General features: G+C 32.4%; 8 protein-coding genes and 1 pseudogene across 10 annotated transcripts in view; 4 read left to right on the top strand and 5 right to left on the bottom strand.

Moving 5' to 3' along the window:
- The window catches only part of LOC18055994 (lysine--tRNA ligase, cytoplasmic), a 5,347-nt gene extending 1,610 nt beyond the window's left edge, over positions 1–3,737 (top strand). Inside the window, exons 6-17 of one of the 3 annotated variants that reach the window (XM_024178054.1) lie at positions 364–479; positions 646–758; positions 835–897; positions 1,108–1,233; positions 1,335–1,617; positions 1,705–1,801; positions 1,899–2,055; positions 2,519–2,662; positions 2,767–2,835; positions 2,924–3,067; positions 3,158–3,212; positions 3,352–3,737. In XM_024178054.1, coding sequence (XP_024033822.1) covers positions 364–479; positions 646–758; positions 835–897; positions 1,108–1,233; positions 1,335–1,617; positions 1,705–1,801; positions 1,899–2,055; positions 2,519–2,662; positions 2,767–2,835; positions 2,924–3,067; positions 3,158–3,212; positions 3,352–3,362 — 1,378 coding nt within the window. In that variant the 3' untranslated portion in view covers positions 3,363–3,737. Of the gene's footprint in view, positions 1–363; positions 480–645; positions 759–834; positions 898–1,107; positions 1,234–1,334; positions 1,618–1,704; positions 1,802–1,898; positions 2,056–2,518; positions 2,663–2,766; positions 2,836–2,923; positions 3,068–3,157; positions 3,213–3,348 lie in introns of all 3 variants that reach the window. The other 2 variants (XM_024178053.1, XM_006453264.2) reach the window with 2 other exon arrangements.
- A 20,629-nt stretch (positions 3,738–24,366) lies between these two features.
- LOC18055993 (plasma membrane ATPase 4) lies at positions 24,367–30,570 on the top strand. Its single transcript, XM_006453261.2, has 16 exons — positions 24,367–24,661; positions 25,912–26,031; positions 26,144–26,380; positions 26,700–27,461; positions 27,553–27,675; positions 27,772–27,876; positions 27,970–28,114; positions 28,200–28,364; positions 28,463–28,701; positions 28,810–28,842; positions 28,924–29,005; positions 29,104–29,264; positions 29,367–29,540; positions 29,621–29,803; positions 29,901–30,082; positions 30,182–30,570. The coding sequence occupies exons 1-16, from the start codon at positions 24,605–24,607 to the stop codon at positions 30,276–30,278; spliced, it is 2,865 nt and encodes a 954-aa protein (XP_006453324.1). The 5' UTR covers positions 24,367–24,604; the 3' UTR covers positions 30,279–30,570.
- Positions 30,571–30,805: 235 nt separating this feature from the next.
- LOC112095779 lies at positions 30,806–32,582 on the bottom strand (annotated as a pseudogene).
- Positions 32,583–34,227: 1,645 nt separating this feature from the next.
- On the top strand, positions 34,228–36,808 carry LOC18055992. Its single transcript, XM_006453259.2, has 3 exons — positions 34,228–34,544; positions 34,621–34,791; positions 36,402–36,808. The coding sequence occupies exons 1-3, from the start codon at positions 34,408–34,410 to the stop codon at positions 36,634–36,636; spliced, it is 543 nt and encodes a 180-aa protein (XP_006453322.1). The 5' UTR covers positions 34,228–34,407; the 3' UTR covers positions 36,637–36,808.
- A 1,088-nt stretch (positions 36,809–37,896) lies between these two features.
- LOC18055991 (nifU-like protein 3, chloroplastic) lies at positions 37,897–40,212 on the bottom strand. The gene is made up of 4 exons (XM_006453258.2): positions 39,819–40,212; positions 39,633–39,720; positions 39,013–39,311; positions 37,897–38,327 (listed from the first exon to the last, which is right to left on the bottom strand). The coding sequence occupies exons 1-4, from the start codon at positions 39,933–39,935 to the stop codon at positions 38,136–38,138; spliced, it is 696 nt and encodes a 231-aa protein (XP_006453321.1). The 5' UTR covers positions 39,936–40,212; the 3' UTR covers positions 37,897–38,135.
- An 8,915-nt stretch (positions 40,213–49,127) lies between these two features.
- LOC18056024 lies at positions 49,128–51,994 on the top strand. Its single transcript, XM_006453257.2, has 3 exons — positions 49,128–49,504; positions 50,403–50,644; positions 51,101–51,994. The coding sequence occupies exons 2-3, from the start codon at positions 50,405–50,407 to the stop codon at positions 51,725–51,727; spliced, it is 867 nt and encodes a 288-aa protein (XP_006453320.1). The 5' UTR covers positions 49,128–49,504; positions 50,403–50,404; the 3' UTR covers positions 51,728–51,994.
- Positions 51,995–54,730: 2,736 nt separating this feature from the next.
- LOC112095778 lies at positions 54,731–55,488 on the bottom strand. The gene is made up of 2 exons (XM_024177927.1): positions 55,050–55,488; positions 54,731–54,981 (listed from the first exon to the last, which is right to left on the bottom strand). Exons 1-2 carry the CDS (start codon positions 55,486–55,488, stop codon positions 54,731–54,733), a joined length of 690 nt encoding a protein of 229 aa, XP_024033695.1.
- A 303-nt stretch (positions 55,489–55,791) lies between these two features.
- LOC18056023 (peroxidase 16) lies at positions 55,792–57,950 on the bottom strand. Its single transcript, XM_006453256.2, has 4 exons — positions 57,710–57,950; positions 57,404–57,601; positions 56,605–56,770; positions 55,792–56,205 (listed from the first exon to the last, which is right to left on the bottom strand). The coding sequence occupies exons 1-4, from the start codon at positions 57,920–57,922 to the stop codon at positions 55,799–55,801; spliced, it is 984 nt and encodes a 327-aa protein (XP_006453319.1). The 5' UTR covers positions 57,923–57,950; the 3' UTR covers positions 55,792–55,798.
- A 1,246-nt stretch (positions 57,951–59,196) lies between these two features.
- On the bottom strand, positions 59,197–64,600 carry LOC18056022 (putative glucose-6-phosphate 1-epimerase). Its single transcript, XM_006453255.2, has 9 exons — positions 64,333–64,600; positions 63,073–63,147; positions 62,633–62,689; positions 62,393–62,553; positions 62,128–62,268; positions 61,251–61,353; positions 61,072–61,171; positions 60,517–60,764; positions 59,197–59,516 (listed from the first exon to the last, which is right to left on the bottom strand). Exons 1-8 carry the CDS (start codon positions 64,426–64,428, stop codon positions 60,550–60,552), a joined length of 948 nt encoding a protein of 315 aa, XP_006453318.1. The 5' UTR covers positions 64,429–64,600; the 3' UTR covers positions 59,197–59,516; positions 60,517–60,549.
- Between the last annotated feature and the right edge of the window lie 6,109 nt (positions 64,601–70,709).

Here is a 70,709-nt window from a genome sequence, read left to right as displayed (position 1 = left end):
TCTTGTTTTTGTTAATTCTTTCTATTGAGTTGATCCATTTATCAATAAATCCGTTTTCCGTAGTTCTAAAGCTTCTATATTGCAATTCTTATTTAACTTATTTGATGTTTCTCTTCCTTTCTTCTCTTTCCTATTTCTAGGTTGCACGTCCCATAGTTCTTGTTTATGTTAATTCTTTCTCGATAAATCTTTTTGTGTTGCTTATTATTTTCGTATGCTTTTACATGTTGCCCACCATTTCCTTGTTCTCATTTCCTTAGTGTGGCCTACTTAAACATGTAAAGATTTATTTATTTCTTTTTTTTTCTGTTCTTATTTCCCTTTTTATTTCTTGACCATTTATTCCTTTATTTCATTGAAAAGACAAATGAATCGATCATTTGCTGATTGCAGCAAATCAGACATGGATGAAGTGGAATTCTCTAAGTTTCATGCTAGTGTGAAACGTGGTGATATAGTTGGCGTCACAGGGTTTCCAGGTTTGGGTTATTACAATCTTTAGTTATTTGCATTGTATTGTTCTTATTGGTAGTATATTTATGATTCATTTTTAGTCATCTGTACTTGATGCTGCGCTGCCTTTATTCTGATCTTACTGGAAAACTTTTCACTGGGTAACTTTCATATGCCCTTTTTACCATTCAGGAAAAACTAAAAGAGGGGAACTTAGCATCTTTCCAAAATCATTTGTAGTTTTATCCCATTGTCTCCATATGATGCCTAGGCAGAAGCCTGGTGTGGATAATGCCAATGTCAAGGTGAATAAAGCTTGTTGTGACAGATTTGTTGTAAGGTGGTATCTATTCTCGATAACACTTTGTTTGTTTTGTGCAGAAAGTTGATGCATGGGTCCCTGGAAGTACCAGGAATCCTGAAACATATATTCTAAAAGATCAGGTATTTATTCATACTCAATATGTTAATGATAGCTAGTTTCACTGTTTTAGTTCTCTTGTTAATTTCATATGGTTCTTCTGTGCATATGTGTGAGCTTTTCACGTACAAGCTCGCCTACACTGGTATCCAGGCTTGTGAAGTATATATTGGCTTATGTTTTGTTGTACTTGTCTTTTGGATGTGATTAAATTGGTTATTCTTCCCTTACAGGAAACTCGATATCGTCAACGTTATCTGGATTTGATGTTGAATGTGGAGGTTCGTCAGATATTCAAGACCAGATCTAAGGTTGTTTCATATATTAGGAGATTCCTTGACAATCTTGATTTCCTGGAGGTTAGTGAGGATTTATTTTGTCCTGAATTGCTGATGCATCTGCTTATTGTGTTTTTTTCTTTATTATATATTTTTTTCTTTACTATTGTATTCATTTTCAGGTCGAAACACCCATGATGAACATGATCGCTGGTGGAGCAGCTGCCCGTCCTTTTGTGACCCATCACAATGATCTGAACATGAGGCTGTACATGCGTATTGCACCTGAGCTATATCTAAAGGAGCTGGTAGTTGGTGGACTGGACCGAGTTTATGAGATAGGAAAACAATTTAGAAACGAGGGTATTGATCTGACTCATAATCCTGAGTTCACCACCTGCGAATTCTATATGGCTTTTGCAGACTACAATGACCTGATGGAGCTTACTGAGAAAATGTTGAGCGGTAAGAGGGGGGGATCTTGTGTTGCAGGAAACTGTTTTCTTACTGCTGCATTTTTGGATTTTTATTTATGTGCTTGAAATGAAACAGGGATGATCAAGGAAATTACAGGGAGCTATAAAATCAAATATCATTCCAATGGGCTTGATAAGGATCCAATTGAAATTGATTTCACTCCCCCTTTCAGGTCCTTAAACTTTATTTACTGGTGTAAATGGTATAAGATTTATCATCTAGGCAGGTCTCTTTTGTGAATAATTTATCCTTTGACTTGAATATTACAGAAGGATAGACATGATAGAGGAGTTAGAGAAGATAGCAAACCTCCAAATACCAAAGGACTTGGCCAGCGTAGAAGCAAACAAATACTTAGCAGATGCATGTGTGAAGTTTGATATCAAATGCCCCCCTCCTCAGACAACAGCTCGATTATTAGATAAAGTAAATCTTCTTTCTCTGTTCGGTCTATTTCCTAATCTATAGACATTTATTAAGTTTTTTTTTTGTTTTGGGGGGGGGTGTTTGTGTGCTCTCTGTGGTACTTATGCTATAAACTTGAGGTTTGTGCTACCCTACACCTCTATCTGGATGTGAGTCTCTGACTTGGCTAGCTAGATGGTGAGACTCATAGCTGAGATTATTTCGGCCGTGGTTAAGAGTAGTGCTATAGGAAGTGTTTGTTGGGAAATATAGATGGCCATTTTTTTGTGGTCTCTTTAATTGCTATTACTATTATTATAGTTTTTGTTATTCTTCACATGTTACATGTGCACACCCCTGAAATTCTGTGCATGTGTATCCAGTTCAACATTCACACACCATGCTTTACATCCAAAAGTGTACATTTAAGATGTGTTTATGTTATTGTAGGCTGTAGCTTAATTTAAATTTTATGTGATATCAGCTTGTGGGGCACTTTCTCGAAGAGACGTGTGTAAATCCTTCTTTCATCATTAACCAACCTGAGATAATGAGTCCTCTGGCAAAATATCACAGATCAAAACCAGGCCTGACTGAACGTTTTGAATTGTTCATTAATAAGCATGAGGTGTGTTTACTCATTTTTTAAAATTTATAGCGTTTATCTTTTTCTTTCTCAGAATATTTTTTTATCTCTTTTCCCCCTTAAACCCTTTGCTTTGTATTGTGCAGGTTTGCAATGCATATACGGAGCTGAATGATCCTATTGTACAACGGGAGCGATTTGCCGAGCAACTGAAGGTATTATACATGTTTAGCAGAGCAATTCAGTCTGTTTTAAATGTCCTGTTTGTAATCTGTTCAAGTCTAATGCTGGTTTGGATATTAGGATCGAGAATCAGGCGATGATGAAGCAATGGCTTTGGATGAGACATTTTGTATGGCTCTTGAGTATGGGTTGCCTCCGACTGCTGGCTGGGGTCTAGGCATCGATCGGCTGGCTATGTTGCTTACTGACTCACAAAATATCAAGGTATGTGGATTCTGTCTCTCGCTCTGCATTCATGCCCACGAGACATTCATTATCAGTACTCACCATCTCTTGTATGTTTTTGGAGGACAGGAGGTTCTTCTCTTCCCAGCCATGAAGCCTCAAGATGAACCTGCTGCTGCTAAAGGTAACAAACCTTTACTTTCTTTTTTCCGATGTACTGTATTAGAAACATTTTTTCAGTTCTTGATTATTATAGCCTTAGGTTCTTGTTGCATCCATCATAGATTTTGTACATTAATCTTATTTGCTTGCAACTGCAGCAGCAACTCAGTGAGTTTGAACTGTTGAATTCGAGAAAGTTTAATTTGTTTCTTGTATGCGCTATCGGCATTCCAAGAGGAAGTCCTGCCAGTCAACTTTTTGTTATTAATTTTGCTCCGGTTAGTTATTGTTTAGGGTTTTATTATAGAACCCTTTCAGTGTGGGGTATTTTGTGAAGTGCCATATCATGGTATTTATTAAGTATAGTGGACATATATATTATTTTAAATTTTACCAATTTGAATCAGCTTGTTGACCGAATTTCTTCAGATAATTGTGATTATTTCAGCTTCTGAAAGCAGAGTTTCAATCTCTCTTTCTCTCTCTCACTTTTTGATGGTGGAATTTTGTGTTGATTCGGGAATTTTATAGAGCCCCCTTCGAAGTCTTTTCTAAAAGAACCCACTAAACTTGCTTGGGTTAAGATGTCCTTGTTCGATTTTCTAGCCATTTGTGTTGGTGCAATCTCAAATATACTTAATTTGTATTTTAACATTAAATATTTAGTCCTTAATTTTAACTTATTCTCAAAAGAAAAAAATTATTGAAAAAATTCTTTATGTAATTGCGATTTTTGATATGGTATGTGATTGAGTCGATAATTTTCTTTAGACCTAGTGATTTATCAATAACATTAGGGATCTTAAAATTTGAGTCTTAATATTATTTATAACTCATCTATTGGATATGAATCTCATAATATATAAAATTATTTGGCCTTCATCTAATGATGAATGTCACATCAGAGTGCAAAACAAATTAATAAAACACTTTGTAAAATCATATTATGCTTGATCAGACGAAATCCCCTTGTATTCCTTCCAAGTGTTAGAATTTGTCATCTGGGGTTGGTTGCTGCTGCCACCCAGGTTTTTTTATTTCTGGCATCCGAAAGGTATATAATCATTAGCATCTTATTAAAAAAAACAACGCCTTACTTAAAATTAATGATAAGTTAAAAAAAATATTAAAATAAATAAATATCTAAAATATGTTATATTCAGACATCAGATTGAAAAACAAACAGTACCTTACTTTCTAGCTATTTAAGTTGTAACAATCTCTAATATACTTTAAATTTTAGAGTCGGACTATTAGCACCCCTCCAAAATTATATTAAAACCCCTTTTTCAATTATATTTCATTTAATATCAAAAATACTCTTTTTTTTTTCTAAATGAACACTCTTTTCATTTATAAAATTTTCAATTTCTAATAATTTTCTCCGTCTTTCAGCCTTAATATTTATATTCCTCTCTTCAAATTGTCTTTATTATTTAATTTCTAAAGAAAAATTCTATAAAAAAAAGTAAGAAAAACATTATACTTGAAAAATAATGAATTTTTCTTGGGTTTAATACAATTTTATCCTACTTATAAATGTTGGGTTCATTGGGTTCAACATTTATTTTGAGAATCCTTAAAAAAATTAGTTGCAAAGAGGTAAAATTTTATTTTATTTATTTTTCCACTATGTTGTATCTTAATTAAGTTGTTATGTTTATTACAAGAATTTTATTTTGGCTTAGAGGATTACTTCTTAAATTCAAATTATTTTAATGATAATCAAAAATTTATATTGTGCGAGCAAAATAAAATTGAGGAGGGAAAAAAATAAATGGTTTAATTTTATTTATATTTATCCTTAAATGTAATTGCACTATAACACGAATTTTATAAAATTAATGAGGAGGTGCTATTAGTCCTAACTCTAAATTTTATTTTAACATTGAAATTCACTCGTTATTAAAACGATTGAACTACGTCGTTACACACACACACACACAAAAATAAATTAAAATTTGTATCAGTTTAGGCCTGCCCCGCTGCCCGTGACTGACCAAACTTCTGTTTAAACCACAAAATTTGTCAAAATGGATCCATTGCTGAACTTTAATTTCGTTGACCAATCGCTTGACTCCAGATAACGTGGCTTTTACATTTTTGATACCTCAATGGCCCAAAGAAATGTCATGCCGGATCTTCTTCTACATTTTATTAAAAATTCTTTCTAAGACAATCAATGCATCCTCCTTATAGCGTTAATATTGTAGTCCATTTTAAAATACATAAAATATAAAATATCATACCCCTTTCTTTTTTCTGCTTCTTCCTTTTTAAAAAAAAAAAAATGTAAATAAGGTCCAAATATCAAACTTAATAATATTTAATAGCGGAATAAACTAGTCCCCATACTAAGATTATCATGATTTAGTATAAAAATATTGTATTACAAAAATTTTCCTGATCTTCCTCAAGAAAGAACATCAGTACGAGTGATTGAATTGCCGCTTCTAAAAAGGGAAGTAACCTTTTTTTTTTAATTATTTTTTAACTTCATACTTAACCCAATTGCAAAGGATGTCAAAAAGTTTAACAAGAAAAACAAAAGTTGACTAATAAATTGAATTAAGAAAGTACTAAAATCAAAGCAAGATACATACGTCTTTGTGGAGCCCAAAGCACAGCCCCTTTACTAGTTGGAATTCAACTACATTGGGATCATCATTTGCTGCTTTGAGATAGCACAGTGAAAACCATGTAAATAAAATGAGAAAGTCAGGCAACAAGATGCCAGAGCCAGAGCCACTTGCTTAAGTGGATCTCTATGTGCACCTTTCATTTTCTCTGAATTATGAAAGCCATACCTTAATTCAAAGCACCCATCAATCAATCCTATGATTGAGAATATATCTTATGCAAATGCCTTTTGCAACGCACCAAAGGATCACAGATCTGTTTGGGATTGAGATGCTGTAATTTTTAAGGTACAGCTGCTGTGAAAAAAAAAATAGTAATTATGAAACAAAAATTAATAATATATAAGAAGTATAAATTTTAAATAATAATTTTGATAAAATTATTAAAGATATAATAGATTTTCTATGACACAAGTAAAAAATCATGTTAATATAGCTTCTAAAACACAACAGCTAGTATTTATCAAACACTTTAATACTGTAACTTTTAAATTACAGTTGTCCAACTTCAATATCAAATGCACTCCAAATCATTGAGAATATATGTACATACAGATTTTAATGAGAAACATCCTCACCTTATAAAATGTACCTAAAAATATTATATATCTTATAAAACGTATTTGCATACTTTTCTCTATTGAACAATGCTTTGAATGAAACTGAAGTCTCCTCGTTATAACATGAGTAACGACACTTACTAAAACATTCATGTATACGATTCTAGCTTTTTCTTCTTTCTCTTTTTCTATTCAACCATGCCATTATTCTTGAAGCAAGCCATGCTCATTATATTCAAGAATCTCTATAATGGAGAAAAAAGTAAGAGGCTACACACCACCAAAAAGGGCAAAAAAGTTGGGACAAAAAAGGGTGGATACGATCACTTATAAGTTATAACCTCCCCCAAGGAGATGCTAGGTTTTTTAGTGGCAATAATTCATTCTAATCTTGCCCTTTTTATTTCAGCCTAGCTCGTAGTCAATTTTATTATTTTGCCCTTTCAATATAATAATAGCCACATAATCTGTTAGCTAAGTGGGACAACGGGATCATATCATGAATTGTTGAATTTGTGCAAGTGCAGTTGTCCTATAAAGGCTAAATAAAGTGTTCGAAATTAAAGTGGGAGTAAAAGAATATATATATATATATATATATATGTAATGGTCCAACATGGTACAAGATTGAAAGACAACATGCCATTTGCATATAGGCTTCATTGTCTTAATTAATTTGAGTCTTTTAATATTGTGCCTTTTGAAGAGAGAGATAGGGAAATTTAATTATTTATGTGGAAAGTAAGAAGGGCTATACCTATCCACACTACACCATAACTTCATAATTTGATTCATTCCCTTTAGTACAAGCTACAAAATTCTCTGAAAGCCGCTTGAAAAAGTTGAAATTGATGAAATAGACTGTTCTTGAATGACCGTACCAGAAGAATGCGTGTTTAATCTATTAGTAACAACTAATATAAACCTCTCATGATACGAGTTTATCAAAGGTTTAAACATATCTTATCACTTATGTGTATTCTCTCTCTTTTTTTTTAGATGCTAACTTATGTGTATTCTCTTTAATGTATGGTCAAGATTTACTTTTAATTATATTTTATTTATTAATTATCAAATGTTAGTTTTGCTGTATAATTCAAAATAAAAGTTTAAATGATTATGAGAACATTATGGTCCATTTTAAGGGGTTGGGCTTAGGATTTTGAGGTATCTAGCCTAATTTTTAAGTATCCAACTTAAAAAACTAATTTATCAAATAAAATGACTAATCCTACTTATAAACTCAAGTAACTCTCATTTTCTATTCAATGTGGGACACGATTCAACAATCTACCTCTCAGGCGAAACTACCATTGAACTCTTACCCAAATAACTCTCCTTTATTAGCCAATGTAGATGAGACCACTATTGAACCCCAATCCACCCAAGTAACTCTCGTTTACTAACTAATACGGGCGAAATCACCGTTGAAACCACTATGGGACACAATTCAATAATCTCATCCTCAAATGAAACCACCACCGAACCTCGGTCCTTTTGTCTTACATGTCTAATAACTCTTGTTTGCTAGCCAATGTGGATGAAACCACCGTCGAACCCTGACTCACCCAAGTAACTCTCATTTATTAGCCAATGTGGGACACAACTTAGCAATTTGTCCTTCAAATGAAATCACTGTTGAATCTTGGTCATTTTGCCTGACACATCTGGGTTGTTTCACCATCACATTCTAACTATTATAGTATGTCACTGATGCCTTGGGATAACAATGGTACCTACATACCCGCAAATCCGCCCAAATCCACCAGTTAAAACTCGTCCGTTGCGGGTAATTTTGTGGGTTGCAGGTAGATTTGGAATTAGCCAAATAACCGGGTATCCGCCAACCTGCAACTATTTTTTAAATATTTTTAATTTAATTATATATATATATATATATATATATATATATATATATATATATATATATATATATAAAGTAAATCATGTAAAGTGCAAATGCGTGTGCAAGTTGCAACTTGCCTAGGTCCTAATAGGCTTTAACTTAATGCACAGATTGTTATTTACTTATTATAATTTTGTATTGACTATTATTATTTAACTTAATGCATTAATTATCTCATTATTACAAATTTGTTCTTTGAATTAGTATTTAAAAAAATATTATTTTTTAGAAAATATTAATCTTAATTATTATTGTAGGAATTGTGTTAGATGGGTGCTAATGGTGGTGAATGAAATAAAGATATTCATTTAGAGCTTGTATTGAATAATAATATGAAATGATAATTGTTATTTTTAGATACTAGTTTGTGACCTTTTTTTTTAATGGATTTGTGTATTTTATACTTAAATTTGAGAATTTATGTTGGATTGATATCGAAATTTTAATTTTTCATTTACATTGGTTAAATTTAGAATTTAATATGTTATGTAGAATTTTAGGTTATTATTATAAATTTACATATTAAACATTTATGATTTTAAATGTGAAAACCTATAAAAAAATCCTTACGAGTTTGATCATTGTCAAAACCCCTAGCGGGTGGATTTTTTAAAAAAAATTAAAACATGCAGTAGGTTACTAATGGGTTTGGTAATTTAAATTTTATGTGGGTTTGAGTTTGGTAATGACAAACCCTTGCGGACAGTGCCGGTTGCCATCGCTGTTGATACCACTTAAATTTTCTAAGTATCAACCCAAAAGATTAACCTATTAGGTAGAGGGAGCTATCCACCTTTTAAACCTAAAAAATTACTCTTTGTTAGTTAACGTGTGACATAACTTAATAATCTATAAATTTTTTAATTTAAAATATATACAAAGAGTGAACGGAATATTAAAAAAAAAATTACGAAACTTCAAAGGAGGTCTTTGACTAGATGTCGCGATGAATTTTAGAATTCAAAGAAATATTTTTGATAAATTTCGAAACTAACAAAACCAATTTGTATAATACAATCAACGATGGAAAGCGGTCGGCGGAATTTTCCTCTTGTAATGGCAGCCACTGATGCGCATTTCAAGTTGCTAAAGTTTTTCTCTCTTCTAGAGTGTGGAATTATTCATGTCAAAGAATATATATGTTACATGTTGCTTGCAACAAGTTAATTCAGAGTAGTGGATTGTCAAAAGAAAAAAATTAGGTAATGATTAAAGAAAACGAAAAACCATACATTAAACTCAAAAACTAAAAGCAGATTTGTCTTGAGAGTCAAATTCACAGAAACATCCACCAACTTGTGAGTCGATCTTCACATGCTTGTTGCTTTGCCTTCTCATTTATTCCTAACTCTCCCATTTCTTGTCCTTTTCAATATCTTTATTGCATATCTAGAAATGCTCTTTGAATCTTAATCACCAACAAAAATTTCACTATTCAGAAATTGAAGTTTGCACACAACGTACAAGCAGCAAGTTTTAGGTGTTGTTTTCTAGGTCAAATCCTACAGAATTTTTGGCCAACTTTATCTTGTTGGCTCATGTGATTATTATTTTATTTCACAGCTATCTTGATCAAGAAGAGACAGATATTGTTCATGCATCATTTTAGTTATCATGATCCTGTCAAATAGCAATTCTCCAATTTGAATTTCCTTATGAGCGTCATTAGATGATGAAGGTTATCAGATAATTTGGTTCAGTATTAACCTCACTTGTAGCATGTCGTTCCTTGTAAAAGTATTCTTTGTCACTGCTTGACTGGTTTACAAATATTTAATACCCCATCTCCTTCTTAACATTAAAGAGTAAATTTTACATTTTAAATTGACTGCACAGGTGTAATTGTTATGCCAGTACCATTTGTGTTCAAGGGTAAAACTGTAAAAGAGTGAAAAAAAATTAGAAAATAACATATTTATAATGGGGAGATATTAGAAATAGGAATAAGGCTATTTGAACCGAATAAAATACTCTCTACACTCATTTATTAATAATTTTTATCACCATAAAACCCATTGAGTAATTTGCCACAAAAGAGAAGATAATATAAATTTTAAAAAATAAATAATTTTTCAAATTCACACTCGGGATTAATAATTTTTCTTCCTTAAAACCATCATTATAAGATTTTAGTGACAAGAACTAATATTCTGACCATAAGTATTATATGGATGATGATGGCTAAAATAATCTCTCTCTCTCTCTCTCTCTCTCTCTCTCTCTCTCTCTCTCTCTCTCTATATATATATATATATATATATATATATATATATATATATATATTTACAGCAGTTGGATTTTTATTTTTTCATTTTATTCTCTTCATATTAATGAACTTTTAATGTTCTTGTTACAAGTAGCAAATCTGCAAAATAGTAAGTACTTAAAAAGAAATAAATGACGGGTAGGGATGTCAAAATCCTCCACGGGTTTGGGACCCCATGGAGCCCCACCCCAAATGAGGAAATTTTTTAATAATTTTTGGGGAATGGGGTGGGGAGTGGGACAAAAGTAATCCCCAAATTGTTAACGGGGTGGGGTTTGGTATTGCACTCCCGACCCCACCCCCACCCCAATCCCCATTATATATAAATATGTTTTTAATTTTTATTTAATAATTTATATTTTATCAACTATAATGTCAATTAATAATTTTTTTAATTTTTATGTAATATATATAGAATATGAATAAAAGAAAATTCTACAATATTTTTCAACTTTAAAACGTTAATATATTTTCTTTTCTCTTTTAAGGTGATGCTCTCTTTAAATATTTTTCACTTTTAATATCATTTTAAGATATTGTTTCAAATTTTTAGAGATTTTTAAAAAAATTTAAATACTTTATAATATTGTGATGATTTTATCTTAAGTCTCTAATTTTTAATTTACTGAAATCGTATTTTTATATCTACTATAAAATAAGTAAATGGGGAATGGGGTGGGGATGGAGGAATCATTCCCCACATGGGGATTCCCCATCCCCAACCCACTAAATTTATTGGGGAATGGGGTGGGAAATGGAGGCAAAAAATTTTAATGGGGTGGGGAATGGGGTAGGCATCCCCACCCCCACCCCGCCCCATTGCCATCCCTAATGACGGGATCGTAGTTTATTAAAACTAAGCCCAAGCTATTACCGCATTAGCTTAAGTGTGATTCAATGGAAATGAAATCATACAAAGACTAGAGAGAGAAAGCGAAAATTTTTTTATTTTAGTTTATATGAGAATATTTGACATTTAAGTAGGTGTATAGAGTAAAATTTAAAAATTTGAATTAAAACATGCGTATAATAAGTAAATAAGTATTGAACGTATTTTGGTAAGTTTAAATAATTGTACTCTAAAGAAATTTATAAAGAGTATGGATAAAGAAAAATGCGATAATAAAGGACAAAAATATATCTCTTCTACTTTGAGTGTGTGATTTCATGAGATATGTCGCTATATTAGGGCCTAAATAATCTCGTATTTGATCATGGAATTGATCTTCAAAGCTACTAATGATAGGTTTTAATTGATCATTTTCTAATATTTCAACTGACCATGGTAATTTAAAAAAAAAAATCCCTTGGTGGAATGATGCAATCATACCTTTGATCAAAATCCCATCATACGTGTCAGCAGGCACATGGTGATTGATTAATGCAATGGTCTGGCACCGGCAGTTCATGGATCACGTAAGCCCCGTGTATAATAAATATCTAAAGCTTGTTAACTTATATTATTATGTAAGATACTTAATTTTTTCACAACTATTTAATAAAAATTCAGCGGTTGTGGAAATATAAGGTAATGAAATTATATTATTTTTATCATTATTAGATTTTTATTAAGCGGGTGTAAAAAAATTATGTACCTTACACAATAATATAAGATAGCTAAAGCATAAATATCTCACAAAGAGCATACGCCTACCGTTGTTAAAAAAATTATATTGTAAAACGGCTACTTTCAAAAGGAATTAAAATTAATTCCTTTCTTTTTTTGGGATTTGATTGTCCATAATGCAATTTAATTTTCCAAACCAATCGATTCAAACCGATGTAGCTTTTCATTTGGCGAGGTTGTTTGATCGGGCAATAATCTGGTTCGTTTAGGTTTTCAATATCCTATTTTTACTTAGTGAAATAACCGCTCATACTGTTTTTCGAAAATAACAGCATGAAGATGTTCAAAAATTACCAAAATTTCGATTAAAGAATATATAATAAATCTTTAAAAAGGTTATAATTGTACGAATATGAGGTAATTAGTGGATCATTTTTTTTATTTTTTCTTGAAAAAAAATTATCTCACCTACATTTAAAAAAAAAAAAACAAATGTTAGGAATAGGCTTTATAGGTTACAATAATTGAAGCAAACACATAACACATGGTATAACACGTATTGTAAGGAAATGGCGATAGTGCCTAACTGTCTATACAAATGAAAATTTGGACCCATTATTATTGAAGGGCATTGATACATTTATAGCAGTATCCAAATTAATACTGTGTATTATAAATTGGCTTCAATAATTTATAATAAAATGTTTGAAAAAATTGTGTTCGGTAAAGTAGGATTCTCCTTCTTAATATTATTGATTATATATCATTAATCAATGATTTATGTTCACATGCTGACATGTTAGTTCTCTTCAACCTGTTTCAGATTTTGCCTTTATTTTAGTATCTTGCCCTGTTTTCCATGCGTCGCCTACGGGGTATCACCATAAAACTTGGGTTAATTTTCTTCAAAATAAAATTTAATTTTAATGTAAGCATTATTAATCCCCATGCCTTGTTCGAAGGCATGCGGCCGGGAAAATAAAATGAATAAAATAAAAGAAGTTAGAAATGAATGTGCACATTAGCGTTTAGCAAAAGCATGATTTGGGTTGGGTTATTACTACTAATTAGTTTGTCTAGCCCAAGCTAGGCTGCATGCATCATAAGGTTGATTATACAAGGAACAAAATTATCGGCTTTGTCGTTTTTCATCCATATTAATCCTCAACTTAAAAAACAAAATTTAAAATCCGTAATAATATCGTTATAAGTTTGTATTTCATTATTATTTTCACACTTACTATATAGATGATTAATTAATGTTACATATCTCAATATTTGAATCCTAATTAACTTGATATTTATCTATTAAATATTTTAATAATTTTACGAGTTAAAAATCCATCTTCCAATAATTGAGTGATACACTGTATTAATAACTCAAATATTTAAATCCTCAAATTTTATTATTATTCGTACATAAAAAAAAAATCTCGAGTAAGCAAGGCTGGAGGGGTGGATTGAATGGTGTGGATTCTTTCTTAATAAATTTAACTAACAAGCTAGATTTTTTTGTTTGTAACATGGCCTCTTTAATTTTAAAAAATTGAAATTGTACCTCAGGATTTACAACATTATGGATCTGGCCCTTAAAGTTTTTACCTCCATAAATTTGAACTCCCAGGTTTTCAATAGTGGCTTCTTTAGTGTCTAAGTTATAACAATATAAGGAATTCTACGGTGAAGAAGATTCATAACAAGCGGACACTGTACTAGTCAAGCCCTTATCTTGTAAAGCAACAATAAAAACAATTTAGTCTCAAACTTGTTGCAAAAAGCTGCACAAATAGCTAAGCCCCTAGATCCTAATTGATTAACAAGCTTGTTTATGACTGCTTTGCCTTCAATTCTTTAATTTGTAAATGGGATTAAGCTTCCTTTAATTTGCATTTTGACGACCAATTCAATTCTTTAAATCGACTCTCATGGCCTCATTGAAAGTCATTGGAATCATATTTTATATAGATAGTTGCAATATGAATAAATCCTGGATTAAACGAGCTTGCCACATTATGTATACATTTATCTTGTAAATATATTGTTTCCTCTAAAAATTCAAGCTAATAAGTAAATGTTTAATAATGATATTAAAGACAAATCTCATCAGGTCCGTTTTATTTCAAACGTGAATGAGAGACTTATAAATAGACCGATAGGTAAGAGAATAAGAAAATTTGTCAAAAAATTAAACTTGAAATAAGTTTGTACATAATGAAAGAATCATCACATATAAAAATTTAGGCTCTGATGTCATATTGAAAAACTGATTAACCTTAAAATTATATGTAGTCTCAGTATATTTTTTTCTTTTTGATAAATGAACATTTAATTTAAAAGTAATCGAGTAGCTGGAAATGACAAATTAATGGTAAGAAATAAGGTCAAAAAATAAAACATATAAATACATTAATTTGAACTTAACAGTACAAAACCGTTGTTAATGTTGCCATTATTTGACAGCCTCAAAGAGAAGCATGCACCTTGATTGATTGTTATTTTGACTTGCAAATGTCTCAGGAAAAAAAAATAAATTAAAAGAAATAATAATATATAGCAATAATAAGGTGAAGGAGACGAACAAAGCGTGCCGGTTTGTTCTATGAATTGAATCAACATGCCGTGTTGTCTTGCTTCAATTTTTTCTGTAGGGATGTTTGTCTTCATCGATTAATAGAAAATGGGTATGATTAGTGAGACTAAACATTTTCTTTAAGTAATTTATTTAAAGATTCATTATGATGATGATGATATCTATCGCATCATATAAAGTTGACTTTGAAATAAAATTAATTGCATATATTCCCTTCTAAATTTACTTGCTTTTTCTCTTTGATTTAAAAATTTCTTATGTATTCCTGCCCCCAGGCCCCCCCATCTATCAGAAATTTCAACTCTTTATCCGTCACTGAGATTCACAGTCCTTAAAATATTAAAAATTGGGTTGAAAAAGAGCTAAAAAAAAACGTGACTCGAAAAATTTCTGAACATACATGTAAAGTCAATAATAACTTTTTTTAAAAAAAAAAGAAAAAGAAAAAACTGTATAGAATCCTCCGTTGTTGGCTAAGGCTATCTCATCAGTCATCTCTCACGGGGACAAGATCATTATAAACCACAAATGCCATCAACTGTCCTCTATAATTTTACTGCCATATATAATTTTTTGTACAAGTCTTTGGGCTGATGTGGAATTAATTTCTCATATTCATTTTTAGAAAATAATGTTAAATTTTTTTAGGAAAATAATTCACAAACGTATATATATCCGAAAAAGTGACAATGTGTTTAGTGGATATCGATTTATTCAATTAGGTGATCAGATTTTCTAGTGGTGGTACTGAGAGATTTTCTCTTTCTTTCTTTCTTTTTTCGAACCCTCATTTTTTTTTTTAAATTCCTCAAAGATAACGAGAAAATTGGGAGGAAAATCCTCCAATCCACAGAAAGTAAAGTAAGTCAAGACATCTGCTGCTTGGATACCATGCTGATATATATGATATTGCATTGAGCAAAACAAAAAGTTTGATTGTTGATTATTTGATAAAAATATATTTTTAATTAAATCTTAGTTATAAATTAATATATAAATACACGCGTGACATAAAATTTTTAAAAATACAATGGAGCTTATATATGAATATGAAGTTCAAATTCCCAAGGAGTTGATATTGAAAGGGTAAAATTACTTTTTTAAACAACATTATGTAAAGCATTGCCGTATAAACTTCACCAGACAATCAAATTTAATTGTCGTATATTATACCGTTGGAATCTCTTCGAAATTGACGTTTAATGATCTGTAGAGTCTTAGATTAATAATTAATTTAATGCCAAATTTTAATGATCAGTAGAGCCTTGAAGGGCTAATACAAATAATATTTCTTCTTTTTATTTTCCCTACAAATAAATAATAAGAAGAATACGGCCCTGTTCTTACTGCATGCAAGTCACGTACGTAGTAGAAGCGTGTCCGCAAGCAACTCTTCCATTGACATAATTAATTAAATCAACGAGACACCTACTTCTCCCGTGTTAATTATTTTGTGAAAATACAAACATTATTGCAGCCACGGCCAAATGACAAATCATCATCATCACTTGCATTGCAAATTGTAGCTTTACCTTTAAAATCATAGCCATATATATATATATATATATATATACTAATTAAATAAGATTTACCATTTGGCATGTTTTAAAATTCATTAAATTAACAGTCTACACTTTCATTGTTTAGTAGGTGTACATTTTATTACATAGAGAAGCCTATTGATATTAAAAGTTTTTGAAAATATTTTAAAAAGTACAAATTTTTTTCATTCTATCAAAAGTTTTGAAATTAAACAATACATTTCTCTTAACGTAACCTCGTTTAAAAAAGGAGCAGATTCTTTTGTGGCCTAAGTTTACATTTGAACAAATACATAGGAAAGATTGATATTTTGAAAGATTGATTGTTGAAACAGTAGAAAATATTAAAACACAAAATCTTTGACCCGAAATCTCCCAAACAAAGCCAATTCCAAAACGCATTGGGTTTGAATTTGGCATGTAAAACCTCTCGAGCAATATAATAATGCCTTCGTATATGAACAACAGTGGTAGTGTGTTTTTGCACGTGATCAATGATGCACACATGGCACAAAATTTGAAAAATTTAGGAGAGCTTACGCCGAAAGAGAATCTTTTATCTATTTGCATTAAAAACACCTTTGCTAAGTATTAATGTGATGCGGTTTTCTAAACACAAGTAGCATGTCAAGTTGATGCATTTATATTGCACCCCATGAGATCATATGTGTTCATCAGCATTAAATTTTAGAAAACTGTCAATTTATTCAGAAAAAAGGGATAAATAAGTCATTTAATTGACAATTTATCTTGAAAATATAGAATATATATTTATTACTAGAAAAATGTTTTAAAAAAACTACAAAAAAATATTTTATTAATTTTTTATATACACTGAAGCATATATTTCTTATTTTTAGTATTTTAATTCTTAGTTACATGATTTATGTAATTTATAATTAATACTAATAAAAGTTTATTTGAAAATAAGAGTAATACTGCCATGAAAACTTTTAACTATCATAAAATTAATAAGCGAATAAGTGGCGGTATATACTATTTTCGATAGAATCCGACAAGCTCCTTAAATTTTCTAAACTTAAAAATTAACAAGTTCACATGTAACGTATAAAACGTACAAGTGCTTGTGTGCTTGAGTTTTTATTTTTATTTTTATTTTTTTAATTTTGTGGTGTTATGTACAAAAGGTGGTACTTCAATTTTGCCAAATTATATCATTTGTCCCTTTCTATATATACTGTTTGTTATTTGGCATTTTTTAACCACCGATAGACTACAAAGCTTCTATTTTCGATCAATTGTTATTGTTTTGTTTTTGTCCTACAATAAAAATTAAATAAAAAAAAGATCCAGATTTCTTGCGCATTTTTTTTAATCTTCGTTTGTGGCAATTCGCCTGTTTGAGTCAACATTAATTATTTCACTAATCTTTTAATTTTATTAATTACTTAAAAATTACGAATTGGTTGATAATATCGAGGAATTCCTTTAGATGGAAGAAAAAAGAAAAATGAAAGGGACGGTGAGGTACACACAGTAGTACTTCCAGATCTGACACACAGGAGATCACTGAAGATTTTTTATTTATAAATAACGGTCCTACTCCTCCTACGCCAGGTCTCACGGGCACTTGTCGCAATAACATGCAACTCTGTCAACTTGTTATTTACTCCCTCTACGGAGCCTTGTTCAGATCGAATCAAATAGTTAGAGGTAGGGTTTATTTTTTGGAGTGGGAGTGTAGAGTGTGGATTCCTCCAACTTCAGTATTTATTTACCTTAAAAAAGGAGGGGATGGGAGTGGAAATTCGTGAGTCCCACTTAATTTTGAAGTAGGGAGTAGGATTTCCACTCCTATGGAGGGAGGTGGGAGTGGGAATCCACTCCCCCCTCTTCCCTAAATAAATAATATTTAATAAAATAAATAAATAATATTTAATAAAATAAATAATATCATATTTATTAAAAATAATAATTATATCATATTTATTTTATTAAATTTAATAAAATAAAAATAAATAAATATTATATTTAAATTAATAATATTAAACATTAATTTTAATAAATATTAATTATTTAATTATTTAATTAATAATAATAAATATTTTATTCTAAAAAAATATTAATTTTGTACTATATTATCAATAATAATATTTCATTTGTGTTGCTATTATTAATAATTTTTATTCACATAATTTAAATTAAAATTAATAAAAATTATGATTTACATAATTAAGAATATTAGTAAGTATTATTAATTTAGAAATATAATAAAATATTTATTTTATTTTCCAAATATTTTTTATTAATTTTTTAATTACAAATTATAATTCTGCACATAAGGATAAAATTGTAATTTAAAACAATTTACACTCAATCCAAGATAAAGTAAACAAATAATTAGGATTCTGATTGACAATCCATACTTTCATTTAGTCTAAGTAAACACCCTACTCTCACTCCCACTCCACACTCCTAATCCAAGGATTCACACTCCTCAGGATTCCTACTTCAATCCAAAAAGTAAACGCAGCAATAATGTAGCTCCAGTTTCGACTCTTACAGTCGATATTATACAGTCGAAAGGGAGAAACTGTCCTCCTACCATGAGCTGCTGTTTCAAAAAAAAAATTATATATATATAGTTATAAAAGGTAGTATGTGGTAATGTAATGATATGTAAAATTGTTAAATAATAATTTTCATAAAAATAATAAAAATATTAATATTTTTCATTATACACATCGGAAGAACTTGCAACACTTTCATGGATTATGATGTTCATAGAAAGGTATAGACAGTCGAAATAATTAATAAAAATAAGGTAACGATTCTATGTCGAAACTGCCAAAAGTATCCAGAGAATTTATTGTTTATTTTTCTTTCAGATCACATAAAATAAACCAAACTGATTTTTAGAATTTATAAAATTATTGTACATTTTCTCGATATTAGAGCCTAATCTAAATCTATTGATTATTATCGAATACGATAAAATTGGGAACAAATACAAATAACTAACGTTTCCGCTTAAATTCACATGCATGTACCCTTATTCTCAACGGCTCCTGAATTAACTGCAGAATTTCTAGGGGCTTGTTACCTTGGCCTTAATATATAATTTTATTAATTCTTTTTTAATTTACTTTTTTATATTATAAAACTGTCTTTATTTACTTAAATTATAGTGCAAGTGTCGATGTACACAAAATCTAAACGAAAATGATTGCAATACTTTTTAAGAGCAAGTATGCTGTTTACCTTTTCTTTTAGGATGAGAAGAAGGAGAAGACGATAATGAAGATTCAAAAGGTTGTTTAAAACCATTTGAATATATTTACATAGTATGAATGCTCAATCTTAATCCAACAAACAACTAAAACTTACTAAAGCTTATAATAAGAAATTAAAGAAAACAGTCTCATAGATACTCAGAAACTCGAACTATTAACCTTAGAGTTAAGAAGAGTAGGTGTAAATAAACCCAAGTGTGAGTTTTTTTTGGCTGTTCAGATTGATATTAATTAGTTCAACACAAACCAATGATCAATTTATAAGATTTTTAATCTTGAGAGGTTAGTTTGGATCATATTGAAGTCTTTTATTAATTCTTTTTTGAGTATATTATTAATATTATCGTATGTATCAATTTTAAAACAAAAATATGTGGTTTATATCGCCGAAGTCGATACATCCACGTACTCATCTAGGCGTGACAAAGAAATTCAATCATTAATTTTTTTAACACATAAAATTGATGAAGCCAAAATTTGATGCTAAATTTGATCATCTAAAATTTTCTTTCATAAATTATTTGTATTATTGATACATGACTTCATCTTTAGTGCTTGTGAACAAACGTGATAGGGAGATCATCAAATGACGCTTCATTACCGAATTTAAAATTTTTGCTCTCATTAGTAAACCCTAGTGTGCTTGCCCACGCAATGATTGGGAAAATTATTTAAAATATGACTTCAATTTCTTAGTTAATTCTATTTATAGGCAACTTTAAATGAAACATAAAGAAGTTGGTCATAAAATGTTGGCACCCTACTAAGTTACATATAATGTAACTAACTTACAGTAACCTAATACTAAAACCTAATAGTATGTGAAACAAGTGAGAGATTATGGGTGAATATTTTTAAATTTATTGTAAATTACATCATACGTAACTCATTAGTTCAATTCACAACACTTCCCTCTGAGCAATCATGAGAGCAGAGGCTACACGAGAAATTCTTTTAGAAAAGAAGTCATTTTTTAAATTTCAATAAAGAAGTTTTATTGGCATATATAGACACTGGAAAAATTAATTATTAAAAAGAATTAATGTTCTATTTTATATATTTTTTTTTTGGTGGAATCATTCTCTGATTCTCTCTTTAATTGAACGTTCTAATTGTTAATTATTAAAAAGAATTAATGTATTATGTTGAAAGTATTCTTTCGCTTTATTGGGAGAGGTTATAAGGTATGAGCCTTAAATTATAACAACTAAAAATATTTTAAAGGGGAATTGCTTCCTAAACAAGACATGATATAGATGAATTTGTTAATGTCATTTATATCCATTGAAGGGCAACCTTAAGCAACTTTTATATAGTTTCTCTAGGATTTATTGTTGGAAAGTACAGCAATGAGTGAAGTGCGGTGACAGCTATATCCGAAAATAAAGGAAGAAGCAGAAAAATATAAGGTATTAATTATTATATAAGTTTTGCCAATTAAGCCAGCCAGCCAATCATCCACCAATCCCTGCATCTGGCATTTGCATGAGTCATCACTCACAAGCATTAAAATAATTAATATTCACATCCCAAAATAAAATAAAGAAGATAATAATAAAGAAGGTGAACTTGGTCGGGGTATTATTAGCAACAAAAATTTGGAGAAGACAGTAAAAATTATAACTTTTCAAATAAACGAACACTAGTGTGTCAAATAAATAACGTTGTATTAATGTACTAACAATATTATTGATAATAACAAGCGGTACATTTATGCTATTCTTTTTAATTGAAATATACTATGACTAGTAAGGATTTTTTTTTTTTTGTTTCAACTGGTACTGCATAGGAATTTAAACGGTCTAGGAATTGACTACAATTTTTCCTTTCAGTTTCCTTGTTATCGTACTTATGTAAATAATTAATAAACAAAATGTTTACTTCATTTTCTAAGGTGTGGTTAATTTATTTTCAATCTAGTAGTTATAATTTATAACTACTCTTTGACTTTGTTTACAATTTTTGTTTTTGTAAACATATGACTATTGGGTTTTGAATTTTAAGATTCAAGTTATTTAATTAGTTGAAAATGGGGCAGGGGCAGATTATTCAATTGAAGTGTAGAAAAATCAAAGGCAGGCGAGAAACAAAAACACTTTTAATGGGTATGATAGGTTATTGGCTTTTGGATCGAGTTTATATGGCCGTCTTTTAATTAATTTGTATGGAACGACAAACTATTAATTATTATTATTTATTAGAGAAGGGATTTCAGAAATCAATAATGCACAATTAACAAAATCTCTTGGAACATTGATAATGATCGTCTCTCCTTTGATCAACAAAGAGCGATGAGCAATACCGTTCTCGAACGGACAGCCATGAGTAGGAACCGAACGTAGGCATGGCCACACTTGATAACTCCATTCAATTTGCTATGGTTGTCTTTTGCTTGATGTATTATTTTCCACATATACTAAATATATATCTAACTCGTTGAATAACTGTCAAGAGAATCCAACGGTCAAGAAGTATGAGCTGGCCTCATTTCTCGTTTCCCATTTCCCCTTTCCGAATCGAGGAGGCAGGGTCATTCTTATTATTATTATTATTATTATTATTATTATTATTATTATTCCTCTTTTTTTTCTTTTTATTTTCTCGCAATGAAAGGGTTGCCAAGGTGCGATGACTTTCGATGATAATTGAGGAGGAAGGTCCCATCAAATTAAAAGTCAATCTTCTGATATAAAAAATTAAAAAAAAATTAACATTATCAGGTTATCCTTACTCTTTTATTTTTTTCAAATAAATTTCATCATTATAAAATATGATAATTTACCTCCACCATGTGCCACCGGTTCCATTTTTTACCTTGCCATGCTTTTCGTCTTTGACAAACTTTCTTCCTATATTACGTCTTGTTTTAAATATATTTAATCTATTGATTTTGAAAATTAAAAATACCTCATCGTAATTGTAAATAAATAAAAAAAAATATATATCTTGCACGAAGAGAATTTTGCTAGAGTCTTTAAAATGCACACATTTACACATGTGTAAAACGATTGAAATTCTACTCCCGCGTGTGACCTTAACAAACCCAAAAATTTAGATGATTAATTTGTTAAAAATTGAAATTCCACGGAAAATCTATCTTTTAATCTTACGTTTCCCACTTCAGCTACCGTTAAATGTACAACAAAGTCGGGTCCACCCCACTTGTGAAGCCACCGATATAGTTGACTTGAAAGTAGCTGTACGCCAAGTACACTGGATCATATTTCCGCCCTTTTTTTTTATTTATTTCCACTATGTATTATTCTGAGTAAAATTTGAACTAGTTTATAGTTTATACAATATAAAAGGGGAAATAAAAAGCTGAGTCCCTTATAAAATTTTAATTACCTCATTATATCCTGGCACTAAAACATGCATTAACGAAAAAAAATACGCTGTAAAATATTAACTCATAAATGTAATACTAGATAAAAAATTGACTCCACACAAATTAAACTTATCCGAATTGTATCTTAAAAAAATCACATTTTCAATTTTGTATACTTTTCGTTTTAACACCACCGATGGATATTTAAAACGCACCAGGATTCTAATATCCACAATTTGATTAAGTTAATTAAAATGTTTTTAAAACGACAACGTCATTGTTAATGATATTTCTTTAAACCGTAAATTAAATATCTCATTATTTATTAATGATATGTTAAATGATCATTAAAAACTAAATGATAAAGTTTGGATTTTCAGCATTCCCTATGTATATTATTCTCATTTCACTGAAGGGTTATTAATTTATTAGTAATGATACAGCCACAAACTTTTGTACAAACTTATTTTGTACAAACTGACGTGGCATTAATTCATTGGTTGAATGAAAATATAAATTAATGAAAACAAATCATGTGGGCCAAGTGATATTTAATTCAACCAATCTTATCATGTCACATCAGTTTGTACAAAATAAGTTTGTATAAGAATTTGTGGCTGTATCATTACTCTTAATTTATTATAGTTTGGTACCTATTTTCCAATTTAAGAGCCAGACTCGGGATATTTAGCTATCTACTGAATAAGTAAATCGAATTAATTCTAAATTTCCATAATAGCCTTAGAAAAAAGAAATTGCCAACAAAAATATCCCAGCATAAATTACATGCCTATGATGTCTCTTTATCAGAAAGTCTTATATGGGAAGTTGTGGTGGACTTTGATTGTCTAACGAAATTATGAGAAATATTTTAATTTTTATCTCACTGATATTAGCTCGCACAAGTTTTTGAAAATTAGTTGTCACCTGTACATTACCAATATTAAAAATTTAACTATTCTCATCTTTTTTATCTACTACCTATCAATTATCTCCTTTTTTTTTTTTAAACTCAAGAGATAAATTAATAGTTTATATAATAAGGAAGGAATTAGGTACAGGATTTTGCTAGAGGTTTACCATAATATGTTTTAACAGTGAGGTAAAACGCAAATTGACAAGGACATTCCTTGAATTTTAAAATCTTATTACTAAGATTATTAATTTGTTTATTTGTATAAAACAAGTCCAAACTCTTAAAAATGTACAAATGTACGTAGAGTGGAGCCCACAAGACAGGGCATCATCAGGTATTCGGGTAACGGGAAGGCCTGAGTGAAAATAAATCCCACGAGAGGGATCGTTTAATTTTGACTTTATGTATAATCCGTCAGTCACCTCACCACCTTCGCCGTCATTATCAATCAACCGACAAGTTACCAATAAGAATAGGGAGCGATCGATCAAATTTCCCATATTACATCAATACAAAAAAAAATAAAAATAAATAAGAAAGAAAAAAAGAAGCGAAGGCCCCACTTGGGGCAAGACATTAAACGGCGGGCCATATTGTGAGGTTGGTTCTGGCCTTTGAGAGTATAAAAGGAGACTCACGCATGGCAGAAACTCCATTGCCCTCTCTTCAAGGCTCTATATAGCTTTGTACCTTGTTCTTCTTCTTGGGATACATAACAATCTCATTCAATGTTCTTCACTCCCTCTTCTTCTTGATCCTCGAAGAACAAAAAAAAAAAAAAAAGAATAAAAGAGCACACTTTTATTGATACTATTAATTTTTCATTCAAAGTTGAGTTTGAAAAGATATGGGTGACAAGACGGCTATTAGCCTTGAAGAGATCAAGAACGAGACTGTCGATTTGGTATTGTTTACTCGCTTTCTTGCGGCTTTTCATTTTTTTCTTTTTGCCAAGTTAATTGCATGTTTAGTACGAAATGAGATCTGTGAATGAATACAAATTTTACCTCTTTTTTTTTTTTTTTTCCTTTTTTGGTATTTGGTTTCATATTTGCTATAAGTTTAGATCAGACGTATGGAACAATTATGAGTTTTGTTCTTGAATGGATTTTCTGTTTCGATGAACAAAGTCTGAACTTTTAAGTTAAAATAAAATTTTCTTTTACGCTTCAATCTGTTTGTAAAAAGGAATCTTTGTTTCTAAGGGACCAATAGCCATTTGATAGAAAAAAAAAAAAAAAGGCCGAGCAGCTTAAAAGTTAGATTTTTATTTTTCTTTTCAACTTTTTCCCAGTAACCAAACAGACCCCTCATAGTTATTCGTTCCAAAGTGGATCCAAACACGTAAATTAAAAAAAAAAAAAAAGAGAGAGAAAAACAGCTAGCTAGCTAGCTAGACTTTGAGTTGGATACGTTTGGTTTATTTTTTATCTCAATTATTTTCTTAAGTTTAATTTTTAACTTTTATTAATTTGTTTCACTGTCTCTCCCTGTGACTTCGTTTTTGTTACTTTGGAATTTTAAGTACCTTTTCCGTGGTACTTTTGTTCCTTTTTTTTTTTTTTTTTCCTTTTCCTCTCAGTTTGTGAAAAATAAATAACTTAAATACCCTTTTTGTTTTCAAGTGTTTTCTTCTTTTTTATATGTAACCTCACATTCAACTGTACTGAGTACGACTGACCTATTTACCTGATCGAGTTTTCTCGGATTCATCAATTCATTTAGTACCGTTGCTTTGACTTTTTTACCCCTCATTTTTTTTCTAATTTACGCATGCGTGGCAAACCAAATTAATATTTTTCATGTTGGGTTTCGTACGCGTGTTCTTCATGCACCTATCGTGTGTGGAGGAAGTGGGGGGCTGTCGAGACCCAACTTGAGCAGAACACTTTTTTGGTCTTACACGCCGTTAGTCAACGCTTTCTCCTTTGGCCCGAGTTAACTCAACCCTCTGAGTCACGAGTCAACTCTTTGACCGAGTCATTCATGCCATGTTACCTAGAATTTTAGGAATGGCCAAATATTTGTAGCAATTAGGTAACGTAAAGTAATTGAATTTTATATGGCAACTACGTAAATGGAAATTGGATACATAAATTTCATTTGTATGTGTTGATGATTCTAATGTAGCTGTGGTAATCGATTGATTTACAGGAACGGATCCCTATCGAGGAAGTGTTTGAGCAGCTGAAATGTACGCGAGAGGGTTTAAGTTCCACGGAAGGAGCCAACAGGCTTCAAATCTTTGGCCCCAACAAGCTAGAAGAGAAAAAGGTCTTTTTGTTTGATGACATACATAATAGCAAACATAACAATTTGTTTGAGTCTCTAGTTTGTTGAGTTGTGATACTGATTGTTTGTGATCATCATTTTTGTAAATGAATAGGAAAGCAAAATCCTCAAGTTTTTGGGGTTCATGTGGAATCCACTCTCATGGGTCATGGAGGCAGCTGCTGTCATGGCCATTGCGTTGGCTAATGGTGAAGGGAAGCCCCCGGATTGGCAGGACTTTGTCGGTATTGTTTGCTTGTTGGTGATCAACTCCACTATCAGTTTTATTGAAGAAAACAATGCTGGTAATGCTGCTGCTGCTCTTATGGCTGGTCTCGCTCCTAAGACTAAGGTATCTAGCTTAGCTTGTGTTTTGCATGCATGCAGATTTAGTGGGCTAGCTCTTTTTTGCGGGAAAATTATCCAATATGCTCAGTTTTATGAGTATATACTAGCTTATAATGATTGGAATGTCATGTGACTTTTTAAAATATTAAGAGCATGTGTTCATTTTGGTTCTTATATTAATAGCCGTTTGGATTAATGCATACTATGAAACTGTTTTGATATTTCATAGCCATATTTGATAAAAGCATGTTATGGAGACTTCTTTTATTGTAAAGAATGGTTACATATCTTTTCACTCATATTCTGTGATGATGTATGTGTAGTTGCTTAGGGATGGTAAATGGAGTGAGGAAGAAGCGGCAATTCTGGTTCCAGGAGATATCATTAGCATCAAATTGGGAGACATCATCCCTGCTGATGCTCGTCTTCTTGAGGGTGATCCGTTAAAGGTCGATCAGTCTGCCCTCACAGGAGAATCTCTTCCTGTCACCAAAAATCCTGGTGATGAGGTTTTCTCTGGTTCTACTTGTAAGCAAGGAGAAATCGAGGCTGTGGTTATAGCCACTGGTGTGCACACATTCTTCGGGAAGGCTGCTCATCTTGTGGACAGCACCAATCAAGTTGGACACTTCCAGAAAGTGCTTACTGCCATTGGAAACTTCTGTATTTGTTCCATTGCAGTTGGAATGTTGGTTGAGATCATTGTCATGTATCCAATTCAGCACCGCAAGTATAGAGATGGAATTGACAACCTCTTGGTTCTCTTGATCGGTGGCATTCCCATTGCTATGCCGACTGTTTTGTCAGTGACGATGGCTATTGGTTCTCACAGGCTGTCTCAGCAAGGTGCCATCACCAAACGTATGACTGCCATCGAGGAAATGGCTGGTATGGATGTCCTATGCAGTGATAAGACAGGAACACTGACCCTTAACAAGCTGAGTGTTGACAAAAACTTGATCGAGGTGTTTGCGAAGGGGGTGGAGAAAGATCATGTGATGCTGCTTGCAGCCAGAGCTTCTAGGACTGAAAATCAAGATGCCATTGATGCTGCCATTGTTGGAATGCTTGCAGACCCGAAGGAGGTATTTAATCTTTCCACACAGTTTATGATGTGCTCTGGAAATACTTCTTTCGTTTTTACTGATAACATCAATCTGCATGTACGTCTTGCAGGCTCGAGCTGGTATCAGAGAGGTGCATTTCTTCCCATTCAATCCTGTGGATAAGAGGACTGCTTTGACCTACATTGATTCTGATGGCCACTGGCACCGAGCAAGCAAAGGTGCACCTGAGCAGGTAGCCTTCTTTACCCTCTGTCCAACTTGGCCTCACTCTGGAAACCCTTCAAAGGTTTACTAATTTCTGTTTTAATTATTCTATTTCTTTTGACAGATCTTGGCTCTTTGCAATGCCAAGGAAGATCTTAAAAAGAAAGTCCATGCCATTATTGATAAATATGCTGAACGTGGGCTTCGTTCATTAGCCGTTGCTAGACAGGTTTCTATTCACACTTGTGTTTTATTTTATTAACTTGCATTATTTTATAATAGAAAGCATCCTTTTATATTTCCCTGGCTGCAATGTCTACAGGAAGTGCCTGAAAGAACAAAGGAAAGTCCTGGTGGTCCGTGGCAGTTTGTTGGTTTGTTGCCACTTTTCGATCCTCCTAGGCATGACAGTGCTGAAACCATCCGCAGAGCTCTCAATCTTGGAGTGAACGTTAAGATGATTACTGGTATTACAATTTGTTCATTACCTATCCTACTAAGTGGTTATTTGTTTCCTTTAAATAATGCTGACTTGTACAACGACAATATCAGGTGATCAACTTGCCATTGCTAAGGAGACTGGCCGGCGACTTGGAATGGGAACTAACATGTACCCTTCTGCTTCTTTGCTTGGTCAAGACAAGGATGCAAGCATAGCTGCTCTTCCTGTAGAAGAGTTGATTGAGAAGGCTGATGGGTTTGCTGGAGTGTTTCCAGGTGGGTCTTCCTCACATACTGGCTGGTCAGAATGCTCAAGCAAGAATTTTTTAAATTGGACAAATATTTCTTATCATTTTTTTGTTCTTTCTCTGCAGAGCACAAATATGAAATTGTAAAGAAGTTGCAGGAGAGGAAGCACATTTGTGGAATGACTGGAGATGGTGTCAATGATGCCCCTGCTCTGAAAAAGGCTGATATTGGTATTGCTGTTGCTGATGCTACAGATGCTGCAAGAGGTGCTTCGGACATTGTCCTCACAGAACCTGGACTGAGTGTCATTATCAGTGCTGTGTTGACTAGCAGAGCTATTTTCCAAAGGATGAAGAATTACACTGTATGTTTCTCTCTTCTTTTTTACTAGAAGAAGCTTATGCCCATTCATTTCGAGTAACTCACTTTTATTCCCTTATTTTTTTTCTTTTTTTTGTCCTCTTTTTGGCAGATCTATGCAGTCTCTATCACAATTCGTATAGTGGTAAGTAGATACTGGTGTTTTGAACAATGTGATTTAACATTAAATGCAACACATATTGATAGTTCCTCTGTCTTTGTGCAGTTTGGTTTCATGTTTATTGCTCTCATATGGAAGTTTGACTTTTCTCCATTTATGGTATTGATTATCGCCATTTTGAATGATGGTTAGTGCATAAGATGTTCCATTTTTTTCTTTTTAGTCTATGAGCTTACAAGTAGTGATGATTTTGAGCATTGAGACCATTAATTTTATGTGTTTTAGGTACAATTATGACAATCTCCAAGGATAGAGTGAAGCCTTCTCCTTTGCCTGATAGCTGGAAGCTTAAAGAGATATTTGCTACTGGAGTGGTGCTCGGAGGCTACTTGGCATTGATGACTGTCATATTCTTCTGGGCAATGCATGAAACTGATTTCTTCCCTGTAAGAGAGATGAAAAATTTGCTTTGCCAGCTCATCCATTTAATGAACCTTCAGAATTGCTCAATTTTATCCGGCTCTAACTTTGCATTCTGACAAATGCAGGATAAATTTGGTGTAAGAGCGATAAGAGATAGTGAGCATGAAATGATGGCTGCTTTATATCTACAAGTGAGTATTGTGAGTCAGGCTCTCATTTTTGTGACTCGGTCACGCAGCTGGTCATACTTGGAACGCCCAGGACTTCTTTTAGTCACTGCATTCGTACTTGCACAGCTGGTAAGAATTTTTTCCATTTGAATATTTTCTCAGAAAATATATTTTGAAGGATGGTTAGATTCATGCTTTGCATTTTTCAGGTGGCAACTTTGATAGCTGTATACGCCAATTGGGGTTTTGCAAGAATAAAGGGTGTTGGCTGGGGATGGGCCGGTGTCATTTGGCTTTACAGTATTGTCTTCTATGTCCCACTTGACCTAATGAAGTTTGCCATCCGTTACATCTTAAGTGGAAAGGCTTGGCTCAACTTGCTCGAAAACAAGGTACATCTTCTTCCACAAGAATCTTTTAATTTAATTGTAGGAAATGTAATTCGCAATTCAATGACTAAAGTCTACATGTAACCTATCTATGTAACAGACTGCATTCACCACCAAGAAAGACTATGGTAAAGAAGAGAGAGAAGCTCAATGGGCTCTCGCGCAAAGAACCCTTCATGGGCTTCAACCACCAGAAACGAATAATCTCTTCCCTGAAAAGAGTAGCTACAGAGAATTGTCTGAGATTGCTGAGCAAGCCAAGAGACGAGCCGAAGTTGCAAGGTACATTACCATCCATTAACCATCCTAGGAACTGAAATACTTTCCACTGTCATCTAGTTCATTAACAAGAAGCAATATTTTCCTTTTTGATTCTAACAGGCTTCGGGAGCTTCACACACTCAAAGGACATGTCGAGTCAGTGGTGAAGCTGAAGGGCTTGGACATTGATACGATCCAGCAGCATTATACAGTGTAAAAAGCCAGAAGGAAAAAACATTACTCGCGGAAAAAGGGCCAGTTCAATGACGGCCTTATTCGAGAGAAGGTGTCTCAATGATAAAAGGGCTTCTAGATAGAGATGAGAGCTTGTTTTCGCTATAAGTCTCCTAGTGTTTACTTTTTTTTTTTTTTTTAATATCAAAATGTATTTCCAATGCCGGAAGAATGGATTGTGTATTTTCAGCGCCGGAAAGAAAGGACTGTATTGTAGATTACATTCTGCATCGCATGCAATGCAATGTAATGTTACTTGTTGCATAATTTTCTAGCATCGATGCTAGTTTCTCCTTGCTTCTCATTCCTAAATTAACCATGGCACACAAACACAAGTTACCTTCAAATGGACGACCAATTTGAAGCCGCGTACTAAATATATGCAATCCTATGATCATTTTGCAAATTTTACATCAAATGAAAAAGTAGCATTTTGACGTATAATGAAAGATAAGCACTGTTCAACGAACTCATGGATGATGAAAGTTTCACTTATAGCTGTTTAGCACATCACTCATTCCCTTTGCTTCTAATCCGATGAAGGTACATAAAATTACAATTTAACACCAAACTTCCATCCATACTCTTTAAAACAAAACTCTCCACCAACACATTACTTGCAAGTTCTTTCCAACCAGAATCACTTCTACTCTCTTCTACTTTATATGCTTCACAATTTTCCTTCCAACCCTCTTGAGTCTTGCAAACTTCTTAAACCCTCACAAACTACTGAACATAAACCTAACTTTACTTTTCTTTTCCTCTCTTCTTGAACAAGAGCTCTAAACCAAATAAACTCATCATGAATACCATTTCCACTTTCCTCATAAGTAACTTGCCTTCCACCCAAGAAATTCACTTCCCTTTGTACATCACTGGCATCCAGAAGGATGGCATTGCCTTTGTTGCCGTTATTGATGACGCATGGATAAATCTCTTCCCAATATTGCTCCAAATTTAGTTTGTAAAATGAAGATTTCTTCATTTGATTCCTCAAAGACATCTCCTATTTCACAGACACAAACGGAGTGTACCATTTTCCAGTAGTTATATGTGTAGAAAGTTTTTGAGAAATGGGAAATTCAAATTCCGGGAGATGATTTAGAAGTGAGGAATCAAGGCTTCGAGCTTCATCTAACTCCAGTTATTTTGAGATGGAAAGTAGCATCCGTTTGCTTCTTAGGAAAACTGGAGGGTAACTGTTAAAGAAATGGCCTTAGCATAAAAGGCACCGCTTGCCACGTCTACTTATTTCCATTCACTGATTTTGGTTCCTGTGATCCAAAGGCTTTGGACTCACATCACTAACACTTTTACAAAAGCAACAGTTAATCATACCCTTTTCTGTTGAACATGTGCATGCTAGCCTGCAAATCCATATTTACAAATAACTGTTAAAAGCTATTGCTGGGCCCAGAAACTTAAGTTGATTGGTAGGGCGCCTCAAACAATAAAATAGTATTAAGTTCTTGTACCCCCTCTCACACGTGATCTCATATCGGTTGTGGAAGGGGTTGGTGGTGATCTTATAAGTGTAGGGAAAAGCCTTACCCCATGAGTTAATTTTTGGGGTTGAGAGAGGTCTAGATCACCTAACACTGGTATCAAAGCTCAGGTTCACAAACATCTCAGCCCAATAATCCAATTGAGAGAGTTGAACAAGAAGAACGGGTGTTTACATCGATTGTGGAAGGAGCTGGTGGGCTGGTGGTCATTTTATAGTGAAGGAAAGTCTTAACCCTTGTGCAAGCTTTTGGGGCTAAGAATATGCAACGTCAATACCAAGCAGACTAATGCAAAACCAATACAAGCTTGTCGCATGGAACGAGCCCAATTAAAGGTGGAATAGAGAAAACCAAATCCAAATACCAAAATATATAAATGATGAGATGTAATAATCTCATTCTTACCATTTATTTGAGCCATCTGCACGGATAACACAGTAGTGGTTTGAAGACGGGCTTATTGTGCACAGGAATGAACAAGAGCTTATCTCCATAATTTGATTCATCAGAATTGCTCAAGATTGTGTTTTGAGGGAACAGAAGCTTTCCAGTAATACAAGGACCGCAGCATCAGCACGATGTATCTTCATCATATTGCTTCTATTCTCTGTCTCTGACTACTAAGAAACCAGAATTAGAAGCTTCGGGTGGTGCTGAAAGCTCACTCAGATTTATTCTGTTTCTTGAAGGAGGCTTTGACACATACATTATTTTTCTCCCTCATTCTTCTGAATACTCATTGTCCCACACACACAGTTTTGAAATGTTTATATGCAAGAAAATTATCCACAGGATTAAGTAATTTCACACTTAAAATATTTTTGCTGAGCATTTCTTTTCAAATATTCAACTTTTCAAATAAAAAATTAACTTTTTCACATTTAAAATATTTCTGTACGTTTGAATAATGTGAATATTGGAATCAATATTGTTACAAAGCTACTGCCTCATCTCATCAGCCACGAATGTAAAAATTTACTTTGATCATTAATAATACCTAAAAAAGACTTGCAAGCAAAGGCAACGAAGAAAACCTTAATTATTATAACATTATTACTCATAATTTTCAATCATATTATTATATAGTTGTTTTCAATAGATTTTCACTAGGATTCTATTTGAACCATTTAATAGTTGTTCTCGCCGAATCCAAGTTAAATCCTATTCAAACAAATAAATTTATATTTAGGAGGAGGTTGGACTAATAAAGACTTAAGTTTTTTTTTTTTCTCCTGATGTTTGAGGGAAGAGGTATAGCTGAAGCCATCCAAGTGAAGAACTAAGATGATTTGAGAGGTAAACTGAGGTGTTATGAGTTTGGAATAATATAGAGAGTTCAATAGAGCCCGTGAGAGTTAATATAGAAAGTTGATATAGAGAGCTTGGGGGTATATCAAGTGCAGTTGAAAGATAACTTTTAGAGAACTTATTTGAGGATCTGTGTAGAGCTCATGGTATAACTTAAGTGAGCTCATATATGAAATATAATATGAGCATCATAATAAGAAGAAAATAAGTATAAATAATGAAGAAAATATAAGATTTTTAGCCATTTGGCCTACATCTATAGGAGTAATTTATCTCAAATCTACTATATAAAAATATTATATGATTAGAGAAAGTTTTTTTGAGAGGTGAGGTGGTCAATATCTTCTATGAAAGTATAAATTTGAAGAAAAAAGGAGATAAAGCAGCCTCTTAAGAAATCAAATCTAAAAAAAATTAAAATTAAATATGTGGAGCTTATATAGAAGTGTTTCTAAGGATGTCTTGATAATTCTGAATAGCTAACAAATTTTCATTGATTTGTCTACCTCCTCGTCTTTTTTTTTTTTTTAATAAAGACTGTTAAGGAGTGCTGACATGTCATTTTTTCTTAATTACTATGCTCAGCTAATCTATTTTCTCATTAGCCCCTTATTTGTAGTGTAAATGTCAAAGATATTTATATATTTTATGATGGCATGCAACCGCACATGCCAGGGCTCATCTTTGCTATTTTGAATCCTACTTTTAGTCTTTTATCACTTGAACCGTCCAAATCTACTGAAACTATCCTCCCCTTTGAGGATACCCCTGGCTTGTCTTGAATTACATTCAATTCCAACGAAATATTGTTGACTTTTTTCTTTTCTTTTTTTATACAGCCACCTGTAACTTGTCAATTGGTCTAGATCAGTGTCCTCAATTTACCCCCCAAACAATAGTAATTAAAGTAAAGAGAATTCTCGGATCATCCCGATACATGCAATTCTCCCTGTTGAAAATATTTCAAATTATATAAAAAAAAAAAAATCTAGTATCTACTATATAACCATATATATTCATTTACACAAATATATTATTGCATTTATATAAAAAATAATAATAATTCGGAAAATGAGATTGGACAAATGGATAACCAGAGGAACATGCAATTCTTTGAAACTTCGAATCAGCCATCAAAATCTAACCACGTGGCACACTCGAAATCATGAATGGATGAGCATATTTTTGTTCCAAACATGGAAGCACTAAGTTCTAAGTTCTAACAAAACAAAATTAATCAACAGAAAGAATTGATTTCCCCGAATTTCGTCAGTGTTCAAATTCAGCAAGAGTAAAAATATGTCAATCGCAGCATCTCAACAAAGCTTCTTAACCAACGCTCTCGTAACAACTCACAAACCCAGAACAAAAATTGTCACTTCTGTTAAAGTTATCTCATGCACTAACCGACAGGACGACCAGAAATATTCTTCCAGGTAGTGATTTCGGTTAATTCAGTTAGTTTCCCATGTTTCGCTCTGCAACCAACTAATTTATTTATTCATTGTTCAGGAAAAATGATAATCAATTGGCAAAGCTTGCAGTAGTGACATTAGCAGCTGGAGTATTGACTCTGGGGTCAGTCGGTGATGCAGTGGCCGCCAAGAGTGGTGGCAGAGTTGGTGGTCAGGCTTTCCGGCCATCGGCTCCTCGTTCAGCTCCCAGATCTTATAGCAATTCAAGGTTTTATTTTTTACGTTTTTAACTTCTAATTGCTCTTCTTTTGAGTTATTGATTTAGGCTACCATTTCCCAATTCTTGTCTAGAGAACTATTTTGATTTTAATACAGATTTTGGATTTTTTTTTTTTACCATAGCTTGTTAAATTGGAAAATTTATAACTTGCTATGAAAAATTGGCTGGTTTGGCTATGGTGAGAGTTCTCACTTGTGGTTCATAAACCCCATTTTAATCTCACTGTAATTGTTTCGAAAAGTAGAAATATTTTGACTTAGAATGTGTCGGTAATAATGAATGTGTAAGTTCATTTCTAAGAACGGCAATTGAAATAACTCAGTATAGGGATATACTGTGAGGTCCAAGTGTAATCCTTGAGCTATATTTTCAAGCCCTCATTTTTGCTATGCTGAGAGTTGTCAAATGTGGTGTGGTTCACAAGTCCTATTTTAATCTCTCCGTAATTGTTTTGGAAAGTAGAAAATTGATTATATTAATGAAGGCATTGCCTATCAGAAAAATAAATAAATTAATGAAGGCATCGGACTTATTATTTGGCGTTGCACGTTCCATAATAATGAATAAGTTCAGTTCTAAGAAGTACAATTGAAATGACTTGCAACATTAGTGTATATTTTTTGAGGTCCAAGAGTATTCCTTTGAGCTATGTTTTCAAGCCCTCATTTTCCTGAATGGATTGCACTTGAATTAACATTTGAACTATCAACTTTTGTTGGAAAATTGCTGCTGATGATTCTAGAGGACCTGAAACAAATTAATTAATCCAGAACAAGGGTAAATATTTGGATCTTTAAGCAAAATATTCAGCCTCCGAAGGCTCTTGGTTTCTGGGAACGGATCAAGTACCTTGCTCCTGATTATAAGAAAGGGCGTCTCACTAGTAATAGGCATCTGTCCTTTTCATCTGTGATATTAGCTTTGTTTCCATCTAGAAGGCATGAACAGTTTTATGATGTATTTAGGAAACCTTTACTGCAAACTTCTGTGATTTACATGATGTTTTCGTAATGTTAGCATGTCAAACACAAATGTGAGGACAGTCTTTTAGTGTTGCTTACAGAGTCACAGATATCTTTTTGCTTTAGTAAGATTCTAGGATTGCCATTGCTGGCTGGGCACTGGAAGGAAGCCCGCTGTTAGTTTAAAAACTATTGTGAACACTGAAGCAAAACTGAAAGACTTCCGAGAATGGTAAAGTAATGCATATACAGATACATGCAGTTTTATATTGATGCACTAACTAATGAGAAGTATGGTAACCTCTGGAATTTCTGCATAAATTCTGACACTGTTGTTAAGTACATCCATCTTCCATTCTTGCTAGCAATTCAGTAGTAATGTTAATGCAACTTGAAAACAAGTTGAATTTGGCTGCTGAGATTGGAAACCATGTAACTGGATTATTAGGTAAATCGTAGCTATGGGACTCAAGCTTAACAATATAGGTATCTTTGGATGTGCACAACAATGAATTCTACCTTTGAACTTGATATATCATTTGGCAAGAGCTTCATTTACCATTTAATATGTGAGGTTGCATTCAACTATTTTTCTTTTCATCAAATGTTGATATAATTGTGTTTCTTTCCGAGCAGGACCAATATTTATATCAATCCGCCAGTGGCTCCTCCTTTGGTTGGTGGTTATGGGTATGGTTCATACTATGGTGGCTGGGGTTGGTCACCATTTTCCTTCTTTGTACCTGGTCCTAGTGTTGCCATTGGACTTGGAGGAGGATTCGATCTTTTGGCTCTGTTTTTGTTTCTTGGTGCTGCTGCAGCTGTTGTGAGGAAATTTTTTGGGTCAAGAGAAGATGAAGAGGATTACTAGTTTAAGATCAAACATTTCAACGGTGAATACTGAATATATTTTACCTGCCTACTAGTAGGCATTTCAGTAGCCAGCTAGTATTGTATTGTTAAAGGCTACAGTAGGGAATCTTGTGCTGGTCACGTAATGTAATTATGCTTATAAAGGAGAAGAAACTTTGTGGTGCCTACAACTCTGCTGGCCAACACATAATTTATATAGCCGCAAGCTAGAATTGAAAGATGTATAACGAAACTCAGAAAACATAGACTTTCCGGACTTTGCAGATAAGTGCAACATTTGTATATAAAGAACAAATTGGACACAATCAGTTTCTTCCATTTTTATAACTTTAATCAGGAACAAGATTTTCATTTTAATCCATATTACAGTCTATCGGCACCACCGAGTATCTGAATCCGTATAATTGTAGCATAATTTTAAAATGATGAGTGACAAGATTCAGAAAAGGATCTTACTGATAGTGGATGAATCTTTTTCAAAAGAGTGGTGACGTTACACAAGGAAAAATCTTAGCAACAAAGCAACATCTCCCAGCAAAGGAAAGGAAACAATGATGGTGTTATCATGCGTATCCTGGGGCAATTTTGCTGAAGCCAAGATTCAGAAAGACAGAAAATATAAAGGAATTTAATTGAGGCTTTACCCTTTTATGTGACCTTTAAATTTATCCCCTCATATTTATATTTTTCATGTTTTGGCTTCTCTAGGTTTGTAATTTATCCATTGTGGCCTCTATTGAACTAGAATGCTGGTTCAGTTTGGGCTAGTTTGGAATTGTGGTCACTAATGAAATAAGTTAAAAAAGTACCTTAGTATTTGATCAGTTGTTGATAAGTTAAAAAAGCATAGTAGAAATAAGTTGTTGATTAAAAAAAATCTTTATATTTAATAAATTATGTTGTTGCATTTGCTGAGTTTAAAAAGCAAAATACATGTGTTTGGTAAAATTTTATTATAAAGATATTAATACACTATATAATGCAAAAATAAACATAAATTTGAATTGCTTTCTATTTATATATAAGGGTTTATGAAAAAATATGATAAAATTATCTTTTTTGTTAAAATATATTTTAAAAAGGTGTGATATCTTATAAAATGAATTGCTTATAAAAAGCAATCCTTACTTTTAAAAGATATTGTCAAAATTGGGAAACTTACAAAACAAGTAAGTTTTAAAAAAATTTACTAAATAACATTTTTGTCAAGTGTTAGATTTGTAACGTGATCTTAGTAATTAAACAAGGTGGACTCAAAGTCAAAGTACTCAACGGCAATATGCAGAAAAATGTATTGCACAAGAAGATTGGAAAAAATACATCATTTTGTGGCAAGTAGTCGATTCCTTATCAGTTACATCTACAGAGGTTTACAGCAAGGGCAACATAACTCTAATATTTCCCAGGTGCAAAACTTTTTATATGATAAAGTTGATACTGGATTATTCATTGTCGATTGTTATCTTTGCAGCCGATGATGTTTGTGATGATTCTTCATCAATCTATCAACTGGACAGCTGCAATGGAAGGTATCTTTTCCCTCAACTTCTGTGTCAAAGCCACACGAACAGTCATAACTCCAGCTGCAGGACCACTAAGCCGAACTCTTACAACATAGTCATCAATCTGGATCAGCTCAAGAATTCCACCACCAGTGCCAGCAAGGTATGGCCTAATTTCAGCAAGAACCTGAAAAGTTAAAAATTTTCAGCCATTGCAAAGTGTTCGTATCTCTCTTTCATCAAAAACTTCATGACCTTTCTTAAACTCTTGATTAGGGGAAGAAGTGACGCCAACTCCTAGAATTAATGCTGATATAATAGTTCTCAAGGGACAAAATAAGAAGATTATTTTGGAAAAGAGATCGTAATTGTTGCAACAAACACTATGAAGACAGTTAAATCATACAACTTTTTTTTTTTTTGAAACTACGCACTTTGCTAGTCGTTTGGGCAAAAATTATGACCTTTTTGGTATTTGTAAATGTTAACATTCTCGTCATTGTCACCAAGTACAAAGACGGTTAGTTTTACTTGTCGAATTCAGGCTACAGGATGCGATCGACTGAAAACGCCTCTTAATAAATTGTGTCTCTATGAAACTATAAATGGCTCTACTATTTTCAAGAAAAACCAGACTATCAAGTCGTGAGATTGAGGGATATTAATCATTAGAATCTTCTGAATCCACTTATCTTCCTGTAAAATCTTTTCAGTCTTTTACTGTGATAGCTGTCATACTGAAAATATTCAACAAAGAACCAAAATACTGGAAACAATCAACAGAGAACATATTGTTTCCAAACCATATGGTGTCAGACAATTTCATGGAATCACAAGTTTGTAGCACAGTTCTATAAGGTCTGTTGTCTAACCTTTTCAATGTTTTCCTCATTTAGCTCAAGTCCTGTCTCAGTATCCAGGATTTGCTCCACTTCCAGTATCTCCGGGATTTTATCCCGAAGCCTGGTTTCAATTCCCATCTTTAGTGTCATTGTTGAGCTTGGACAGGATCCACATGCTCCTTGTAACTTCAATACCACAACAAGGCCATCTATCTCATGCAAAGCCACATTGCCCCCATCAGCCATCAAGCCAGGTCGTACCTCATCCAACACTCTCTCCACATTCTCTTCAGTTAACGGCAGGACGCAGCATGGTGAAACAACAAGTCCTTCAAATTGAATAAGCACACCAATGTCACAATCTCATTCAAGATTACTTTAATATTAGGTTGAAGAATCCGATCCAAATTCAACCAAGACAACAAGCGTGGCTTAGTTGATCTTAGCTTCTTGAAACATTCAGAATTTTTTATTTCCAAATTACCCCAAAACACATTAGTCCACAAAAGATTCCTCATTTTTTAAAGCTCTTTCAAAGCAACAATTCTACATTGTACAACAAAGTTTCTTGTGACTAAAAACAATATAATTGAAAGCCATAGGAATTAATGTAAAATATGCAGATAAATGAACATCTAAAATTAGTTTACCTCTATGCTTTCTCCGAACATGGTTCAAACTAAATCCAAGAAAAGAGCTTTGTTTTGAAGAAAAACCACTGAAATCAGAAATGGGATTCTGCCGAAGAAAAAAAGACAGCAAAATAATAATCAGTCAGTTATATAAACAGTCACCGAAGCTAGTGTAAAAAATTCTTCAACAGAGTTGAATGGCACCTTAAACAGTGATAAACGGAAAGAAGCTGATGTTTTTTCCGAAAAAGAAAAATTTTGGTTGAGAATTGCAGTTGATGATGCTTTGAGACCTTGAGTTTGAGTTGAAAGCGCCCCCATATTCCTCTGCTTTATAATGAAAAGCAATGACACCCCATGAAACTAGAATGGCGCTGCCACAAAACTTCGGCAGCAAAACCAAATGGGAACTTAATTCTTGTCTTTGTTTTTAATTTTTTAACCTTGTTGGTTTTTTTTTGCATGGTAGATATGCTGTATTAGTTGAAGATGATGATAAAGGAAATCTGCCAATTGTGCTCCAAATTTGTGGATAGAATTTACGGGCTTAATCTTATGATCATAGTCTATAAGATTGAGAAAGGAATGAAGCCACGTTGGAGTTTGAGAAAATACAACAATGGGATTAAAAAAAAATATATTGTTTCGGGCCTTAAGGGTAGAAGCCTTTTTAGTTCTTCCCCCATCCCTGGGCCTCCCATTTGATGAATGCTTGATAAACGAGAATTAGCTTCTATCGTTCTTACTTTGCTGCTGTCAGTCTCTTTACTTTTTCCTTGTCTTTGGATTACCAACACCTTAGTTAGATATCTAATATGATTGCCTGAATCAATTTTATTATAGGGCAGTCAAAAAAAAATTACGATACCCAGTTTATTATAGTGATTTATGTATTCAATTTGAATGAAATCTACTCATATTTAAAAGAAAGACATCGAAATGAGTTCGAATCCTAAATATCATAAAATCATGGTATATTCATTTGATGTAACCCCTTAAAGATGTTTTATGTACTTGAACTAAAGTACTACAGAACTTATAACAAATGCCAAAGACACTGAATATAATCCTAATTGAATTTGCTAGCACCTTCATGTTTCTCACCTCCCTTCCCTCACTTCTTTGACGCAAGCAAGGGGATTTGATTCTATATTTAGCGAGTAAATTTCGACTCCTTTGGGCCTACAATCTCAAGGCTATAACAGTAGTCGATCTTATCGAGGCTTTGAATAGATATGTTTGTTAATGCTCAGAATAATTTTTTTTTTTAAAAAAAAGGGAAAAATTGCCAGCATCTTCCTATGCAATTAGCCGAACCAATATACTAGCTGATCTAAGCATGGCTTTCGACAGATACATTGTTATTAGACTTGGACAGTTGTAAAATCCTCGCATAGTGCTCCAGCAAAAGCCACCCAAAGGAAAGGAAAATAAAAAGGAATAAACTTAAATTCACAGGTGGATGAAGTTGGCAAGTGGAATTTTGCAAGTTTCTAGGAAATATAGGTACATAATCCATTCTTATATGTACTTCAAACAGCACAACGAACCCAAATCACAATCATTTTTTACTTGAAGAACAACTCATCCCAACACATGGGTTTCCCTCTTTCTCCCTTTTTTTTTTTTTTTAATTTCTCAATTCGGACAACCTAACAGATCTCCTCCAGGGGCAAGCAATGCAATCGAGTTCTCAAGATTCTTGTCTCTTCCCCTCCCCTAATTCCCAGTACAAATCTGTCTCCAATAATACCTCTTCCATGTGATCTACCTTGATCGGCGCATACATGCTTGTCATTTTCTTAGTGGCCGATTAATAATTTATTAATTATTAAAAAAGTGTGTAAAACGATGCTTTTGCTTTACACTTCCGTATGTAATTTTTTTATTTAAATCAAATGACAAATGAACATTAGAAAATTATCAATGATTTGGCGAGCAATAATTGAAGTCGAGGGAACAAAAGGATATACAAGAACGAAAGTTTTTAAAAGTAATAACAAAAAGGGTGGGCAGGGGCACTGGAACAACGTGGGATAGAGAAGATATTATTGTAAAATGAAGCTTTAAAAGTATTGGATCAAGAGACGATAAGCTTTGGCCCAAAAATGGAGAGATTCCCTTTGCAAAATTACTGTTTGTTTTTATTCGTTGATACGTCTTATTCCGAATCTGATGCATTGAATGTGGGAACTCAACTCAATTGGAATCAACAGATTTTCTAGTTTTTTTTAAGAATGACCCTGTTTCAGAATCTTCCACTCATGTTTATATTTTAAGGATTTGATTGTGACACGACAATTGCAGCAATGTCATAAGCTAGAACCTGAGAAATCCGTAAAATATTTACTCCTATTATAGAGAAATCAAACATGAAATCGTTGAGCGAATTGAAATCATTTTTTAAAGCTGGAGAGGAAAGTGAGGAAGGGAGTTTTGTTTGCATAACTTCAATTACATGGCTTTGAAACTTGCAGGGAGCTTTAAAAACACCTGTTCTGCTTACGTCTTACATTTTGCTCAGCACAAGTCATGTCAATATCAAATTTAAATCTTAAAAGGCCAAAAACACAATCTTCGATATAAAATTTTATGATTTGAATTTAATTCCAGTTCTAAGTTGAGGTCAGCGCAAAGAATAGTTTCGGAACTTAACCCAAATTCTTCTATTTTTCAATAATTGTAATATTACCTGTAATCGTGTTGCAGAAACATATTTATTTCTATCTCTCTAATTTTAAAAATAAAAATAAAATTCTTCTAGATGAGCGTTAGCTGGAATGGGAACTTCATATGTTCGGGGGTCAACAAAGGTGTGTAAAATATTTCTGATTTTCTGTTCCGAATTCTCCCATTTGATTGGATTTGTTCAAAGGTTTAATTAAAAAATTTCTTGGGCGTAACGCAAAGCCAACAATCAAGTGTTTTTGCATGTGAATGAGGGATCAATCAAAGTTTGAATTCTATGGATTTAATAATCCACATCATCAGATTAAACTAATTTTCAATCTCAAACCATAAATCAAGTGGCTAGGAAACCAATGCGATCTGATAAATATTTAAGAAACTACGTTAATCTTTGAGATGCTCTAATGATTTGGGGAAACGGTCAATGAGAATAAAATTTATTTGATATATTTTAACATTTTAAATTGTCTTATTAAATGGAAAATCCCGAGATATATTAGTTAAACATTATTAGGCTTTGGTTGAAGGTTCTTTTTAGGTTGTGCTTGAAGGTTTTTTTGCCGAAAATTATTATTATTATTATTATTCAAAAAGAAAAGAAAGAAAGAGTAAGTAATAAAGTTAAGATAGATAAAAAATTGACCATCATTGGTTTACAAGTTCACGCATGTTATATAAAGTGATCTCGTAAATCATAAACATCTTCGAAGATTAATTAAAAAGTGATGCATTATTTTTGTGTGACCATGCCAACCTTAATAGTATATTTTTTTAATCATTATTTGGCCGTATAACAAGACTATGAGTTCATATCTCATCCACATTGAGGATGAAATTAATATTAAATTTTATTTAATTTTTATATGACAATGAAAATGAAACAAAAACTTTCAAGCTTTCTATTCAATTAAGATAAGATCAATCAAGATCAAGATCAAGAGTCAATTTGCTTATTTAATCATCCACCTAGTATTAAGTTGGGCCTCTAAGAATCTCTATAGAAGAATAATGAAATAATTATATCACCGTCAAGTCAACTCACGAAATGAACATTAGATTTTCTCCACTTGGATTAAACAACAAGTTATAAAGAGGACCAAAATCATGTTTATTAATTGGGCGTATGACAAGTGTCACTTTGAACCCCACTTCATTTATGATAGATCTACACACAAGCACGCAAAACTCTCATGGGAGCCAATCATATTCAAAAAATTAAATATACAACAACTCTCGACCGCAAACGTTTATAGCCACTAGGCTAATAGTGGTTAGAATTCAAACCTCTTAATTGTGAAATTTTGGGTTTGAGTATCTATAATATATTGTGAGAGTTAATTTTTTTTCTCAATTTGAGTGAAAGTAGTCATCTCTTTTTTGAAATATGAGTGAAGTGGGCCTCTCTCGAATATTAGAGAGGATTAAAATCTGAACTAGGTTGTGCTATATGAGATTTATAAATTAGTCTCAGCAATTGTCTGATTATAAATATTAGCTTACTAATATCATTAAATATGAGTTGTAATTTGAACATTAGTCTCATGTAATTGAAAAAAAAAAAGCAAACGTTTATAATTAAGTATTACATAAATTTGATCTATCTGATATTAAGTAACAATGTATGGGTAAAATTTAAGTCAGTTTATCTCCCTTTCAAAAGGGTTTCTTTTCTTTCTTTTTTGATCAATAATGAAACATTCTCTTTAAAATATCATGTTTATTTAGTTGTTGAAAAAAATTAACCCATTATAATCTTGTATATTACATTAAACAAGTCTGCTAATATTTTCAAGCTAAAATCTATCAAAACCTCTCAGCTCAATAATATAATGACATAGCATAGATATCAAGACTTTGAAAGAGCCAGATATGCTTTTAAATATTTAAAAAAAAAATTGATAATATACACTAGGGGATTGAACTTGAAAGTGCTGTTTCATCCTATGTATTGAAAGAATTCTATTGCAATACATATTTAAAAAGAAAATAAATTATTAAAGAAGTTGATTATATTAAGGGCAAATTATAGTTTGAGTTGGGTGTGAAATCCTTCTAAAATTAAATTTTTTAAAGTTATATTTATTGTAATTTATAATCTAATTTTTTTAATATATATACAAGTAATAAGATAGTGAGGTACATTTAATGTAACTTTGGGGAACCTCTAAAATTTTGGAAAAGACAAACCTTGAGAGGAAGATAAGAATAGGTCGAAAGAAAAATGAAAGCGACGACTGATGATGTTAGGTGATATTGAGGACAATAGGAAAGGCTTGGCATTAAAGGGTCCACAATATTAAAGCTTGTGCCTCCGAAAGGCTACAACGCGTGCTGATAAACAATCCACTGGATTAGAGAACGAACTTCATTTCCAATTGAAAGATGCCTAACCTTCACTTGCTTTGTCCTCTTTCTCCTTTATCTACTATTCACTTTTTTTTTTCTTTTTTCTTTTTCCATTTATCTTGTGATACAAGACATACAAGAATAGGAGTGGATTGAGAAAGAGAATTAACTGGGCATCACGTGGGTGTCAATTCCTCCACCTCGCATGGGAGATATTTAACAATTCTTTCTGTTTATTTTTCTTCAAAGAAAGCCCCCCTTCCAATTCTCAAGTGTTTTCCTTTTCTTTTTGGGTCGCATCGAGACGGAATTTATAATACTTTAATTAAGTATAATGGCAAAACTAGAATTTGGTTCGGCAAGAGACATGATACTGAAAGTAAATTTAGAAAAGGAGAAAAAAAAAAAAAAAGTGAGGAGGCCATGCCAGATGAAGTTTTTAGCTTGAGGTATATTTTTCAATTGGAAGTAGAAGACTCAACGTAGTTCCGTCATGTTTACGAATAACCTTTAACAGAAAACATTAAATCGTAATTTAGGAAATGCGAACTTGTGATAGTGAACTGTTAATTACAATAACTGTTCTAATTAAATAATTAATACTAAAAATCCCCAGTCTAACGGTAATATAATCATAATTTCTAATATTAAAAACGGTAAAATCAATACCCAATAGAAAAAGTTGTAGACAAATATGATAAATACCAGGTACCATAGTAGGTTCGTTGTCAACACAGACGGTGCATGTTATAAAATCCGAACCTCATACACAAATGCGTTTTGTCAAATCCAGATTTTGGCAATTGGAAGTCATTTTTTGTATCATCATTGTTCACATCAACCGATTGGAGACAAATTAGTCAATGCTAAGTATGATGAATATGAAGAGGCTTAGTGCACAGAAGAAAGCGTGATTAAGTGAGTCGAGTTGGAGTTGGATTTGGTGGATTGGTTTTCTACCAGATATTTTATTGATGACAGTCAAAAGACACCAATCAATCGGTGAAATAAATGTATGAGTGAAAGACAATTTAGTACGTAAAAATCTGAAGAAGGCTGAAAGGGACTACTAGATTCTTCATCAATTTTTATGTTTTTTTTTTCGGCCAGCTTAATTAATTCCGGTTTTGAAGATCAAGACGGGAGTTATTGTCTACGGACCAAAGTATAACCACTTGTGAAGTGACAGCATAACTCCTCCGAAACTAATGGAGGGTGAAAATTCTCTTATAATATATTTAAAAACCGTTGTATGTACTAATGTGGGTGCTTCACATGCATGGTGCTCTGATCTCTGTCTTTAATTATCTCTTGTATGGAAATGATTTTAGATATAAATCTAATTCTAAGATTACTACTGTGAAAGAGATTCGAAACATAATTTAAGGAACGCCTTCAGTGGATATGTACGTACGTATTTTACAAAATGGGGATTTTATCATAGGTGGAAATTTGTAAATTCATTATAGAATATTCATATAGAGGAAGCCTGTGTACTGTGCTAAGAATTTAGTTCTATTCTCCAATCCCTCAAGTTTACGTAAATAATCCAAGATTTATTATCAACTATTATTGAATTTTTATTTTCCCCTTGACAATCCGCACCTCAGATTGACTAATACCCTTGTGTTAAAGTGTCCTTTAAAAAGAAAAAAGAAAAAAGAAAAAAGAAAAAAAAAAAAAAAAAGAAAAGAGTACCACCTCACATCAAGATTCTTAAAACGAAAGTTAGTTTGTGAAAATGATATCAAATTTGAAAACTTTGTGACGCAAGTTGATTCTGCAAAAGCACTTATCAAAATCACAGCCTAATAAGCCAGGAGGTCACAGTACCTGAACCGTGGTCCCCTTGAAGTTGTTGAATGATATCGATGTTGGCCAAACAAAGCAGCATTATTGCCCTTGCCCTGGTATATATATTACTATTCAATAGATGTTATTGGCTTCATTCTGCTTCGTTATTAGATCGGGGGGCGCTGCACCTAAGAGGAGATCAAGTAGGTTAAAATGTACTCGTCGTATTTATTCTTGACCAATCCATGTCACCGTCGTCTTCACTTGGATCTTAGAGGAACACACGTTACTCCCACGACCAAAGGTTACCCAAAATCTTTTTTTTTTTTTTTTTAATCTCCACATCAAATTTCATTGATCAAGAGAGAATCTTGATAAATTAATTTGATTTTTAATTTTACCCAAATTTAGATGCAAACTCAACTCTCTATTTTCAAACATTTCGGCTATTTAGCAGTAGAACTTATCCAAACAGTTATATGATGATTGACGTTGATAGATAGATATATATACATACACCCACAGACATATATATACATACATACATACATTTGATTTATTTAGAGATATCAGATATACCATTGATCAATATATATTTTGCGAAACCTGCGCAATTCTGAGATTAATTAATTTTATAAAGGAAAAAAAAATGGGAGATAAAAAGTTGACTATGATGATCTAAGCTAAAATGAAATATGTGGATCCATTTCTAAATTATCAGAAAACCTTGAGAGCCTGAGCTCCATTTTTTTTTTTCATTAAAGTATACATACAAACGGACATATCCCGGCTTGAAGATGTGGGCATGAAAATTCGTGCATATTGCAGATAAATTATGGTGTGCAATTTATATAGATAATGACGAAAGCCCGAGGCCATGTTATCGTGGGACTTTGAGCAGAGATAGAGATGAAGGTAATTAAACAAAGTAGAGAATTAAGACAAGGACAGGCGAAGGCATGCCTGCCCACAAATATAAAATCTTTAAAACAATTTTGTATTCTTATTTTTCATATAATAATCCACTCAGACATGTGCATATGTATAGCTGTAATATATATATATAAAGTTAGGATCTACATTAAAATGAAAAATATAAATTGTAATATATTAAACACTATATTTTTTTATTTGTTAATATATTAAAATTTAGATTTTTTTTTATCTGTTTGTGACATCTTATGATGTTCTCACCGGAGAATTATTAATAATTTTAAAATTTAAAATTACACTTATTTAGGTGTGGCTTAACATGTTTTTATTCTCAATTTAGCTTTTGCAGGAAAACGATGGATATGAAGCTTCCCCTTTTTGAAAAAAATGCGGATTCGGCTATGCAATACGGTACTAATATTTGTACAGATTACATTTCTATTTGATCAAGCTATAAATTTGTTATTATTACAACGTGAACATTAATGTTAAATTCCTTTACAAGTTTCTTCATTCATACTTAAGTCTGAAAAAAAATTTATTAGGTGTGGGATTTTGTATGATTTAAAATGTAAAATTGAGATTAGTTACCACAGTCTATCTATTGTTGGTTGTAATTCAATGTTGTACTACAAGTTAATATAGAAACTCGTTATAACCCTGCAAACTCAAAAGCTTAAGCTACTAGATAAACGAGTACTGAATTTATTAAGACCCGAGCTTATTGAGTCAACCCAAAAGTTAAGCAATTAGAGAAGTGTTTTAATTTTCACTTTACTAATTGTTAGTACACTTTTGTTCCTGATTGTAGGGTATCTCGTGTTCCATGGAGAGCAAGGAAAATAACAAATGAGTGATGATAAGCCGTAACTGGATTTTCTAAGGACATGTGCAAAAATTTAATTGGTTTTTCAGTTATCAGACAAAACATACGTATGATGGCTACTTTGTTATATTAGTAACAAAGATATAAATGCCAAAAAATTATTTCTTTTTCAAAAGAGTAGATATTTATGCTTATGAGATACAAGCCAAAAGTGGTTGAGATGATTCCATTTGATAATCTAATAAAAAAATTGCCATAAATCATCTTTGAATATTGTTTCACTTAAAAATACATAGATTCTCTTTGTTGATTACAATTTTTTCTTGGTTATTTAAATTAAGGTATTTGTCTGTGTCACTTTTTACAGCGGCATGCATGTTCACGGAATGCCAATGTCTGAAATTTGTGCTAAAATAAATTCGCATGACAATGATAATTTTACTTAACACAAGGGGGGGTTTGGTCATTTTCCTAATAGAATAATTGTCAAATGGGTGTCATTGAATTTCTCAGAAAATAAGTAAAAAAAAAAAAAAAAAAAATTGGGCCCAATAATGAGAAAGAAAAAGTACCAACTTTCCATCATCCATGCATATCTCTATGTCCTGGGAAACTCGTTACTTGTCTGGAATATCTTGTTCACAGATTTATATTAATTGGCTTAAGAAATTTAGAATTGTCATTTTTTTCCCCTTATAATTAGTGTATAACACAGTGGTCCCGTCTCCCTTTGATTTTCCTCCAACCTGCAGTTTGCAAACAGAAATAGTACTAAACAAACAACATCATGATATGATAATACAACATAAATTACATTATATATATACCCACACATATATAAACAGAACACATCTAGCTCTCTCAACACACAAAAAATATTATACACTCATTGCTAGCAATTCCAACAATTTTTTTTTTTTTTTTTGGCTTGCCTCTCTCTCTCTCTCTCTCCCCCTTCTCTTTCACAGCCTGTCATGGTTGAATTATTAAGACCCCGATTGTATTTTTTTTTTCTCTCTTAAAGTGTGAGGGATTCTCTTTGTTGTTTATCTAAGGAAAGTGCTTCCTGGTTCTTGCCTGTCAAAAGCGCTTTTTGCTGGTGCATAGGGGTTGCACTCCTTAGGTTGCTCCGTCCCTGTTTATTTGCTCAAAATGAATCACAAGACATGGTTTTCGCGTTGTTGAGTTCTTTTCTTTTTCTTATGGATCAAAGGACTGGCTTTGGTACCGGGGAAGAAGAATATAGTTATTTTCAATGAGATTCGTACACGAAAATCGCGATCCGGCTATCTTTTTTTTGCAGGTAATTAATGAGAATAATATACATATGCTGATTAGTAAAAGTTTCATGATAATTGATTGTTCTTATGCAACTTCATCACTTCTTGTTGCACTCTTATTGATATTCTTTTTCTTTTTTTCTTTATTCTTGCAAGAGATATACACTAGGATTTTAATTAATTGCTTCAAGTTTCTGCGTAATTAAGCTTAAGCTTTTTGGTGATATAAGAAACATAAAGAAGTGGAAACTTTTCTAAAGATGATACCACTTTCCTAGTTTTGGTCTCTGTATTGGCCACATCTCATATCCATTTATGGTGTGGAGACAGTGTTAGGTATAACAACAAATCTAAAGCTTCCAAGAGCAATTTTTGGAAACAATTTCATTTGGTTTCCACCTTGTTTCTTCAATCACTGAGACAAAATTAAATTTAACCACTACAACTTGAAACCAACTTTAATTTATTCCATGTGGGTTACTTGTCTTACTCCTAAACGTGGCCTGCATTCGGTTCCCCAATTAGGGAACCGTAAAGTTTTTTTCTTGAAAAAATTATTACACACCATGTAAATTACTGCTTATTAGTGTGATTGAACTTGAAGAATAATCAATAGTCTTTTATGTCTTCTATTGCATTCAATTTTCAGATCTTTTATATCTTTTATTGCATTCAATTCTCAGCATATATAGTTGAAGATACATGACTCAAATTGATCAATTGATCAGGTCTTTTGGTCAACTACACCCTGTCTTCTCTATGTGCCTTCATTCAGAATAAATCTTACCAACCCCATTTACGAAAGCAAATTAAAAGAGATCATATTAGTTAATTTTCTTCTTTTTTTTGAGTTTTTGCTAATATATACATATGTATGTGCTGAGATATAATGGATCAATTCCGTCATTCATTTTATGTCAGGCATGGGAACCAAAATTGAACATGCATTTGATCCATTAACAGCAACTTCAACAAATAGCAACAGCAGCTTCACTTTGCCATATCGAGTTGATGATTGGAACTATTTACAAGCCAGAAAGTTAAACAAGTTTCATAAGACTGACAATAATTTTAGTGACTCCATGGAGAAAATGCTTGAAAAACACAACATAGAATCCATAAAAAAGACAATGCAGATCCAAGAAGAGATCTTCAAACATCAGGTAAGAATCGAACAACCCTTCTGCTCTCTTTTTTTTTTTTTTTTTTTTAAGATACAAAAATCATTCTATTAATTAGCTACCATTATATGAATAAAAGATAATGATAATAAGCTTTGTTTTTAACACAAACCATATATACATACTTCTTTGACGAAAGTGTACACAATATCAAACATAGTTTAAAATATATATATGCACTTAAGAAACTTTTAAAATTCAAAGAAAGTGGCTTCCAAGCTAGTTCACATATGTATCATGCATGATCTTACGACATTTTTTTTTTTTTGGGGTGAACTTCGAGGGATTAGATAATTACATAATAACAAGGTATAGAGACCTATAGCTTTGGCGAATTTTTATTTTTATGTTGAAAAAATAAAAACCTGAATTTGGTTTGATTAGTTTTATGAACAACAATGAAAATGGAAATTAATTATACGTAAACTATTATTACAGGTACAGGAACTCCACAGGCTGTATGGTGTTCAAAAGAGGTTGATGGGGGAGCGAAAGCAAGAATCAAAGCAAAACACTAGAATTTGGAGCTCATCAGAAATTAACCATTCCCAATTCAGCAACAAAGGGAATATCAGTCATGCCACAACAACAGCACAAAAAAATTCTGGCTTCATTTTGCATTTTCAAAATGTTATTGATGATGCAAGGGAGAGGAGTGGAAGCTGTTCTGGAGAAACCATAATGAAAATGGCAAGAGGCGGCTTCGACCTCGAAAGGCCGGCAACTTTAGAAGACAATAACATGACAACAGGAGTCAGTACTGCCATTGATGAAGAAAATGCAGCTGGTCCAAGCAATAAAATGAGCACTGACCATCATGGCTCTGATGATAATGAAGATGGTGAAGTTGAATTGACACTAAGCATTGGAGCTAGCTCAAGCAACAAAAAGAAGAAATCAAAAGGCCACAAACTAGGATGCCTTGATTCGCCAGCTTCATTTAAATCTGATCGAGGAGAAGATTCTAGTTGCCCTAACACACCAATGAGCAGCTCAAGTGCAACATTTGATCGAGAAAAAAAGATGCCACATTGGCTTTTTGGTTTAAGCATAAACAGGAGCTGAATTAATTATCATAATTAACCTAATTATTAACTGTATGTTTGTAATGTAATCATTTAAACTCTCTCTGCACGCATGGACCGATATTGAATTAACTTCGGTTCATCAGTTATTGAGATTTAAATCTCTTCAAATTATTTTAATTAGTTGTAACTTTGAAGCTAATAAATTGATAATAACTGGAGCACGCACCGATTTGTGGGTGTATATTATTGTAAATACTAAATATTAGTCCATTATTCATGGCATTTGTTAATCCAGCTAGCTATTTTTGTTGCCCATCGGATACTCTATTATTATTATATTTTTTTCCCGTTTCCATACAACTACAAGATATTGTTAAAGTTCTAAGTGATATGTATGCTCGATAATAATCGAAATGAAAAATAAATTTCAAACAGATGGGTCAATAATCAATATCGATAATAATCGAAATGAAAAATAAATTTCAAACAGATGGGTCAATAATCAATATCGATAATAATCGAAATTAGAAAAAAAAAAAAAACTATGACACCACTTTTAAATATCTATAAAAGTTTTTCATAATTTACTAAGAAAACATGATCTCTCTGCGCACTAAATCAATGCCCAACGATGACATATACATGGGCCACGAAACTAACAATATATTTTTGAACATTTTTCTAGCTATTTTCGAAAGGTATATAATAAATATGTGCGCCGCAAATTGGCTGAATTGACACAAGCCAACATCCTACAAACGATAACGATGAATATGCTATTGATGATAGTGCTTGTATGTCGTTCTTCTAAGCCAAATAATAATAATAATAATAATAAACCTGTCTCAAATCCTTGTCATTAATCGCATAACAACTAGGTGCAAATGATACCTTACAATCTAATTATGCTGTAAAAATATTGGCATGATTAATTTTTTTAGAAAGGATTGCCGTCTCGTATCTATTAATATTTGTTAATGGTCGTATGGATGAATGAAAATGAGAAAGAGAAAAAGTATCCTCCTAACTATCTAGAGAATTTTACTTTCAGATTGTTCAAGTGAGAATTAATTAGTTAATTAATTTTATGATGGATTTTGCTACCTTACGTTTAACGTAAGGTACATCCACTCACACAATTTATTTGTGGGCTCCACTAAAGCCCACCACTAGTGAGAGGGCTATACCTTATGTTAAATGTAAGGTAGTAGCTCCCTTTTATGATAAGTTCTAGGTCTATTGTTATTTTACTCTTCTAAATTTAGCAAGTGACTTATATAATTACAACGAAAAACAATTTTTGTTATTAATCAAGAAGGCCACAAAGTTGATAATTTAAAAAGGCCATGTTAGCATATAACAAAAAACAACTTCTTCAAATTTTATGTGACAAAGCGACGCATAATATTATCATTAATGTGAAAATTAAGAAGCTATGTGTGCACTACTGTTGTCTTGCTAAACCTTCAGGTTTTGTAAATGTTGTTTTGGTAAGGAGAAATCTAAATATTCTGTTAGTTCCATAGCCGCTCGTCCTATTTGTCAAAAAGATCAAAAGAATCTATCAATTGAAAAAAAAGAGTTTCAAGTATTGGCACCTCTTCAATCTCCTCATGGAACCCCTTTTTTAATTATATTTATTTTATTTTCGAAATTTCTTTTTTTTTTAATACACTTTCAGTTTTTCATATAATTTTTTATTGTTAAAACTCAAAGTACTATTGTGTTATTTTCATTTCTTTTGCAATCTTATTATTACCTATGCACAAATTAAAAAGTTTTATAGGTGATGAATTTTTTAATGTTAACCATTAGCTTAAATTTAAAATATTTTACACTATAATTTGAAAGAAATCCTAAGTGCGAAAATATTTAATCAATAGAAAATTTGAGAAAAAATAATAGATTATTCTAAATTTTTACAATTTATTTTAGTTAGATAGGAAGCAATAGGTAAGAAGAAGAAAAAACTAAGTTTTTTTTCAATTCTATTTGTCTTTTAAGTAGTTTTATTTGAAGGGGGTTTATAAGGATAATGAAGGGGTGCCAATAACTTCACTCTTGAGGAAAAAACACTAAAAGCCCATTCTATAAAATTTTCCTTTTTGAAGAATTTTAAAGAATAGTATCCAATAACTAAAATAGACACCAAATATATGCTATATATTTATGATTGTTAAAGGAAAAAAATATCGTTCAAATCAGTCTCCTTGATTCTTACAATCCCAAAGATACGATTCTGCGATCATCAAGATTCTTATGTAGTTATGAGAATTTATAGTGCAAAAGGCTATTTTGTCCAGACAAAGCTTACCTCCACTCGTTAGCTTGTAGTTTTACAAAGGATATAGGTCTTGGGTTGGAGTCAGATAGAGTGTGTGTGTAACCATTCTTAAGTGTGGGTGTCTTTATTTATTTTTAATGTGGATATGGTGTTAAACCATATGGTTTAATAGAGTGTCTGCACTAATTTTATTAAACCACACAATTTAATTAACAGCGTGTCCACATGAAAAAAATAATAATAAGAGTACCCGCAGTAGTTGTGTGTGGATATATTCTCACTTTATTTAAAGTGAGGATTTTATTAAGCAATATATTGAAAATTATATATTTTTTGTGTCTGTTAGTGTATATATATATATTTTTGTTAGTAACATCTTCATTATAACAAAGTAAGGATGCCCTCATAGAAAATTATTGTAATATATAAAAATATGTATGTGTACATGTGTGTGTATCATTATCTGTACATTCAAATATAGACTATACTGTGAAAAATTGAATTCATTTTCATTCGTTAACAATGATAAAGGTCATTCTCTTTTTTTTTTTTTTGAGAAGAAAATAAAATTCACTCCATAAAAGAGTTTAACAAATTCATGACTTCTGAGGGGTACGAATCTACTCAAACAACAGTTATACTTTTCTCTAGAGCTAACTTTGCTAGAGAATAAGCAATGGCATTACAAGATCTTGGCGTGTGCAGTGTTTTCCATGAACAAAACTCCTTCAATCTATTCTGAACTTCCGAAATTAGTCACTGGATCTCTGTTCTGCTGCTCTTCCTGTTGTTAACATAATCTACAGCTTCGAGAGAGTCTGATTCAATGATTATGTTTGCCAGCCCTACATCATAAGCTACTTTCATTCCCCAGTTCATTGCCTCTGCTTCTGCAAAGGTAACGCCACTGTGCAGCCTTGTATTCTTGATTGCAGCAGCCAAAAAATTCTTGTTAGCATCCCTTATAACAATTCCCAGCCCAACTAAATGATCCTCCAGATTTATAGCTGCATCCACATTGATCTTACACCAATTTGGAGGGGGGGACTCCAACATACACGATTCTCCACTGTACTTCCAATATTGGCCATTTTCCCAGTACTTTGGATCCTTCTAAAAGACTCCACAACAGCCTCAGCCTTAGCTGCTGCTATGCCAGGGTCCTCCCTCTTCCCTTTGAACAATCTTTGATTTCGTACACCCCAAATTACCCATAGAAGAGCGACCACCAACTCTGTATCTGATTTCCCCACTCTTTTCACCAGCTCATGCAATATGCCAATAATGTCATGGCCACCAATGTTTTTAAGCTCAGCATCAAACTTGGTAGTTTTCCAGATTTTGTGAACAGATTTACACTCCACTAACGCATGACCAACAGTTTCCACGCTGATTCCACAAATTTGGCATTCGGGTTGTGGCACTATTTTCCTCCTCCATAAGTTCTCAGCTGTTGGAAGTATGTTTTTGGCTGCTCTCCAGATGAAGATCTTAATTTTCTCTGGTAAGGACATGGACCAAATAATCGACCATTAGTTGGCTGGCTGCTCTGAACAGGACAGGGTATCCGAGAAATTAATCCTCAAGGCCACTTGGTATCCACTCTTAATAGGTCGTTCTCTTTTAAAATGCATACATAGGCTTGTGTTCACAGGCCATTAACAATTTATTTCAATCTCATAGGCCATTAACTAAATTTCAAAAAAATATAATTTATTCACTATCAAACAATCATGCTCTTATCCCACAAATAAAACTAGAAAAAAAAAACTAAAGAACTTGAGAAATAAACAAAGATTATACTAATTAAATCATTCTTTAAATTTAGTTCACAAGCGCGCAATCCCTTCGAATTTCTCCTTGATTTCCTGTCTTGACTCCCACACGTCCAAGCTTTGTAATAGCAGAAATAAAGGCCCTATTAAAAGCTTCTTTGTTGGAAGCAAATCGAACAACTGTGTCTCTTGATCTTCCATCAGAAAACAAAATTTGATCAGACGTAAACAAACCCTTTCCCTGCTGAAGATTCTTGTAGTAAGCATTGTCGAAAATTCGAGGCGTCGTAGGGTCCATGTCAATGGCAATTCTAGGATCAACTCTTACAGGGCACATGCCCCTCAGCTGCATTGCATAATTGAAATTTAAAGTGGGATCGATTCTGTTCCTGGGGCTGAAGTTGTAGATTCTTTTCGAGAAGCGACTGCAGTGAGAGAATCCTATCGTATGTGCACCTGAAAAAAATGTTCGGTAAGTCAATATTACACCGGAGTTAAAGATTTTCTTTTTATTTGAGTTCACACTTTCAAGTGTTTATATATATATATATATATAACAATATATACGGTTAAGATTTCATTACTTTAACATTTGTTATAGTTATCATCTTGTATTGAAATGTGAACAAACAAAATAAAAGATAAATATGACATTTTAACGTAGAAATTAAAACTAGTTAATATGTGTTCATTAAAAAGTTACATTGACTTTCAACAATATGTTTTTTTTTTTTTTAATCAACATTTTAATGCCAAGAACGAAGAACGAAATGGGGTCTTAAAAATTTATAAAGAATTCTCAAAGAATGAAAAGTCATTCTCCATAGTGGTAGTTCAGTGGAGATATAAACATACCTGATAATGCAATCATGTCCGTTTGATCGAGACCATGTGAGCTGAACATTCTGTTGAGTTGGTCTAAATTAAAATCAGGTTGAGGAAGTCTGTGCTGAACACTTGCTATTGTCGATATTCTGCCATCACGCCTCCCCAATTCAACTTTATAGAATGGTCCCCCTGCCTGCATTTATATTCTTGTATTTTAGTCACCAAAAGCATATAATTATGAATATAATAAAGTTATAAACTAATATGAAAACTCTCAAGACTCAATCATAGAATTGTAGCAGTTGGAGTAGTCTTAGATAATTTATTCAATTATTGAAATGGGAAAATGTAATGAGGGATCATAGTATTTAACCCAACAAATCAGTGGATGCTTTTCATATATACTCTCTTATTTATTAGATTCATACTGTGGCTGTATACTCAATTAATCAATTATGTAAAAAACAAAAAACTATATGCATAATAAAAGTTCAATAAGAAAAGGAATGCTACGTCAAAAGTAATTATGTAAAGATAATTACATGATAAAATTCAATAAATAAAAGAGTAGACATCGAAAACACCCAAAATTATTTTTTAACAATAATAATGAGTAATGGTTAACCTTTTTCTTTTAGCCTTTTTCCATGTGGAATCTAAGTAACAAAGAGAAAAAGTCTAATGTACCTCTCATTCACCTTTTTTTTTTTAAAAAAAAAAATACATTTATATTTTAATTCTACTCTTTTTAGGTGAGAGAGAAATTTTATTTGTTAAAAACTCCACATGCAAATGGACAATTAGTGAATGAGAAAAGAATGCATACCAAGGAAACAACATCTCTAGTGGCAAGAGCTAAAATATCAGCACATGAAACTTTGTTTCTGCACTGAGGATCACTATCAACAGCTTCCTTAGCTTTGACCACAGTATCAAATCCATCTCCAGCTAGTGATATATCTTCTGGGTGATCCTTCTCTGCCCGATTATTCGGCGACGATAGCAGCACTGAAGCATCACATCCCTATCAAGCACAAACAGCATATGTAAGAAGAAACCCAAGATATAGCTCAGCCATTAACCATCATTAAAAATCAATATGATTTAGATAATAAATAGGCTCACTGATTACCCGGACAAAGCAATCGTGGAAAAAGAGTCTAAGAGTTGCTGGGGCTGTGACAAAGGTCTGAGTGAACTTCTTGGTGACTGCCGAGCGTACAAGCGATTCTACATTTGGGCAGGTGCTTCTATAAAAGTCTTCACGAAGTTGAGCAGAAGCACCTGTCATTATGAGAGAGAAAACAACAGATGACAGAATAATGAAGAAGCTTTTAGTTTCCATGGCTTGTTTGTTAATCACCGTGCTTTAGCTTTTGCTTAATTCAGAAGTTGAATGTGAAGTGTGTGTATTTATATAGAGAGAAGCACCCAGCTATCTTCAGCAGTTACGCACACTCTGGCCAATTATAGGAGATTATATATAATTTTGAGGTGCACCTGATAATATTATTAATATTATTATTATTTATTATTATGATTGTCATAAAGTTGACGAATTTTGCAGATGATTGAAATTTTATCTTTTGGGGGTGGTACCATCACATGTAAGAATGCACTGGAAAATTCAAATATTTGTATTTTTTTTTTCAATTTTGTTCATGGATATATCTAATTAACTTGATTATATATTATTAATAAGAGGTTTGATGAAATCATTAACTAAATGACAACTCAACTTCATGAATCATGTTGGTACCCAACAACTCCCAAATGATTCCAAAGATTAAATACAGTAGTAGGAGCATTCCGGGGGCTGCTCCTTCAATAATTATAATTAATGCAAAGCATCACTTTTCTAACGACGGCTTTGATTGGCCACATAAACAACGGGAAAATATTTTGGTACACTAGTGTAATAGACGTGTAAAACTTTGTCACATATGCATATTTGACTTCTGTTGTAAACCACGCGGTCCAACAGTATCTGGCACAGCAGTCCCCCAAATCAAATCTTTGCTGTTTTAGTCTCATTTTCAGCCCCCATTCTCTATGGTAAAACCTTGCGTATCTTATTATTATTATTATTATTATTGTTTCTGTTGATTCCCTTATGTTTTTATTCTTATTCCTCAACTCATAATATATTATATAAATAACTTATTATTAAACTCAAATTGTCGATAACAAAAACTTCAGAGGGTGCAACGGGAAACCGTAGGTTTTCAACGGAGAGCGTTTTTATCGCAAACAAAACTGCGTTGTGAACACACGCTGGCCCTACCGAGTACCGACCACAAGGTCTTTGACATTTAGCAATGGACACAGTAATACAGGCGGCGTCAGCAAAACTAGGTGCATTGACACTCGCTAACTTTCACATGGCGTCCCCTTAGCCGTTGGTAACGAAAACTTGTTAGATAATTTTAGCCCATGTTATTCAGTCTTCTCATGTCGTCAGATCTTTTAGCCTGTTTAGGCTTACGGCTTACCTCGCAAGTACGGCAATAATCATTCAGACTGTGTCATGAAAAACACCTTCGAATAAAATGAGTTCATAATACCAACTCCATGTTCACTGGATGTTTGTAAAAATAAAAAATGCCGCGGAATTTAAAAAAAAAAAAGCACCAATTTTTAACTCAAGAAAGGAATTCTATTTTACAATGTAATATGATCTCATTCGTGGTATCCATAATTTTCACCATTCTAATCATATTATATGTTTATTATTCGTTCTACTTTGACACAACTCGAGTGATACTCATCCATCGTTCAAACAGTCTTGTCTTTAAGAGCTACATTATTTCACAACTCCTATTTAGTCACGAATCCATCTCTTTGACCAGGATAATGGAAATTCACATGGAGAAAAAACAAAATATATTGGCCAGACATCAATACAAATCCACAGGCTGCTGCAAACAAATACGGATTACCTGCAAATTAGAGCATCCGTTACTACAAATGCATAGAATCTCTGATATAGAATAACTCTGATCCAACAATAGTAAAACTAATGTCCGAATAAAACAAATCCATGAAACAAGCTTCTTCTTAAGTAGCACAGATGTCAGAAGCACACACCCAGCTTTCCATTAGATTTCCCAACTTACATGTTCGATAAACCCATTTCAATGTTTAAAAAAAAATAAAAATTGAAAGAAGTAAAATTTAACAGAAAATTTAATGAATGAAAAGTTTTAACTTAGAGGTTATATCATTACAACTGCTGTACCGTAGCTTTTCCCCAACAAAACAATTGACTAATTAAAGAAACAACTTGACAGTATCTAAAGCAATCACATGCCATTATTGAATGGTGGACCAAGGAGTTCAAAAAATAACAGCCTGTTTATCTTTTGGCAGTACCAACTGGGCAGCCAGACAACAGAGCCTAGGGAGGACACCAAAAGGTATAGGCTTAGATTTTAAAAAATAATGAGAATTCTCTAGATATAAATGATAATGATTTGTTGAAACTAAAACTATGACCCAAAAGTGTAGACCAGAAAGTGTAGTTGTTATTAAATAATCATGGGACCCCACCTGTCATGTCATCTGTTCAATTTCAAATATCAGATGGTAAAAAGGGGCAAAGCAGCTGATTATTGAATAACATATTTAGTCACCAAAAGTTTTAACATTCAAATGTGAGATACCCCTTTGAAGTAATTTCATTTAATTTAATATACTAATCATGCTTCTCTTCTTTTGTATGTTCATGCACTTGATTAGTAAAGACAAGCAATGGAGCCATTCAAATACAATCAACCACAGAAAAATAATGTGACTTCTGTATTATCCAGAATAACGCTGTTTGTTTTATTTCAGCCTTTTCTCAAACAGGTATTGCATTGATACAAAAGTGGATTTTCACTAATGACATGCATATACTAAACATACAGAGTATTTGCTTCAAACTTAAATCCAAGTTACCTGTACAGAATATAGACCAGACTGATGGATCCTTCAGCTGCTCGAGAGAACTTTCTGTGGATCAAGTTGCCCACTACAATAACTAGACGGAACACCAGAAAGTTCCAGCCTTCCTTTCCACTCCTCCCCAGGTTTCAATGTAATCGGTTTTTCAACAGCAGCTGCCTCCACGCACAACATATGCTTATACTCATCATCCCCAAAATCAGCCATAGCTTTTGCTTTCTTATCCCATGGATTCCACACCACTGCATGAATACAACAGATATTTTAGGTCCTACTAAACTAAGATATATTCAATGCAAAGTAACCATTTCAAACAAGCAAAAGACGCCCAATGCAGCCCTTTGGCTGAAAAGCTATGTCCCATTTTTACCAAGGCATCATCTTCCCACATCCAATTTACTTTAAAGATTTATAGAAGTTGAAAACACTTTGGTTGGTAATCTACAGCTATGTACAAGAGAAGTTCTAAAGTATATATACGCCATTTAGACCCAATTTACAAGTAACATGAACATTGTTAAGAAAGCATACAGGTAGAAGCAATCTCACCAGCATCTGGAAGCCCATCTTTACGAATGACAAACGTTCTCTTCTTTTCATGATCCAGAATTGCAATCTTTGTAGGAGTACTGAGGTATATCTTGTCCACCTGGACAACCATAAAAGCATTAGATAAACAGTAGAGTAAGATAATGTAAGCACACAGAAAAATGGTACCCTGAACTCACTTCTGATTCAAATGTTATTGCATCCCCTTGTTCAGTAAAACGCTCCTTATTCTGCAAGTTGTCGAGGTAATCCAGTGTCTCCAATCCTTCAACACGAACTTCACTGAGCACAAGCAACTAAACCAGTTTAAAGACAACTCAAAACTGCATAATATAGAGTCAATATACGATTTAAAAAACCAATGATTATTTTCCATGATTCCCCAAAATTCAGTTACCAAGAACTTTATATCATATCTACCTTGGAATGGTAAATAGCAGACACGCAGCCACAAAACACATAACATATAAGAAAGTAATTCACCATTAACAAAATGGAATTCAATTTCCCGATCCAAAGTAGTCCAATGATGATAAATTGTAGCTGTGATACTACTTGTGGTTTCGGAGCATCTGCAATTCAAATTAAGAGCCACAGAAACTCACAGCAAGATCAGGCCAACCCAGGTTTAAACCTTAAATATACAATGCTTGATCTGAGTAACTCACATTATCGTTGTAGTTTGGCAAGAAATAATTTTAATGTTCTTATTTGTGATAGCCCATTCAAGTTCCAAACATTTTCATCGCAAATCTGGCATTAGATACACAAATTCAGCTTTAGGTAAGAATACTGGATCTGGGATTAAATTTCAGACAAAAACTCAAGTCAAGTTACTGTTCCAGGAGAATCATAGATTGCAGTTAAATAGCATTGCTATCATAACCTCACAACTTGTGCTTTTAGAAGAATTGATGGCAACATGTTGAGATTGACATTTTCTACTCTTAAGTTTGAAGGAAATCAGAAGAAATTAGCAGCAGACACTTGTAATTTAAAATTCCACCATTTTTCTTATTTACAGACTCTGAATTATCAAGCAATGTCATGAATTACCTGATGTCTGAAACAGAGAAATAGGTATGATATGCAAATGTGAACGAAAATGGCTTTCCATCAGTGCTAGTATTCCTAACGCGAGAGATCAACATCAGATCACCACCAGGAGTCAAAGCTACCCTGAGACGGAACTCAAAACTGGGAAGGGAAAAACAGTAAAGATTTTCATTAAAATTCCCAAAAAAAAAAATTTACCTAAATTTCAGCTATATCTATCTTCATGAAAATGTGCAGGAGAGTGATGAAAGATCCAACTACTAACCTGTGAGGCCAGATCTTCAGATCTTCTTCCGAGGGCCTTAGTATCAAATCAATATAAGCCTTACTCGAGGAATTAGTTGGAAAAGCAGGCGGGTCAGTGTCAATACTCCAAAACCGATTTCTAGCAAACCCATGCGACTCCAGAGAGCCATGACTTGCAAACTGTAAAAATGGACTAAGTTTTAAGGATAGATGAATCCAGTTGAAAGAACCAAGGAGTAAAGCTGGTAGAAGCACATGCCTGAGGAAAGCAGATTGGAATTCCTCCGCGAATCGCTTTGGGAGGCTTGAATGTAGCCTGCACACGATATAAAGTAAATAACTCTATGAGACATTTTAATTTGGACGGAAAATATATTAAATTAAAAATCTGAGACACCAAGAAAGGTAGCCCATCAATAAATTTTAGCCTCTTTACAGTATTGAAAAGGGGCATGTTAGTATCTTTTGGAGCTAAGGTAACCCATATCTAAATAAATTACAATAACTGCAAATAGGCTAACTGAACATCTAATGATGAGAGGATAAGCCTACAGGGCATCGAAAAAAATTGATCTGAATAAGCAAGAAGTGTTTATTAGAGTATCGCATGGCCCCTTACAAATAACATGGCATTTTACTTATGGTAAGAACTATGAAGCAATAAATCAAAGATGGTTGTCAATAGAATATAAATATCACCTTACTACTGACAAAAAGCAATTCCTCTCCATGATCATTCTTCCAAGACGTCACATGACCCCCGTACAAATACACCTGGAAAACCCAAAAAGAATAGATTACTCTTAGTATAGAAAGCAACAAACAAGAATATTTCAGACAGCATGCCAGATAGACTCTTGCAACCTGAACATTGATAACTTATTATAAAAGTGAGGGAAAACAAACTAGAGCAATGTGGACATCACAGTCATAGAGAAGCAATTGCTTTTGAAGTTGTGGGCTTCAGTGAGGTTACAGTATCATTATGACCTTAGCTGCATAGGAATTGAGATGTGTGGGGGTGGCTTAACAACAAGCATCACTTTTGACATGTCATGAGTGTTGAGTCATTTAACGACTTCTTCCATTCCTTACTATCAAATAAGACCAAATGAATCTAAAATGTGTCTGTAATAATGTGATTCTCAGACTCTTCACTGGAAATCTGTAAGTTTTATCAACTCGGTGTCATAAAATGAAATTGAGATTAAATAATAGCTAGATCGGATGAAACTAAATTCCTAGTGTGTAAATGAATATACTTAGGCCTTTTGTATATCATCTATGTACTCATAACCACTTTGACATAGAGGAAAAAATTGATTCTATATAACTAAAAGCCAAGATTAGCTACTTGGTTTGACGAAATCCTAGAGAATTGCAGATAACAATGACTTTGTAAATGTATCCCTTTTCCTTAATAATCTACCATCCTTTCTAATGCATGAAAGTGGAGGTAGTTAGGCTGCAAATAGCAGCAATCTGTAGTAAGATCTACTTCAAGATAGCACTCAAGTTAAAATGAAGTTCTGGCTCTGACAGATTCAAAGGTTTTAGTTGAATAGCATAGTTGTTGCAGTAAATGTGACTATGTGAGATGTTCTTAATCGTTCTCTACAAGTCTTTCAAAAACACAAAAGATTTCGGTTGAGTGGATCCGTCTCGAATTAAAACTCCAATTTCTCGTGTCAAGATAGGAGCCTAATCGATATTACGAGTCTTTCAGAAATAAACACAGCTAGCTCAAATTCACTTCTCCGGATCTGCTGAAACCTTAGCAAAAGAGACATAGCTATTCCTTAATCGGCCACTGTATTCGATTTAACTAACCAAGTGATCTATATTAAACAAGAAATCGAACAAGATTTATCCATTCTTAACCAGAAATCGAGAGATAGCAGAATCGGATCACGCATAAATCGAAGAAATAAGAATGCGGAAGGTGAAACGATGTCGTACCTCAGCGGAGCTGCCGCGTGACTCGCGGAGAACGATCTTGTCGAGGCCGTTATTGCCCTTGCAGAACTCAACTGGAAGAAACTTCTCCGTCGACATGATTTTGAAGCCGCTGCCGCCGCCGCCGCCGCCAAGATTTTCTACTCTTCGTTTGATGTGAAAATTCACAGCATTCGATATGAAAATGAAATCTCTCTCACTTAGTGTTAGCTCACTTCAGTAGAGCGAGAGATATTTCGTTCTTTTCTTCTTCTCACTTCTTCTCTCCGTTTCTTTAATTGACTAATTTCTTTTATTTATTTATTTATTTATTTTTCCTTACTTTTGGTCTCAATTTTTGTTTTTCGAATGGTTTATTACGCGGAACCCCCTAAAGTTTACGCAAGTTCTATTAGCTTACTTTTAAATAACTGGACCTTGTATGCCGGTTGGCAAGAGCTCCCTCCCATCGGATTTTTAATTAGTCATTCGTGTACTTTTTTAAAATAAATTCCCCGTCGGTGGAAAATTAGGGGCAGGCAGTATTCTTTTTTTTTTTTTCCTGATTTAATGAGAATTATTTACTTTCAAATTAAATGTAAGTACATCTAATAGTTATTAAGGTAGAATTTTAAATTATGTTTGGGAGACATTTAGACTATGCTATTCTTATGCGAATTTAATTTCTTAATTGTAATAAATAATCCATATATCCCTAAGCTATGCTATTGGTAAATACTCGATTGTATTATCAATAGATTGTAATGTTACCTTTGATTGTTCGTAAACCTTCGAATCAATAAACCTCTTATTATAATATTAATAAATTGTAAATATAGTCCGGATAGATCGTAATATATACAATTCATAAACTATGGGCGATGCTCTGAATTTTGATTATGTATAGACCCAACGTATAGTGTTCGTAGACTAGCTAGGGATTATGCTCGTGACCTGTCGATAGTCTAAATAAACTTGAAATGTTTTTTTGTCCTTCAGAGTTGAGTCTTTAAATATCATTTTCCTGTTCTCAATATGTAGAGTTGTTTAAATATCATTTTCCTGTTTCTCAATGTGTAGAGTTGTTTTGTAAATCACATACCGTGCAACGTTTAATTGATTTTTTTTTAAAACTGTATGATGTAACCCACCGCCCAATTGTACGGCAATGGTATATTTCATGCATTATCTTTAAAAATAATGTAATAAATAATCAATTGTTATAAATTGAAATGATATATAATCTCAGGATAGATTCCTCCAATCACTTAAAATATTTTGTTTTATACACACACACACACAGAAACACACTCTGGTGCAGTCATCTTCACTTTTTAAAAGTGAGAACACTACTAACAAAAAATTAGATTTCAACACACTAATAAATAAATAATATATAAATTTTTATTTATTAAATTTTTTTTTGTATTCTATTGATATCTTCACTTTAAAAAAAAATAAGGATGTTCTCGTTAGAAAATAACTATAATACTATATATAGTTCTTCTCTCATGTAGCACCCCCATTTTTTTCATGTGGACACTTTATTAACTCATACGACTTAATAACACGTGTTCATGAAAAAATAATAATAACAAGGATGCTTGTGTATGTATGTATGTGCGCGTGTGTATCACATCGTACCTTTCAATCCATATAACCTTATCTAAAAATAAACACTTTTTTTTTATTTTATAAACAAGTGTCTTCTTCTTCGTCTTTTTTTTAATTATTTTTTAGAGGATAAAAGGATAATATCACTCGTATACCCTTAAATGATATTTATTTCAAACGTACTACAATACTTTTAACATGTATCACTCGTATACCATAAGTTGACAAAATGTATCTGCCGTCCACCAAACTGTTAGCTACTGTTTGCAAGTGCTGACATCATAAGAGTAATCTAGTCTTTTAAGATGGAAGAAATTTTGATTAAAAAACGACATGTCATCCTATTTATCTAATAAAAAATGACATGTCATGTGATATATATTGACAAAAAATGACATGTCATCACATTTATCGGAAGATGACGTCACCTATGTGTAACGACGTTGTTTCAACGGGACTAAAAAAAAATGCTACTCCACAACCCATTCTATTCTTCCAAAATTTAACCTGAATTTTTTAATATCTACTCCTCCAAGCTCCAATTGAAATTTTTTATGGTATAATATGTATAATTGTAAATAATATGTTGTTAATAAATTTTTTATAGTATAATATAGATGAATTTTTACGGATAATTGTTAATAATATGTACCATTAATAATTCATTTTTTAATAAAAATGTATTGTTAATAAAAAATTTGTGTATTGAAAATTGACATTAATTTTTTGGGTAAATTTGTCTTTTTACCTTATTTTGAGTTTTAAGGTCGAAATAGTCAATTTACCATAATTTTGTTAACTTTCTAATGGCAGTTAACGGTTTAGTGGACGGCATACATATTTTATTAACTTAAGGTATACGAGTGATACATGTTAAAAGTGTTGTAGTACGTTTGATACAAATATCATTTAAGGGTATACGAGTGATATTTTCTCGAGGATAAATAAGTGACTTAAATCATCATTTCTTTACCAAAAGTCTAATGCAACTTATTGTGATTTACTGATGTTGATATATTTGTCTGTGTATAACAAATTCTTCAAATTCAAACAAGAACAATTGAATTCGTACAATGCTAAATCAGTGTCGATAGTGAAATGTTATCAATAACATCAAAATACACATGTAGATGTTAAACTAATGTTTTTATAAAATGATAACGAATGTTGATCACTAATCCTTCTTTGAGATCACTGATGACATGTTAGATGTTTAATGTTTTGTACTTCGTACCTTTAAAATTTTATTTTATTTAAAATAATTCAAGACAATAACTATGTTAGAGGCACTCTACCACGAGTACTCGTTCATTACCACACGAGTAAAATAATAAATAGTAAAAACTACAATATAATTTTGATAATGTGGTTGTGAAAGAGTATTCTATAGTAGAGCATCTATACTGTTGTCGGACCTATAATTCAATCATGAAACCATACAACATATCATGGTATCATCTATCTATGCGTTGAAAATATCATCGATATATAAGGTTGGCAAAAAATCTCAGGCCAGCCCTAGACCTACAGGCTTGAAGCCCGAATTGCATGGGTTGAACCTGGATATAGGCCAAAAAGTACAAAACTCGCACAAATTGGGCTTGTTTAAGGGCCTAAGCCCGGCCTTTTAATTTATAAAAAATAAATTATATTTAAATAAGAAAGAAAAACTTAAAATATTAAATTAATTTTTTTTATATTAGTATTTGTGATTTATTATATTGTGTTACTAATATTTTATGTATTGAACTATTATTTTATTATAAATTAAATAATTATTTTTAATTTAAATATTTTCTTTATTAAAAAATTATTTTATATTTAATTGAAAAACCAAGGCTCGTCCAGGCCGGGCCCATCCAAAATTAAACATGCTTTCAAAGAGTTTGAACTTGATATAAATGAGTTTGGGCCTGGGTTTGAAAAAGCTTGACTCAAACCCATATTTTTCCAACCCTACCGATATACCATACTATTTCAATAAATGAGTTCAATGTGTCATTTATATGATGATTTTTTTTTTTATATAAATGATGGATCATACAATTTTCACTATGAAATAAAAGAATTTACAACATGTCATTTATGTACACAATATATAAATAATTTATCATACTAACTTTTTAGATAGCACGAGATGTCATTGATACGATAAATTTATAAATAACATATTACAAATTTTATGATCATCTATTTTTTAAGTATATAAATGACACATCATATAAGTTTTATAAACTTGTACAGCATATTATCTATGCGACGAAGTTAATTTTAATCCAAGAATCAGGAGATGCGTACCACCATAATTTACATTTGAGAAATTTTATGAACCTTTAATTAAGAGCAACTTTGGACCATTTCAATGAAAATTTGAGCCGTAAATTTGAAATGGTTTTCAGATTATATGTATTAACCAACAACACGTTTTTGATTATAAGATGCAATCAATATCTTTAGTGAGATTTTAGAAAAACAAAAATAAATTTCTTTTGAATTTGACAAAAGTCTCCATAAAAAACTTCACGACACTGATTAAATCGTAGCAAGATCTCTATGATTTTTTATCTTCCAAATCAGGAGAGCGTGGATGTATCCGCAATTAAAAACTAAATATCATCTTAAATTCTTAATGAGCTAGGCTGTGTTTCGGATTTGATTCACTTGGCAGAATAAATGTGCAATGGTTTTGCCTTTGTTGTTTGCACGTTTGAATGGATAAATATACATTTGATACTCAACTAAACCCAAAAAAAAAAAAAAAAAAATCCCAGATGAAAAGTAGATATTAAAGATAATTTCTCAAGTTGAAATTCGGAGGCTGGGCTTTTTCTTTTCGTTTTGAACTCTATAAATTACTCTACACCTAGTTATTTTAGAAGTACATATTCATAATTCATTAGTAAAAACCACTTTAAAATTATTTTTTCATTCTTAGTTATTAAAATGTTCAACTTGAAACCTTCCCCGTTAAACTCTATAACCCTTCAGGAAGTATAAATTTTTAGAATAAGATCGTAACATTTATTTTTCTTCATAGCCCAATCAAATGCTTTAACATAACGAAACAAGTAGCTGAAAAAATGCCAATCACCTATCATCTCATATCCTTAAAGCAGAAACCAAAAAAGAAAACCCATCACTTCGATGTTGGTGGCCAGCTAGCTAGAAATCATTAAAATGTTTCCAAAACCAGCTTCTGTACAAAATTGCCAGTTTCTTAATTCATTTGCCTTGTTTCGCAAAATGAAAAACAGATTTAGGATTATACCCAAAAAAAAAAAAAAAAAAAAAAAAAATCGAAGGTCTATCATCTATGCATGTCTCCTACCCATCAGGGTTTCTGTGCAATGAATAATTTGTTTGCAATCTTGCCATGCAGTCAAATGTTGCTTGGTCCGCCACTACTGATTATACTAATTCGCAGTTGATAGAAAGATGTAATGTAATTATTATAATCACTGAAATGAATTTGATTAATGAGTTATTTATTAATCCTAAGTTTTTTTTTTAAAGTTACTTCAATTAATTATTACGATAATACATAAAATCAAAAACCTATTTAACATAAAATTTAATTTTTTTGTTATAAGTTTTTTTTTTTTTTTTTGCTGTCTAATGACAACCTACATTCCTCAGCGTAAATATGTATATCTTCGTATATTTGTTAGGGTAAATTTTTGAAGTAATCTATGACAGATCTCTAAATTGTATTACAAAATATATGTATCTAATCTCTCTAGTATTGAGATATTGGTCCAAAAATAAACTAATATTTTGTATATAAAAATATAATATAATGCTACGATCTTGACATATTTGTATCCTGAAGTATAAACTATATATGTTGCAATCACTAGCATCCCTTTCTCGTGCTTCCTCTTCGAACTTGTCAAAGTTCAATGGAGCACTCAAAATTAGGTCAAATCAATACGTCTTTCAATTATCACATCCATTGTGAACAAGAAGATAACCTTTCGCCGGGGCTATGGCGGTGGCCGGCGATGGAAAATTGGCGGCGGAGGCGGCGCTAATGTTCTATGTGTTGGCAGTTGGCACACTTTTTTTTTTATTTTTTCAATTAAATTTTTTCTGAAGCAACTTATTAATCTTTTTAATATACCACGTAGTAATATATAAGGATATAAATAAATTGCTGGAAGCTTACGGCTGGGCCCGTTTATTCTTCCTAAGAGGGGGAAAATGGAATATTCCTATTTAGAAGTCGTGTACCCTCTTTAAAAAAAAAAAGAAAAAGAAAAAAAAAACTGTTTGGCTGGCTGAAAGCCTGAAACTCTATGCGTTTCTTCTAGGCCGTCAATTTTTTTTTTTCAATATATAACATTATTATGATAATGATAATTCATATTATATTCCATTGGGGACCTTGGTACACACTGACACACATGATGTGAAGATTGTGACTAATTTGAAAATCTTATTAAATAATTATATTATATCACATTATGTCTTTGGGTAGGCAAACTATTTCTTATTTTAACATCATGGCTCAGGTAGACTAGCATCACTAAGAAGAATAAAAGTTACCGCGGATTAGATTATCATACGGTAAAAAATTACTTCAATACCATATACACACTCCACAATCCTTGTGGATGAGAATCTTGACTATAATTTAAATATCTAATGAACTTTTTGAAGTGTAAACAACAAAACCTACAATGGGTTATGAAATTCAAGCGAAACAAAAATATACTATAACGAATACCAAAGTAGATAATATTTATAACAAATCGATGTATTTAAAAAATAAAAGCACTAAATTTTTG

The sequence above is a fragment of the Citrus clementina genome, unplaced genomic scaffold (assembly GCF_000493195.1).
Source record: "Citrus clementina cultivar Clemenules unplaced genomic scaffold, Citrus_clementina_v1.0 scaffold_1, whole genome shotgun sequence".
Classification (NCBI taxonomy): Eukaryota; Viridiplantae; Streptophyta; class Magnoliopsida; order Sapindales; family Rutaceae; genus Citrus; species Citrus x clementina.
Note: the sequence above shows the minus strand (reverse complement) of the source record. Positions and strands in the feature narration are given on the sequence as shown.

Excerpts from the sequence above, each read along its gene's own strand:
- LOC18055993 (XM_006453261.2), top strand. The coding sequence starts at position 24,605 with ATGGGTGACAAGACGGCTATTAGCCTTGAAGAGATCAAGAACGAGACT. Across the intron at positions 27,462-27,552 it reads TGCTTGCAGACCCGAAGGAG|GCTCGAGCTGGTATCAGAGA; the intron begins GTATTTAATCTT and ends TACGTCTTGCAG. Across the intron at positions 30,083-30,181 it reads AGACGAGCCGAAGTTGCAAG|GCTTCGGGAGCTTCACACAC; the intron begins GTACATTACCAT and ends TGATTCTAACAG.
- LOC18055992 (XM_006453259.2), top strand. The coding sequence starts at position 34,408 with ATGTCAATCGCAGCATCTCAACAAAGCTTCTTAACCAACGCTCTCGTA. Across the intron at positions 34,545-34,620 it reads GACCAGAAATATTCTTCCAG|GAAAAATGATAATCAATTGG; the intron begins GTAGTGATTTCG and ends TTCATTGTTCAG. Across the intron at positions 34,792-36,401 it reads AGATCTTATAGCAATTCAAG|GACCAATATTTATATCAATC; the intron begins GTTTTATTTTTT and ends CTTTCCGAGCAG.
- LOC18055991 (XM_006453258.2), bottom strand. The coding sequence starts at position 39,935 with ATGGGGGCGCTTTCAACTCAAACTCAAGGTCTCAAAGCATCATCAACT. Across the intron at positions 39,721-39,818 it reads TCCGTTTATCACTGTTTAAG|AATCCCATTTCTGATTTCAG; the intron begins GTGCCATTCAAC and ends TTTCTTCGGCAG. Across the intron at positions 39,312-39,632 it reads TGTTCGGAGAAAGCATAGAG|GACTTGTTGTTTCACCATGC; the intron begins GTAAACTAATTT and ends TTCAATTTGAAG.
- LOC18056024 (XM_006453257.2), top strand. The coding sequence starts at position 50,405 with ATGGGAACCAAAATTGAACATGCATTTGATCCATTAACAGCAACTTCA. Across the intron at positions 50,645-51,100 it reads AAGAGATCTTCAAACATCAG|GTACAGGAACTCCACAGGCT; the intron begins GTAAGAATCGAA and ends CTATTATTACAG.
- LOC112095778 (XM_024177927.1), bottom strand. The coding sequence starts at position 55,488 with ATGTCCTTACCAGAGAAAATTAAGATCTTCATCTGGAGAGCAGCCAAA. Across the intron at positions 54,982-55,049 it reads GAAAATGGCCAATATTGGAA|CTATAAATCTGGAGGATCAT; the intron begins GTACAGTGGAGA and ends ATGTGGATGCAG.
- LOC18056023 (XM_006453256.2), bottom strand. The coding sequence starts at position 57,922 with ATGGAAACTAAAAGCTTCTTCATTATTCTGTCATCTGTTGTTTTCTCT. Across the intron at positions 57,602-57,709 it reads TCCACGATTGCTTTGTCCGG|GGATGTGATGCTTCAGTGCT; the intron begins GTAATCAGTGAG and ends TGTGCTTGATAG. Across the intron at positions 56,206-56,604 it reads GGACATGATTGCATTATCAG|GTGCACATACGATAGGATTC; the intron begins GTATGTTTATAT and ends CATTTTTTTCAG.
- LOC18056022 (XM_006453255.2), bottom strand. The coding sequence starts at position 64,428 with ATGTCGACGGAGAAGTTTCTTCCAGTTGAGTTCTGCAAGGGCAATAAC. Across the intron at positions 63,148-64,332 it reads CACGCGGCAGCTCCGCTGAG|GTGTATTTGTACGGGGGTCA; the intron begins GTACGACATCGT and ends TGGGTTTTCCAG. Across the intron at positions 62,269-62,392 it reads CTGAAGATCTGGCCTCACAG|TTTTGAGTTCCGTCTCAGGG; the intron begins GTTAGTAGTTGG and ends TTCCCTTCCCAG.